The sequence below is a fragment of the Sphaerodactylus townsendi genome, linkage group LG06, assembly GCF_021028975.2.
Source record: "Sphaerodactylus townsendi isolate TG3544 linkage group LG06, MPM_Stown_v2.3, whole genome shotgun sequence".
In the NCBI taxonomy this organism is placed as follows: Eukaryota; Metazoa; Chordata; class Lepidosauria; order Squamata; family Sphaerodactylidae; genus Sphaerodactylus; species Sphaerodactylus townsendi.
In genome coordinates, this window is record NC_059430.1 from 6,731,236 (window position 1) to 6,800,986 (window position 69,751).

Consider the following 69,751-nt stretch of genomic DNA (forward strand, 5'->3'; position numbering starts at 1 on the left):
CCCCCCCCCCCCACCCCCCCCCCCCCCCACCCCCCCCCCCCCCCACCCCCCCCCCCCCCCACCCCCCCCCCCCCCCACCCCCCCCCCCCCCCACCCCCCCCCCCCCCCACCCCCCCCCCCCCCCACCCCCCCCCCCCCCCACCCCCCCCCCCCCCCACCCCCCCCCCCCCCCACCCCCCCCCCCCCCCACCCCCCCCCCCCCCCACCCCCCCCCCCCCCCACCCCCCCCCCCCCCCACCCCCCCCCCCCCCCACCCCCCCCCCCCCCCACCCCCCCCCCCCCCCACCCCCCCCCCCCCCCACCCCCCCCCCCCCCCACCCCCCCCCCCCCCCACCCCCCCCCCCCCCCACCCCCCCCCCCCCCCACCCCCCCCCCCCCCCACCCCCCCCCCCCCCCACCCCCCCCCCCCCCCACCCCCCCCCCCCCCCACCCCCCCCCCCCCCCACCCCCCCCCCCCCCCACCCCCCCCCCCCCCCACCCCCCCCCCCCCCCACCCCCCCCCCCCCCCACCCCCCCCCCCCCCCACCCCCCCCCCCCCCCACCCCCCCCCCCCCCCACCCCCCCCCCCCCCCACCCCCCCCCCCCCCCACCCCCCCCCCCCCCCACCCCCCCCCCCCCCCACCCCCCCCCCCCCCCACCCCCCCCCCCCCCCACCCCCCCCCCCCCCCACCCCCCCCCCCCCCCACCCCCCCCCCCCCCCACCCCCCCCCCCCCCCACCCCCCCCCCCCCCCACCCCCCCCCCCCCCCACCCCCCCCCCCCCCCACCCCCCCCCCCCCCCACCCCCCCCCCCCCCCACCCCCCCCCCCCCCCACCCCCCCCCCCCCCCACCCCCCCCCCCCCCCACCCCCCCCCCCCCCCACCCCCCCCCCCCCCCACCCCCCCCCCCCCCCACCCCCCCCCCCCCCCACCCCCCCCCCCCCCCACCCCCCCCCCCCCCCACCCCCCCCCCCCCCCACCCCCCCCCCCCCCCACCCCCCCCCCCCCCCACCCCCCCCCCCCCCCACCCCCCCCCCCCCCCACCCCCCCCCCCCCCCACCCCCCCCCCCCCCCACCCCCCCCCCCCCCCACCCCCCCCCCCCCCCACCCCCCCCCCCCCCCACCCCCCCCCCCCCCCACCCCCCCCCCCCCCCACCCCCCCCCCCCCCCACCCCCCCCCCCCCCCACCCCCCCCCCCCCCCACCCCCCCCCCCCCCCACCCCCCCCCCCCCCCACCCCCCCCCCCCCCCACCCCCCCCCCCCCCCACCCCCCCCCCCCCCCACCCCCCCCCCCCCCCACCCCCCCCCCCCCCCACCCCCCCCCCCCCCCACCCCCCCCCCCCCCCACCCCCCCCCCCCCCCACCCCCCCCCCCCCCCACCCCCCCCCCCCCCCACCCCCCCCCCCCCCCACCCCCCCCCCCCCCCACCCCCCCCCCCCCCCACCCCCCCCCCCCCCCACCCCCCCCCCCCCCCACCCCCCCCCCCCCCCACCCCCCCCCCCCCCCACCCCCCCCCCCCCCCACCCCCCCCCCCCCCCACCCCCCCCCCCCCCCACCCCCCCCCCCCCCCACCCCCCCCCCCCCCCACCCCCCCCCCCCCCCACCCCCCCCCCCCCCCACCCCCCCCCCCCCCCACCCCCCCCCCCCCCCACCCCCCCCCCCCCCCACCCCCCCCCCCCCCCACCCCCCCCCCCCCCCACCCCCCCCCCCCCCCACCCCCCCCCCCCCCCACCCCCCCCCCCCCCCACCCCCCCCCCCCCCCACCCCCCCCCCCCCCCACCCCCCCCCCCCCCCACCCCCCCCCCCCCCCACCCCCCCCCCCCCCCACCCCCCCCCCCCCCCACCCCCCCCCCCCCCCACCCCCCCCCCCCCCCACCCCCCCCCCCCCCCACCCCCCCCCCCCCCCACCCCCCCCCCCCCCCACCCCCCCCCCCCCCCACCCCCCCCCCCCCCCACCCCCCCCCCCCCCCACCCCCCCCCCCCCCCACCCCCCCCCCCCCCCACCCCCCCCCCCCCCCACCCCCCCCCCCCCCCACCCCCCCCCCCCCCCACCCCCCCCCCCCCCCACCCCCCCCCCCCCCCACCCCCCCCCCCCCCCACCCCCCCCCCCCCCCACCCCCCCCCCCCCCCACCCCCCCCCCCCCCCACCCCCCCCCCCCCCCACCCCCCCCCCCCCCCACCCCCCCCCCCCCCCACCCCCCCCCCCCCCCACCCCCCCCCCCCCCCACCCCCCCCCCCCCCCACCCCCCCCCCCCCCCACCCCCCCCCCCCCCCACCCCCCCCCCCCCCCACCCCCCCCCCCCCCCACCCCCCCCCCCCCCCACCCCCCCCCCCCCCCACCCCCCCCCCCCCCCACCCCCCCCCCCCCCCACCCCCCCCCCCCCCCACCCCCCCCCCCCCCCACCCCCCCCCCCCCCCACCCCCCCCCCCCCCCACCCCCCCCCCCCCCCACCCCCCCCCCCCCCCACCCCCCCCCCCCCCCACCCCCCCCCCCCCCCACCCCCCCCCCCCCCCACCCCCCCCCCCCCCCACCCCCCCCCCCCCCCACCCCCCCCCCCCCCCACCCCCCCCCCCCCCCACCCCCCCCCCCCCCCACCCCCCCCCCCCCCCACCCCCCCCCCCCCCCACCCCCCCCCCCCCCCACCCCCCCCCCCCCCCACCCCCCCCCCCCCCCACCCCCCCCCCCCCCCACCCCCCCCCCCCCCCACCCCCCCCCCCCCCCACCCCCCCCCCCCCCCACCCCCCCCCCCCCCCACCCCCCCCCCCCCCCACCCCCCCCCCCCCCCACCCCCCCCCCCCCCCACCCCCCCCCCCCCCCACCCCCCCCCCCCCCCACCCCCCCCCCCCCCCACCCCCCCCCCCCCCCACCCCCCCCCCCCCCCACCCCCCCCCCCCCCCACCCCCCCCCCCCCCCACCCCCCCCCCCCCCCACCCCCCCCCCCCCCCACCCCCCCCCCCCCCCACCCCCCCCCCCCCCCACCCCCCCCCCCCCCCACCCCCCCCCCCCCCCACCCCCCCCCCCCCCCACCCCCCCCCCCCCCCACCCCCCCCCCCCCCCACCCCCCCCCCCCCCCACCCCCCCCCCCCCCCACCCCCCCCCCCCCCCACCCCCCCCCCCCCCCACCCCCCCCCCCCCCCACCCCCCCCCCCCCCCACCCCCCCCCCCCCCCACCCCCCCCCCCCCCCACCCCCCCCCCCCCCCACCCCCCCCCCCCCCCACCCCCCCCCCCCCCCACCCCCCCCCCCCCCCACCCCCCCCCCCCCCCACCCCCCCCCCCCCCCACCCCCCCCCCCCCCCACCCCCCCCCCCCCCCACCCCCCCCCCCCCCCACCCCCCCCCCCCCCCACCCCCCCCCCCCCCCACCCCCCCCCCCCCCCACCCCCCCCCCCCCCCACCCCCCCCCCCCCCCACCCCCCCCCCCCCCCACCCCCCCCCCCCCCCACCCCCCCCCCCCCCCACCCCCCCCCCCCCCCACCCCCCCCCCCCCCCACCCCCCCCCCCCCCCACCCCCCCCCCCCCCCACCCCCCCCCCCCCCCACCCCCCCCCCCCCCCACCCCCCCCCCCCCCCACCCCCCCCCCCCCCCACCCCCCCCCCCCCCCACCCCCCCCCCCCCCCACCCCCCCCCCCCCCCACCCCCCCCCCCCCCCACCCCCCCCCCCCCCCACCCCCCCCCCCCCCCACCCCCCCCCCCCCCCACCCCCCCCCCCCCCCACCCCCCCCCCCCCCCACCCCCCCCCCCCCCCACCCCCCCCCCCCCCCACCCCCCCCCCCCCCCACCCCCCCCCCCCCCCACCCCCCCCCCCCCCCACCCCCCCCCCCCCCCACCCCCCCCCCCCCCCACCCCCCCCCCCCCCCACCCCCCCCCCCCCCCACCCCCCCCCCCCCCCACCCCCCCCCCCCCCCACCCCCCCCCCCCCCCACCCCCCCCCCCCCCCACCCCCCCCCCCCCCCACCCCCCCCCCCCCCCACCCCCCCCCCCCCCCACCCCCCCCCCCCCCCACCCCCCCCCCCCCCCACCCCCCCCCCCCCCCACCCCCCCCCCCCCCCACCCCCCCCCCCCCCCACCCCCCCCCCCCCCCACCCCCCCCCCCCCCCACCCCCCCCCCCCCCCACCCCCCCCCCCCCCCACCCCCCCCCCCCCCCACCCCCCCCCCCCCCCACCCCCCCCCCCCCCCACCCCCCCCCCCCCCCACCCCCCCCCCCCCCCACCCCCCCCCCCCCCCACCCCCCCCCCCCCCCACCCCCCCCCCCCCCCACCCCCCCCCCCCCCCACCCCCCCCCCCCCCCACCCCCCCCCCCCCCCACCCCCCCCCCCCCCCACCCCCCCCCCCCCCCACCCCCCCCCCCCCCCACCCCCCCCCCCCCCCACCCCCCCCCCCCCCCACCCCCCCCCCCCCCCACCCCCCCCCCCCCCCACCCCCCCCCCCCCCCACCCCCCCCCCCCCCCACCCCCCCCCCCCCCCACCCCCCCCCCCCCCCACCCCCCCCCCCCCCCACCCCCCCCCCCCCCCACCCCCCCCCCCCCCCACCCCCCCCCCCCCCCACCCCCCCCCCCCCCCACCCCCCCCCCCCCCCACCCCCCCCCCCCCCCACCCCCCCCCCCCCCCACCCCCCCCCCCCCCCACCCCCCCCCCCCCCCACCCCCCCCCCCCCCCACCCCCCCCCCCCCCCACCCCCCCCCCCCCCCACCCCCCCCCCCCCCCACCCCCCCCCCCCCCCACCCCCCCCCCCCCCCACCCCCCCCCCCCCCCACCCCCCCCCCCCCCCACCCCCCCCCCCCCCCACCCCCCCCCCCCCCCACCCCCCCCCCCCCCCACCCCCCCCCCCCCCCACCCCCCCCCCCCCCCACCCCCCCCCCCCCCCACCCCCCCCCCCCCCCACCCCCCCCCCCCCCCACCCCCCCCCCCCCCCACCCCCCCCCCCCCCCACCCCCCCCCCCCCCCACCCCCCCCCCCCCCCACCCCCCCCCCCCCCCACCCCCCCCCCCCCCCACCCCCCCCCCCCCCCACCCCCCCCCCCCCCCACCCCCCCCCCCCCCCACCCCCCCCCCCCCCCACCCCCCCCCCCCCCCACCCCCCCCCCCCCCCACCCCCCCCCCCCCCCACCCCCCCCCCCCCCCACCCCCCCCCCCCCCCACCCCCCCCCCCCCCCACCCCCCCCCCCCCCCACCCCCCCCCCCCCCCACCCCCCCCCCCCCCCACCCCCCCCCCCCCCCACCCCCCCCCCCCCCCACCCCCCCCCCCCCCCACCCCCCCCCCCCCCCACCCCCCCCCCCCCCCACCCCCCCCCCCCCCCACCCCCCCCCCCCCCCACCCCCCCCCCCCCCCACCCCCCCCCCCCCCCACCCCCCCCCCCCCCCACCCCCCCCCCCCCCCACCCCCCCCCCCCCCCACCCCCCCCCCCCCCCACCCCCCCCCCCCCCCACCCCCCCCCCCCCCCACCCCCCCCCCCCCCCACCCCCCCCCCCCCCCACCCCCCCCCCCCCCCACCCCCCCCCCCCCCCACCCCCCCCCCCCCCCACCCCCCCCCCCCCCCACCCCCCCCCCCCCCCACCCCCCCCCCCCCCCACCCCCCCCCCCCCCCACCCCCCCCCCCCCCCACCCCCCCCCCCCCCCACCCCCCCCCCCCCCCACCCCCCCCCCCCCCCACCCCCCCCCCCCCCCACCCCCCCCCCCCCCCACCCCCCCCCCCCCCCACCCCCCCCCCCCCCCACCCCCCCCCCCCCCCACCCCCCCCCCCCCCCACCCCCCCCCCCCCCCACCCCCCCCCCCCCCCACCCCCCCCCCCCCCCACCCCCCCCCCCCCCCACCCCCCCCCCCCCCCACCCCCCCCCCCCCCCACCCCCCCCCCCCCCCACCCCCCCCCCCCCCCACCCCCCCCCCCCCCCACCCCCCCCCCCCCCCACCCCCCCCCCCCCCCACCCCCCCCCCCCCCCACCCCCCCCCCCCCCCACCCCCCCCCCCCCCCACCCCCCCCCCCCCCCACCCCCCCCCCCCCCCACCCCCCCCCCCCCCCACCCCCCCCCCCCCCCACCCCCCCCCCCCCCCACCCCCCCCCCCCCCCACCCCCCCCCCCCCCCACCCCCCCCCCCCCCCACCCCCCCCCCCCCCCACCCCCCCCCCCCCCCACCCCCCCCCCCCCCCACCCCCCCCCCCCCCCACCCCCCCCCCCCCCCACCCCCCCCCCCCCCCACCCCCCCCCCCCCCCACCCCCCCCCCCCCCCACCCCCCCCCCCCCCCACCCCCCCCCCCCCCCACCCCCCCCCCCCCCCACCCCCCCCCCCCCCCACCCCCCCCCCCCCCCACCCCCCCCCCCCCCCACCCCCCCCCCCCCCCACCCCCCCCCCCCCCCACCCCCCCCCCCCCCCACCCCCCCCCCCCCCCACCCCCCCCCCCCCCCACCCCCCCCCCCCCCCACCCCCCCCCCCCCCCACCCCCCCCCCCCCCCACCCCCCCCCCCCCCCACCCCCCCCCCCCCCCACCCCCCCCCCCCCCCACCCCCCCCCCCCCCCACCCCCCCCCCCCCCCACCCCCCCCCCCCCCCACCCCCCCCCCCCCCCACCCCCCCCCCCCCCCACCCCCCCCCCCCCCCACCCCCCCCCCCCCCCACCCCCCCCCCCCCCCACCCCCCCCCCCCCCCACCCCCCCCCCCCCCCACCCCCCCCCCCCCCCACCCCCCCCCCCCCCCACCCCCCCCCCCCCCCACCCCCCCCCCCCCCCACCCCCCCCCCCCCCCACCCCCCCCCCCCCCCACCCCCCCCCCCACCCCCCGCACACCCCCCCACCCCCCCCCCCCCCCACCCCCCCCCCCCCCCACCCCCCCCCCCCCCCACCCCCCCACCCCCCCACCCCCCCCCCCCCCCCCCCCCCCCCCCCCCCCCCCCCCCCCCCCCCCACCCCCCCCCCCCCCAACCCCCCCCGCCCCCAACCCCCCCCCCCGCCACCCCCCCCCCCCCCCGGGCCCCCCCCCCCCCCCCAGCGCCCCCCCCCCCCCCCCCCCCCGGCCCCCCCCCCCCCCCCCCCCCCCCCGGCGCCCCCCCCCCCCCCCCGCCCCCCACATGATACTACACCACGTTGGATGCTGAACTAGACAGACTCTTCCATCTGATCCAGCACGGGCAGTTCCTTAACATTTCTTTTTATAACGCTTTAAATGTGTGCTATATCTACTGCTGTTGCCCTTTCATTCACACTACCCCGAATCTAATCAGCTGGTGGGTTTTCCTCCTTCCTGAGGCAGACTGAAGGACCCGGGCCCTACCTGCTCAGAGCCCGGAGGGGAGGTGGTATCCTGGCTCCGGGTGATCATCCGACGTGGAGAGGTGGGGACTGTAGGCACTTTGTCTGACCGCCCATCGGTAAGAGTGGGGGGCGTGGTCATGAAGCTAGAGGGTGGGTCCATCTCGGATGCAGCAGATTCCATCTGGTGGAAACCCCAAAGCCCTACCTTCCGCATGCAGCGGCAACAGGTGATCAGAGGGAGAGAGATGGATCCGGAAGAAGGACTGTTCAGTGAAAAACAAGGAAGAGAAACGACTGTCAGGGACCAAAGCACAACCATTTGAAGCAGGCAGAATTTTAGCACAACGCACCAATCCCAGTGGATTAAAAAAAAAACCTGTCGACTTAACAAGCAACGTGTTAAATGGGTAAAGGGGAGATGAATCATCACCCTCCTTATCTGATGAAGGGCTCTGGAAAGCTGATGTCCCCAGCCCTACGCACCTACTAGTCCAGCCGCAGAGGGCCAAGACGCAGGCAGGGATGTGGACTTGCAGAAGATCTGAAGGGCGCTTGGCTGCCCCCTGCTCTTTGCGGTCAAGCTCTTCTTCAACCAGGTGGAGGAGGACGCTGATCTTCTCTTCCGTCAGGGACTAGGTAGGAGAAAATAAATGGAGGGAGAGTTCACACACCCCGTGTGGGCACTTCGGTCTCCCAGCTTGGTTACTGGACTTCTGCTTGTGGACAGCAGCTGCAAACTGCCAGGTTTCTCCACACATTCTCTGGCCAAAAGTGTGATGCCTGGTTTATATTATTACTATTATTTATTATATTTATAAACCGCCCTCCCCCGGAGGGCTCAGGGCGGTGAACAAACGAATAGATAGAGCACAATAAAATCGATAATATCGAGATTTAAATAATCATTAAATAGTGGCTCTCTATATATTAAAACCAACCCCATTAAAATGCAGTGTTCTAACATCAGATATATCGATGGCGTCCTACTAATAAATCCCCTGAGAAGAAAAGGGGGGGGGGAGGAGGGACGGCAGGGTCCACAGATGTTGTAGAAAAGGGGGGGGTGTATATAATACTACAGCAGGAGGTGGTGGAATGCTCCCTTGCAGACTGCAAAGAGGACATTTCGTTTTCCCTCATTCCCCTGCGTAAACACATTCCCAGTAAGAAGGAAACGCTGGCCCCTGGATGGCCCAGGCTAGCCCGGTCTCGTTCAGATCCTGGAAGCTAAGCAGGGTCGGCCTGGGTTAATATTTGGATGGGAGACCACCAAGGAAGTCCAGGGTTGTTACCGAGAAGTGGGCAATGAGAAACTACCGCTGTTCCTCTCAGGCCTTGAAAACCCTATGGCAGTGGTGGCGAACCTATGGCACGGGTGCCAGAGATGGCACTTTGAGCCCTCTCTGTGGGCACTCACGCACAGAGTTCATCGTGGGGGGGGGGGAGTGGAAAATCACACACACACCCCACACACACATCTAGGCTGGCCTGGACATGATCCTTTACCTGGGAATAAGCTCGGTTGCTGGCAACAGGACTTGCTTCTGAGTAAACCCTCCTAGGATTGTGATTCACCCATTTGAAGCGTTGTACAGTTGCTTCACTAAGCTTACTCCTGAGTAATGTGTGCCTTGGAGCCAACCGTTTTTTAAAAACTAAAACCTCAGTATTCAGGTTAAATTGCCGTGTTGGCACTTTGCGATAAATAAGTGGGTTTTGGGTTGCAATTTGGGCACTCGGTCTCGAAAAGGTTCGCCATCGCTGCCCTATGGAGTTGCCAGAAGTCAGCGGTGGCTTAATCGCAGCTCCCGCCACCAAGCGAGCCCCGCATAAGAAAAGCTAGGCTACAGCTGTTCACCAATTCTACACAGGGGAACATTAAACACATGAGGCTACCCACCAGCGTTGTGAAATGGAATAGGTCATTCTACCACTGGCAAATGTCATGGTGAAGGGAAGATCTGAACCCAGACCTCCGTGCCAGCACTGTAACCTCTACACCAGGGTCTTTGGCCTATGGGCCTCCAGATGTTCATGGACTACGATTCCCGTCAGCCCCTTGCCAGCATGGCCAATTGGCAAAGCTGATGGGAATCGTAATCCGTGAACATCTGGAGGGTCATAGGTTGGAGATTTCTAGGGCTAAGACTGCTCATATCAGGCCCAGGATGTGGGTTCAAATACCGGCCGATCTGAAGTGGCTGGGGAGCTTGCAGGATCTTTGAAGCAGTGGCGTAGGAGGTTAAGAGCTCGTGTATCTAATCCAGAGGAACCGGGTTTGATTCCCCGCTCTGCCGCCTGAGCTGTGGAGGCTTATCTGGGGAATTCAGATTAGCCTGGGCACTCCCGCACACGCTAGCTGGGTGACCTTGGGCTAGTCACAGCTTCTCGGAGCTCCCTCAGCCCCACCTACCTCACAGGGTGTTTGTTGTGAGGGGGGAAGGGCAAGGAGATTGTAAGCCCCTCTGAGTCTCCTGCAGGAGAGAAAGGGGGGATATAAATCCAAACTCTTCTTCTTTTTTTGTCAAGGTAGATCACTTGCATTTAGCTGCACTGGCCCATGGGGTGACATCACGCCATCAAAACATTTGCCGGCAGACCAGGTTTACGGAGTGGTTTGCCACTGCCTTTCCTAACTGTCTACACCAGGGGTCTCCAACCTGTGGCCCACAAGATATTCATGGACTTCAATTCCCATCAGCCCCTGCCAGCGTGGCCAATTGGCAGAGCTGATGGGAATCATAGTCCATGAACATCTGGAGGGCCAACAGGTTGGAGGCCCCAGGTCTACACTTTACCCTCAGCAAGCTGGGTACTCCTGCCCGGGAACTGAGGTTGTAGCGGGAGGCCAACCTGGCTGTCCCACTGCCTTCGGAGGTGAGGAGTGTGGGGGCAGCCCAGAGAGCCTTCGAAACAGTGTCTTCAGACTGCAGAATGCCCTCACCAGAGGCCCGATGGGCACCCATTCTCCTGGAGTTTCGGCACCCGTCGAAGACCAGCCTCTTCATCTGCACATTCTGAGATGTGGGGTGGCCTCGAGGTGTCCTGTACACTCTGCCCACCTTCGAGGGAGGTTGGGGTGGCAGTTTTAGGACTGTTTTTATAGAGGCACTGCACGGGATTGTATCATGCTGTTTATTGTAACACATCCTGAGGCTAATGGGGGATATGATTGAAGTCTATAAAATGATGCATGGGGTAGAAAATGTTGACAGAGAGAAATTGTTCTCTCTTTCTCACAATACTAGAACCAGGGGGCATCCATTGAGAAATCTTGGGAGAGATTGGGACTAATCAGGAAATGCTTTCTTCACACAACGTGTGATTGGTGTTTGGAATATGCTGCCACAGGAGGTGGTGATGGCCACTCACCTGGATAGCTTTAAAAGGGGCTTGGACAGATTTATGGAGAAGTCGATTTATGGCTACCAATCTTGATCCTCCTTGATCTGAGATTGCAAATGCCTTAACAGTCCAGGTGCTCAGGAGCAGCAGCAGCAGAAGGCCATTGCTTTCACATCCTGGACGTGAGCTCCCAAAGGCTCCTGGTGGGCCACTGCGAGTAGCAGAGAGCTGGACTAGATGGACCCTGGTCTGATCCAGCTGGCTTGTTCTTATGTTCTTATTGTAAAAGGTGGAGAATAAATCGAAATAATCATAATAGTACTCATTTTGCTGAATGTGCTGATATCTAACCATAGATGCATTAGTGGCAGTGAGGCAGATGAGGACATTCTGCATTATGTTTTGGAGTGCCCTCTTTATGATGACGTACGGAACAAATGTATTAAGAGACTTCTCCCAATTGCAGGGAATATTGACAACACTGGGAAACTGATTTGTCTATTGCCCGATGGAGATCCATACATTTCCAGCCAAGTAGCACTTTTTGCTCATGTCGCAAGAAGAATCAGGCTGGGGTGCTGTGTGGTTTCCGGGCTGTATGGCCGTGTTCTAGCAGCATTCTCTCCTGACGTTTCGCCTGCATCTGTGGCTGGCATCTTCAGAGGATCTGTGGCTGGCATCTTCAGAGGATCCACAGAACCCCAGTGATTCCGGCCGTGAAAGCCTTTGAGAATCAGGCTACTTACAGTGTAATGATGATACATTTTATTATTTTACAGGGATATCTGTATCCATGCTAATTGTTCTTTTTAGCTATGTTGGTATATACGGGGGTGTTTTTTGTGTTGGATTTAATATTACTATGTTTGCGTATGAGGGAATTGTGAAGGCCTCTGGCCAAGACAACAAACTTACTACTACTCATTTTACTGACCTTGGAGGGAAAGATGGCTGAGTCAACCTTGAGCCGGCTACCTGAAACCAGCTTCCATTGCAGTTGAACTCAGATTGTGAGCAGAGCTTGGCCTGTGGTAAATCAGCTTCCCATGATCTTTTAGCAGTGGTGGGATCCAAAAATTTTAGTAACCGGTTCCCATGGTGGTGGGATTCAAACTGTGGCGTAGCGCCAATGGGGCTGGACGGGGCACGACGGGGGTGTGGCCGGGCATTCCGGGGGCTGGGCATTCCTGGGCAGGGCTGTGGCAAGGACGCAGCTGCTGTGCCGGTCCTTGGGCGGGAAACGAATGCATGCAGGCGCAGGCTGCCACGCACGCCGGTGCACCTCCTGCTAGACTGCTTCAAGTTCTGCGCGCTACTGCTGAGAGGAGGGGCGTAACAAAGGCCAAAATCACGGGGCAAAATCACCACTTAGTAATCCCCTCTCGGCACACACAAATAATGAGTAACCTACTCTCGGGAACCCGTGAGAACCTGCTGGATCCCACCTCTGTCTTTTGGGCCCTCTCGGAAGAAGCCCCTCCCCTCAGATAAGCATCTCTCAGCAAGGAGTGCGGAGCGCAGGAGATCCTCACCATGTTTTTCAGATCCTCGGGTTTCAGGGAGGGCAACTGAAGCTCCAAATGGCACAAGCTCTGAAAGCGGTCCAGGAAGTCGCCGACAAGGGCCAGGGGCTCGTCGACCAGCAAGACGGCAAAGCGATCTAAGCAACAGGAAGACAGGCAAAGTGCCATCAATGGAAGGGGCTCGGAGGCGGAGACAGCCCCAGGCTCTCAGTGCTTGGCATCACTGGTTAAAGCGAGGTGTCGTGGTTAAGACCAGGTGGATTCTAATCTGGAGAACTGGGTTTGATTCCCCACGCCTCCACCTGAGTGGCAGAGGCTTATCTGGTGAACCAGATGTGTTTCCACATTCCTACATTCCTGCTGGGTGACCTTGGATTAGTAACAGTCCTCTCAGAACTCTCTCAGCCCCACCTGCCTCAATTCTCCACCCCTGCACATCAAGCCTGTCAGGTGACCTCGGGCCAGTCATGGTTCTCACAAGGTGTCTGTTGTGGGGAGAGGAAGGGAAAGGAGCTTGTAAGAAGAAGAAGAGTTTGGATTTATATCCCCCCTTTCTCTCCTGCAGGAGACTCAAAGGGGCTGACAATCTCCTTGCCCTTCCCTCCCCCCTCACAACAAACACCCTGTGAGGTAGGTGGGGCTGAGAGAGCTCCAAGAAGCTGTGACTAGCCCAAGGTCACCCAGCTGGCGTGTGTGGGAGTGCACAGGCTAATCTGAATTCCCCAGATAAGCCTCCACAGCTCAGGCGGCAGAGCGGGGAATCAAACCCGGTTCCTCCAGATTAGATACACGAGCTCTTAACCTCCTACGCCACTGCTGCTAAGATTAGCCACCTTAAGTCTCCTTACAGGAGAGAAAGGTGGGGTATAAATCCAAATCCTTCTTTTCTTCTTAAAAAAACTATGCGGAAGGTCTCGATCTCAGACCTGCTGCCAGCCTGAGCAGACAAGTCCGCCCTTGACAGACCCATGGGCGGACTTAGTAGAAAGCAGCAACACCTGCCGATAAGCCCTCAGCACACACAGCTGAATATTGCGGTCTGGCTACCAACTGCATTGAAGGAAAGACCACACCAAGACCGCCCATAGGGCTTCAGACCCGGAGGGGAAGAGGTTGCCGCCGCTTGCCACCGTCCACAGTCCCAAGCTGCAGGGTAGTCCTCCGTGGCCAGACCCGCCCCCCCTCTCTTTCCAGCCTGCTCAAGCCACAAACATGTTCCTCAAGATCTGATTTAGCCTCCAGGGGAACCCATGAACGCACCCCAGCTGCCCGCTGAAACACATGCTACGGTTGCCTTGACGACCACTCGCCTCTTTGGTACTCCGTAGGAGCATCTCCGAGCTCCTTCCTGCAGCCCCAAGAGAGGTGATCTCACCTGCTTTGGTCTTTTCTTTGTCAGAGTGCCCTTGACCCTCTCCCAGCTTGCTCCAGCAGGGGGCCACAGGCAGGGCAGGTGGGTGCGGCTCTCCCGATTCCACCCACCACTTCCATTTGCCTCCCAACCTCAGTGTGACAAGATCTGAACTCAACAGCCAGGGTTGGGATGATGATGACCAAAGCCTGCCAAAAACGTGCAGACCTCGGGGGTAGGGTGGGGAACAGTCTGGTTTAATTGCCTGTGCCTTTTATTGATTGATTTCAATTATACTCTGCATTTTTACCCAGTGGGGACCCAAAGCAGCTTACTCCTACAACATGGTGCTCAGGAGCAGCAGCCGCAGAAGGCCATTGCTTTCACCTCCTGCACGTGAGCTCCCAAAGGCACCTGGTGGGCCACTGCGAGTAGCAGAGTGCTAGACTAGATGGACTCTGGTCTGATCCAGCAGGCTCGTTCTTATGTTCTTATGGGAGAGCCGCACCCACCTGCCCTGCCTGTGGCCCTCTGCTGGAGCAAGCTGGTAGAGTGCTGGACTAGATGGACTCTGGTCTGATCCAGCAGGCTACTTCTTATGTTCTTATGGTGCAGGGGTTCAGAGCAGGTGGATTCTAATCTAGAGAACCGGATTTGATTCCTCACTCCTGCACATGAGTGGCAGACTCTAATCTGGAGAACGGGGTTCGATTCCCCACTTCTGCACATCAAGCCTGTCAGGTGACCTCGGGCCAGTCACAGTTCTCAGAAGTCTCTCCGCCCCACCTGCCTCACCAGGTGTCTGTTACGGGAAGGGGAAAGGAAGGAGTTTGTAAGCTGCTTTGACGCTCCTTACGATTGAGAAAAGCAGGGTAAAAATCCAAACTCCTCTTCTTCTCTCTCCTCCATTTTATCCTTGCAAAAACCCTGTGAGGTGGGTTAAGCTGAGAACGTGTGACTGACCAAAGGTCACCCAGCAAGCTTCTTTGGCATGAGTGGAGATTCGAACCGGGGTTTCCCAGATCCTAAGTTTGATGCTCTAACCCAGAGATGGCGAACCTATGGCACGGGTGCCAGAGGTGGCACTCAGGGCCCTTTCTGTGGGCACGCGTGCATAGAGTTCATCATGTGGGGGGGGGGCAGAAAATCACCCCCATACACACACCTAAGCTGGCCTGGGCATGATCCTTTACCCAGGAGTAAGCTCAGTTGCTGGCAATGGGGCTTGCTTCTGAGTAAACCCTCTTAGGGTCATGATTCACCCATTCGAAGCGTTGCACGATTGCTTCACCAAGCTTACTCCCGAGTAACATGCACCTCGGAGCCAACCGTTTTTTCCTCAACTAAAACCTCAGTATTCAGGTTAAATTGCCGTGTTGGCATTTTGTGATAAATAAGTGGGTTTGGGGTTGCAATTTGGGCACTCAGTCTCGAAAAGGTTCGCCATCACTGCTCTAACCACTACACTGGTGTCTAATAGATCCTTACGTTTCTAAAAAGGTTTATGGGACATCCCTGTTTTCAGGAGTGATTTTTTTCTCTAATGCTATGGGCTGGCATGACATTGCTCTGTTGCTTCCCTCAAGGTACCCCCCGCTGCTTACCTGGACACGGACTGTCTGGCCAGAAACAGAACTTCTCGTGTGCAGTCGACAAGGCATTTTTCAGCGCTGAACACCTCTCCTTGTCTGGAAAGCAAAGCACACTTCCTGAGCACTGGGGAAAGAAGCATTCTCAAGCAGCTGGAGGAAAAAGCAGACGTGACCCCAGTGGTGGGATCCAAAAATTTTAGTAACAGGTTCCCATGGTGGTGGGATTCAAACTGTGGTGTAGCACCAATGGGGCTGGACGGGGCACGACGGGGGCGTGGCCGGGCATTCCGGGGGCGGGGCATTCCTGGGCGGGGCTGTGGCAAGCACGCAGCCGCTGCGCCGGTCCTTGGGTGGGAAACGAATGCACGCAGGCTCAGGCTGCCACGCACGCCGGTGCACCTCCTGCTAGACTGCTTCAAGTTCTGTGCGCTACTGCTGAGAGGAGGGGTGTAACTAAGGCAAAAATCACGTGGCAAAATCACCAATGAGTAACCCCCTCTCGGCACACACAAATAATTAGTAACCTACTCTCAGGAACCTGTGAGAACCTGCTGGATCCCACCTCTGCGTGACCCCCAGTCTGAAGGCAGATTTCTAGTAATCTGCAAGGCAGAAAATCCTAGACCATTTAATAATTAGATGTTTTAAAAGCTTTCTGTTTATTTGTCGCACTTTTACCCCGCCAATCCCCCGAAAGACTCAGGGCGGCTTACAAATAAAAACACATAAAAATACAATAGAATAAATCATATAAAATGTAAACATTCAAACCAAGTGACAACAGATGGTGAATGTCAGCTTTGTCGGAATTGGCTTTGCCGAGTTTTGACATTTTTGGGGAGCTAATTTTTCCGCAACTTGAATCCTGTGCCGGCAGAGGCACGACTGTAAGATCCTGCGATACGTACACTTGCTGAAGTCAAACGCCAGCTGCAGACTGGCACAGAGGTAGGCCTGGCAGCTGGCACATTTCAACATGTCGCACTCGATGTTGGTCCATCCGTATCTGGCGCAGATCAGGGGAGACAGTTCGTGGGGCTTGCCGGCCCATTTGAGAGAGTGCTTGCGTTAAGGACGCCAGAGGGAAATAAATTTTCTGCGGCTCAGATTAAAGTCTGGCCTCCTGAGCTACCTTCCTGTCACCCAGGACCAAATTCTGAACTTGGCCCAGTATTCTCCTGCTGGTATCTCCCAGGCTTCAACCTAGCTTGGTCTCCCAATGAACTGATTCACCTTTCCAGGAGAAATTGGCCTCAACTTTGGCTAACATTTATCCACTGTCAATTCTTCCCTGTTGCCTCTTGCCTGATGCTGCCTTCCCCCTGCTTGCCTTCTTCCCTGCCTTCTCTGGCCTGTCCATCCATCCGTCCGTCCGTCCAGATAGATAGATAGATGATAGATAGATAGATAGATGATAGATAGATAGATGATAGATAGATAGATAGATGATAGATGATAGATGATAGATGATAGATAGATAGATAGATAGATAGATAGATAGATAGATAGATAGATAGATAGATAGATAGATAGATAGATAGATAGATAGATAGATAGATAGATAGATAGATAGATAGATTTTTATACCGCCCCATCCCCGAGGGCTCTGGGCGGTGCACAACATAAAATCTCGATACAATTATAAATATCATTTCTAAAATCTTTAAAAACAGCAGTAAAAATAATAGTAAGCAGAGGCGTCCACTAAAACCCCATTTTTTTAAAATCCTCCCTAAGAGGGAGAGACGGCGAGTCTCATTAGATGGAAAGGGCCCAGATGTAAAGAGCCAAAAGGGGGGGGGGGCACCTTCAGCGGCTGGTCCCTCCAAAGGCCCGGCGGAACAGCTCCGTCTTACAGGCCCTGCGGAAAGTCGCTAAGATCCCGCAGGGCCCGGACAGCTGGAGGGAGAGCGTTCCACCAGGCTGGGGCCGGGGCCGTAATCAGCAGCATCATTGAGGGGCCGCATCATTGAGGGGCCGGGGACCACCAGTAGATTGGCCTCAGCCGAACGGAGAGGCCGTATAGGGACATATGGGGCGATGCGGTCTTGAAGATACGAGGGTCCCAGGCCGCGTAAGGCCTTAAAGGTCAACACCAACACCTTGAAGATGATTCGGAACTCTACTGGAAGCCAATTTACCAACTTCCAAAGGGATCCGCCCCCTTCCCCGCCCCATATTGGCCAAACTCCTGTTTATTGAGGTTCCTCATCACCAACACAGTAACTTCGCTAACAGGGAAAAAGGATATGGTGAACGTTTCCACTCTGCTGAAGAAGGCTTCTTTGCTGGTGGTTTCAAAAGGCAGCTCGTCAACCTGAGAGGGTCCATTTGTGGTTTCCGAAAAGACAGGCGTGTCCTTGCTGAAATGAAAACTATAACATTTGGATTCTTTTCTGTCCATTATGGCAACGGGGACAGGTTTCTGCTCAGTTCTAGCAATCCTTGACCCCCCCCCCCCCCACGATTACGCACTCAATACAAGAAGATGCAGAGCCTTTGCGCGTCAAAAGGAAGAAAGGCAGCCAATAAATATTTTTTGGGGGGTGCTATGTGGTTTCCGGGCTGTATGGCCGTGCAGAGCCTTTGCGCGTCATAAGGAAGAAAGGCAGCCCGGAAACCACACAGCACTCCAGTGATTCCAGCCGTGAAAGACTTCGACAATACAATATTTGGGGTGCTGTGTGGTTTCTGGGCTGTATGGCCGTGTTCTAGCAACATTCTCTCCTGACATTTCACCTGCATCTGTGGCTGGCATCTTTGTGACTCATATGCCAGGCTACTCTATTCAGAGGGCCTCACCTTTTGACCTCACAGCATATATACTCCACTTGCTTTCCATTCCTACTATCAGATCCTCTGAAGATGCCAGCCACAGATGCAGGCGAAACGTCAGGAGAGAATGCTGCTAGAACACAGCCATACAGCCCAGAAACCACACAGCACCCCAGTGATTCCGGCCATGAAAGCCTTCGACAATACATCAATACAATATTTTTTAATCAAATAAATACCTTCTGCACAACAATGGCAAAGCATATCAAGACCCTGCAGTGGCGTAGTGGTTAAGAACAGGTGTACTCTAATCTGGAGGAACCAGGTTTGATTCCCCGCTCTGCCGCTTGAGCTGTGGAGGCTTATCTGGGGAATTCAGATTCGCCTGTGCACTCCGAACACATGCCAGCTAGGTGACCTTGGGCTAGTCACAGTTCTTTTGAGCTCTCTCAGCCCCACTCACCTTACAGGGTGTTTGTTGTGTGGGGGGGGGGGGGGGAAGGGAAAGGAGCTTGTAAGCCCCCTTGAGTCTCCTTACAGGAGAGAAAGGGGGGATATAAATCCAACTCTTCTTCTTCTCTTCTTTACCCTTGTGCTGCAAAATTGGCACTGGTTATCCGTCTGTTTCCAGGCACAGTTCAAAGTGATGGCTCTTACCTTTAAGGCCTGAAGGCTTCCAGGTCCCAGTGTCAGAAAGACCATCTCCTCTCAAACTATTCACCCTGTCAGTTAAGATCTGCCTCTCAAGTCCTGCTCTCTGTCCTCCCACCTTCAGGGGTACGGCAGATGATGACTAGCAACAGGGCATCGTTGTGGTGTCGCCTCTCTTTGGAACACCCACCCACTTGAGGCTCACTCAGCACCTGGCTTACTTTGCTACCTTATAGGTGTCAGGCTGAAACACATCTTTTTGCCCAGGCTTTTAATAAGGGTTTTTCCTCTTATCAGCTTTTTAATGGTCTGCTTCTGGTTTGTTTAATGGGCAGTTTTCTTTTCTTTTTTTAAATGCTGTTTATGTTTAATAGCTTGGCCTTAATTGTTAATTGTTTTACACTGTTTATTACTTTAACTGTAAACCACCAACAGCAGGACTCCAAAGAGGTGACACAGAAATATAAAAAGGTTGCCACTTTCCAGGTGGGGCCTGGAGATCTTCTGGAATGAGAACTGATGTCCAGAGATCAATTCCCATGGAGAAAATGGCATCAGTGGTATTATACACCACTTTGGTCAATGGTATTATATACACACTGAGAGTGGTATCAATGGTGTTATACCCATCTGAAGGTGAAATCAATGGTAGGTAAACTCGGGAGAGGGATTAGTGACTGGATGCAATTAACTGTACATTGGACCGCTGAGTTTTATGGGGGGTTGTAGTTGCTTTAATTCTAATATTTTTTATTTATTATTAGTTTTATATACCGCCCTCCCCCTGAGGGCTCAGGGCGGTTTACAACAAGATTAAAACATACAGTAACACATAATTTAAATATTAATTACATAAAAAACAGAACCCATTTTAAAATGCGGATGGCGTCTGGCTACCCTCCTCCCCTCTTTGTGCCCACAGGAGGCCAGATGACATGGTAGATGCATTTTTAACCAGGCTGGCCAAACGCCTGGCAGAACAGGTCCGTCTTGCAGGCCCTGCGGAAACTCTGTAAGTCCCACAGGGCCCCGATCTCCCTAGGGAGCCTGTTCCACCAGGTAGGGGCCAGAGTTGAAAAGGCCCTGCCCCTCATCGAGGCCAGCCTGATCATTTTTGGGCCAGGGATCACGAGTAGGTCCCTCCTCCAAGGAGCGGAGGGGCCTACCGGGGCAATATGGGGAGCCATAATAGAGCTGTAAGTTCTTATACTGTACATTGTTGATGTTTTAAATTGCGCTCTACTTATACGATGTGAACCGCCCAGAGCCTTTCGGGGGAGGGCGGTATACAAAATTAATAAATAATAATACACATTATATACAACACCGAGGCCCCTTCTGCACAAGCAGAATAATGCACTTTCAATCCACTTTCACAAATGTTTGTAAGTGGATTCTGCTAGTCTAAATCTAGCTGCAAAGTGCATTGTTTTGCATGTGAAGAAGGGGCCCGAGGGTAGCATCAATGGTATTATGCTGCCCACACCGAGGTCAATGGTATTACATTGGTCAGGTAGGGCAGGATATCCCCAGCTGTTTCCCGACCCAAAGATGGCAGCCCGAATGGGGGAGGCGGAGCTGCCGCTTCCCAGGCCTCCCTGCACCTGCGTGGCTGAAGGAGAGGGGAGTGGCTGGAGCCCGGCGGCGGCGGCTCCTTCTTTCCCGGCCCGCTCACCCTTCCGGGCCGGCCTCCTCCGGGGCGATGCCGCCATCGATCAGCTCCCGGATCTTCTGCGGGGTGACGGCCGGCGACTTGGCTCTGTTGCCCGAATCCCCCTCCACGCTCTCCGGGAGAGGCGCGGCAGGCGCGGGGCTGGGCGCCGCCATCTTGGTCCGTCGGTGAAAGCCGCCCCCTCAGACGCGCAGGCGGAAAATCTCCATTCCGGCCAACTTCCGTTCCGGCCCTAATCAGCACTTCCGCCCTGCATTCAGAGATGGGGGGAGGGGGCGGAACGGAACGGAGGGTACTGTTCATCTTCCCCATCCCTTTCCCCACCTGCCCAGCCGACTGAACAGGGTTTGCTTTAGAATGTTTATATCTGTCCAAGGCAGCTTACAAACTAAATAAAAACACTAAAATAATTTAATTGACATCTGGCATTCCTTGCCCACCATTATACACACACCCACGCAGACCATACAAACAGACAATACAAAGCATGCCAGTTTTTAGCCTCAAAAGGCTGGCCGTTGTGTGAGAAAGGGTGCTGAACTAGATGGGCCATTGGTCTGGATTCAGCAGGGCTCTTCTGCTGTTCTTATGGGCCTTTGACCACCCCCAAGTATATCCCTGCCCTTGCTCCAAATGGCCCTACTACACAGGGTGTGCTCCCCCCCACTGACAGTCTTTAAATGGCAGCTGGATGAGTACTTATCAGGGATTCTGCGGCTGATTCTGCATTGAGCAGGTGGTTGGACTAGATGGCCCCTTCCAACTTTATGATTCTATGACAAGTACAATCAGTCTCCTGGCTCAATGTCTTCATGGAGAACAAGCATGCTGCAGGAGCAGACATTGTACATTGCACCACCATGTGACAGACAAGAAGACATTCGTCAGCGTTTAGTCAGGTACTTGGGACCTTTTATCCAATCTTCATTGCCTAAGACTTGACTCGTAGATCCTACCTGGGCAAGTGTAGAAAATCGATGCCCCGCTGAAGAAACTTTGCACTGCAAAACGGGGGTCATCCATCCATAATTGTCACTTCACATTGATGTTTGTTACCTCTCCACTTACCCAGAGTGCATTTGTTTGAGGCTTAGGGGCAGCTTCTACTCTAGAGCTGTGGCTATGCTAAACTCTGCGGCTTCGTGTTGATGTGTTTGGGGCTGTGTAGGGATGGGTGGAGGAAGGGGAAAGGGAGGATGGGGAATGAGTCTGAAATTGTGTGCATCGAGGAATGCTGCTGTAAATTTCGTTGTGCGTGCACAATGACAATAAAATGCTTATGCTTATATGTTTTGATGACTTACTGTACATATATACCACTAAAGGTTGAATTGAATTGACTTACTGTACATTTTTGCATCTTGATTTTTTTCCGGGGGGAGGGGGGCACTTTCACACAGCTTACCAGCTGGTGAGTAAATACATATGCATGCACTTACATTTGTCTGTCTTCTTGTTCATGTGTTGTTTTTGTGATATAGCAGAGCTACACCTTGATATAAAATTGAGCACTTTGCATCTTATTATTGGTATTTTTTTCACTAGCCAGCAGCTCTGGTGTAGTAGGCATCCAGGAGTAGAGTTGCCAGCTCTGCAGTTGGAAATATGTGGAGGCTTGTAGGGTGAGGCCTGAGGATAGAGGGATTTCAGTGGGGTATAATGCTGTAGAGTTCAGATGGCCAAAGTGGCCAGTTTCTCCAGGGGAATAGATCTCTGTCGCCTGGAGATCAGTTGTAATAGCGGTGGATCTTCAGCAATTACCTGAAGGTTGGCATCCCAGGTTGGCAAACCTGTCATTACCAAGGAGGTGCTTGGTAATGACAGCTCTCTACTTGAACCCCCTGAATGCCAACAGAATCCTGGGAGGGGGTGGGATGGGGGTTATCCACACGCACGCACGCACACACGCACACACACACAGGCACTTCTCATTCCACCAGTTTGTTCTCTGTAGCTGCAAACTCAAGTCAAGCAACAGAAAAATAATTACTTCTTAATTATGCTTTAAAAAAAGAACCTCCCCTGCAAACTGAGCATGCTCACAAAGAGGGTTGCCACCTCTAGCCAGGGAAACTACTGGAGATTCGGGGGGAAGAATTTGGGAGGCGGAGGGAGCTCAGCAGGGGTGGGTTGCTGCAGAGTCCACCCTCCAAAGTCGCCATTTTCTCCAGGGGATTGGATCTCTGTGGTCTGAAGAGCACATTCTTGGAGCTCTCCAGGCTACATCTGGAGGTTGGCAACAACTTCCTGCTCCGAAGTGCTGGGAATCAGAAAATGTTTTAAAAAGGAAAATTGGGGGCGGGGCTGTGGGGATTGATTACCCCCCCCCCCGCCCCGGAAACATAGCATCCTGGGACGGGGAGCTGCCAACCCGATTGGGTATTCCACAGGTCGCCCAAATGACCCTTAATGTCCCTCCAGGGAATCCTGGGAATCGTAGTTCTGCGAGGAGCTACAACTCCTCTGGCTTCCCTGCGCTTTCCTTTTGGAGAACTACAATTCCCAGCATTCCCTGACGAAAGAACGGCCACCCGCCTCCGCTTGTTTCGATTGCTCCTGCCTTTACCGCGCATGCGCAGATCGCCTCCAGGGCGGCGCCGGCTCGATTGCTCTGGCCTGCCTTTCACCCCTTCTCGGGAGTGACGTCCGCCTGCGTCCCGCCTCCTTCTCCCGCCGGCCGAAGAAGCGTCGTTCCTATCGGCTGGCGCTGTGCACGGAAGCTGCCGATTGGTTGCTCGGAAACGGGTCCTTCGCTCCCTCTCCCCCCCCCCCTCCGGCCGACTGCGGTGGACCCGACGAGGCGTCAGCGGGGATCGTGAGGGGACGAGGAAGGAGCTCGCGAAGATGTCGGCGGACGACGGCGAGGCCTGGGACGGAAACCGGCCGCGCGGGAAGGGCAGCGGAGACGGCGGGGTGCTCAACCGCTTCGTCAGGCTCCCGCCGAAGCCGGGAGGGGGCGGTGAGTGAGGGGAAGGGGGCGGAGCCGGGCTGGAGCCCCTCCCCCTCGGAGGCTCCTCCCCGAGGCGAAAGGGGAGGGGCCTAGGGCATTGGAGCACTCGATATCAGTAGGGCAAGAGATGCCTGTCAACACCTATTCCCCGCCCCCTGATGGCCCGGCTGCCATATAGGGGCCCCTCCCCATCACAAGCTCCGCCTCATTCAGGCTCCTCCCCCAAGGCCAAAGGGGGCCCCCCAGTGCTTTGAAGCGCTCTTCTCTTCGTGTTATTTGGGGGGGGGTGCCTGTCAACAGCTATTCCCCGCCCCCTCGCAAGCTCCTCCCACAGACAGGCTCCTTCCCCAAGACAAAAGGGCAGGGACCTAGGGGGTGGCCAACCTATGGCACCCCAGCTGTTCATGGACTACAGTTCCCATCAGCCCCTCCCAGCATGGGCAACTCTGTCAATTGCCTGTGGTGGCAGGGACTGATGGGAATTGTAGTCCATGAGCATCTGGGGTGCCATAAGTTGGCCACTCCTGGCCTAGGGCTTTCAAGTGCCCTCCTCGCCCTATCAATAGGAGAGGAGGCACCTGCCAACAGCTACTACTCACCCTCTGATTTCAAAGCCGAGCCTCCTCGTCCGAGGGCAGTCTATTTGTGACTTTTGCTTTCTTGCCTCTTTTGTGGGCTTCCCGGGCACAGGTGACCCAAGTGTACAGGAGGACCCGGCTGGATGGCCCGAGGTCCCAGGTTCCATCCCTGGTGTCCTCGGTTAAAGGCTATCCGGGAGCAGGTGCTGGAGAGCCACTGTCGCCCATTCTTGGGTAGCTCAACCTATGTTCTGGTTCACTGTATTTATGTATTAGAGTTCTGTGCTGCCCTTCTCCTTTCAAGCAGCTCACATCATAATAACACAGTACAAAATAATGACGGCTCTAAGGCTGGGGTGTCCAGCCTGGGCCCTGCAGATGTTCGTGGGCTATGATTCCCATCATAGTTACCAGTTGAAGTCCAGTTGAAGTCCATGTTAACCTTTTAAGTCAGGGTCGCTAAACACTGGCCCTCCAGATGTTCATTAACAACAATTCCCATCAGCCCCTGCCAGAATGGGCAACTCTGGCAATTGCATGTGGTGGCAGGGACTGATGGGAATTTTAGTCCACGAACATCTGGAGGGCCAGAGTTTGACACTCCCGCTTTAAGGCCTTGAGGGTCTGGGACCTCTTGGTGGTCCCCGGCCCCAAGAATATCCAGCTCCCCTCAAACGGAGCCAGGGCATTTTCGACCCTGAGTCCCCCCTGGTGGAACTCTCTGTCAGCGGACACCAGGGCCCTGCGGAAGCTAGTTCAGTTCTGCAGAGCCTATAAGACGGAAATGTTCCACTGGGACTGTTTACGATTGAGGCAGAAATGAGGCTCCCCAACTCCACCCGTTGTCAGATCCCTGGATCAAGACCCAATAAACATAAGAACATAAGAATGAGGCTGCTGGATCAGACCAGAGTCCATCTAGTCCACCTACTCACAGTGGCCCTCCAGGTGCCTTTGGGAGCTCACCTGCAGGAGGTGAAAGCAATGGCCTGCTGCTGCTGCTGCTCCCGAGCATCTGGTCTGCTAAGGCATTTGCAATCTGAGATCAAGGAGGATCAAGATTGGGAGCCATAGAACACTTAGTTGGTTCAAGGATTTTATTGGCAGACATCAGAAAACAATGAAAAAGACAAAACTGGCAAAAAAGGTGCCAAGCAGTTGGTTTTATGCCTCACTCCTCCCAATGAGAACATTACAGAGTAGAGAAACCGAGGCCTGGGGCCCATCCCAGCCGCGAACTCCCAAGGTCAGGCTGACAGATAACCCAGCACCTGCACAAGTGAAAGCAACTCGGAACAACACCCCCTCCCGTATCGAGGCTTGACACCCGTCTGCTAGCCTCCCTTTCCTTTGGTAAAATGCAAAAAATGAATTTGGGTTGGGAGAGGTTGATTGACAGGTGATGGGTGTGATTTTTTGTCTCCCCCAATTTAGTTTAGTCAATATTTGGCCCTGTAGGAATTTAATGCAAATTTTAGTTGATGTTTATTGATGTTATTTGAATGTTATCACCCTGAGAGTGACTTTGACCTGAGAAAAGGTGGGATTCTAAGCTGAATGAAATAATAAATCACAGTAACCATAATAAACCGAGCTGCATGGCGTAGTGGTTAAGTGCTTGCACTGCCACTCACACAGTCAGGAGTTCGAGCCCCCTGTGGGTCAGATATCCTGGCAGCTGGCTCATGGTCAACTCAGCCAGCCATCCATTCCTTGGTCGGTGAATGAGTACCTAGCACATAGGTAGTGGGTAAAGAGTAGCCGGGGAAAGCAATGGCAAACTAGATTCCACAAGAAACGAAGCTGTTGCCTATAGAGAACCGCCCACTGCTTGCTGTGAAATTTTTTTTTACTGTTCCTTGGCATGTTGGACCACAGACTGAAGGGGAAACTTTACTTTTTAAAAACCATAATAAAAACAACTTGGCCTGTGGTTGCGGACTTTAGCGGTGCCAAACCACCCCTTCCCTTCTCTCCTCCACTCCACCCCCCTGTTTTCTTTCTCTCTTCCCCTTTCCTTGTGTGGGACGAATGGTTCTGGTTTTTATGGAAGTAGCTTAAATTGATTGAAATTTATTTAAGCTATTAATTGTATATAGCTTAGATTTTTGATGTTTTTGGACTGATTCGATTTGATGGCCGCTCTTCCCCATTGAAACGGGCTTAGAGCTGTTCCCAGGGGGCATTCATTGAAAATGCTGGGGGGAAGAATTAGGACTAATAAAAGGAAACACTTCTTCACACAACATGTGATTGGTGTTTGGAATGTGCTGCCACAGGAGGTGGTGATGGCCACTCACCTGGATAGCTTTAAAAGGGGCTTGGACAGATTTATGGAGGAGAAGTCGATTTATGGCTACCAATCTTGATCCTCTTTGATCTGAGATTGCAAATGCCTTAACAGACCAGGTGCTCGGGAGCAGCAGCAGCAGAAGGCCATTGCTTTCACATCCTGCACGTGAGCTCCCAAAGGCACCTGGTGGGCCACTGTGAGTAGCAGAGAGCTGGACTAGATGGACTCTGGTCTGATCCAGCAGGCTTGTTCTTAGGTTCTTATGTTCCCCTTCGGCTGATGTGGGTGTGCTAAAAGTTGGATGAGAATGTTCTATTTATCGATGTTATTGTTTATCCACCTGACTGCCGGAAGCCGCCCTGAGCCTGGATGGGGAAGGACAGCCTGTATAAATTAAAATAAATTAACATGTAAGCTTAGCTTGCATTATCATGCGTCAGGGCACCGATTATGTTTCGTGGATGTTACTTTCTTTTTTAATCAAGTAATGTAGAAAATGTGTTCGTTGCCCCTGCGGAGACCAGCTCACGACGCTGTTCGCAAAGTAAATCGACGTGATAAAAATGGTAAAAATAGCATTGGGTGATCAAAGATGAGCTGCTTGAAACCAGCCGGGGCATAAAACTGCCTAAAGATGATCTCCACAAAATAGTCCTGCGGCTAGAAAAGTGGACCATAAAACAAGGGGAAAAGGTGAATCCTTTTAAATGTAAAAATAAAGACACTAAGGCAGTGGTGGCGAACCTATGGCACAGGTGCCAGAGGTGGCACTTTGAGCCCTCTCTGTGGGCACGCGCAAACAGAGTTCATCATGTGGGGGGGGGGAGTGGAAAATCACCCCCCCACACACACACATCTAGGCTGGCCTGGACATGATCCTTTACCTGGGAATAAGCTCGGTTGCTGGCAATGGGGCTTGCTTCTGAGTAAACCCTCCTAGGATCGTGATTCACCTATTGGAAGCATTGTACGGTTGCTTCACTAAGCTTACTCCCGAGTAACGCGCGCCTCGGAGCCAACCGTTTTTTAAAAACTAAAACCTCAGTATTCAGGTTAAATTGCCGTGTTGGCACTTTGCGATAAATAAGTGGGTTTGGGGTTGAAATTTGGGCACTCGGTCTCGAAAAGGTTCGCCATCACTGCACTAAGGTGACCGACTGCCAAGTGAGCCTCGAGGGGCGGGGCATTCCACAGGCAAGGGTCCACCGCTGCAACAATCCTGACTATAATTCCCCGAATATAAGACATCCCCTAAAAATAAGACATAGTAGAGGTTTTGCTGAAGTGCGAAATATAAGGCATCCCCCGAAAGTAAGACATAGCAAAGTTTTTGTTTGGAAGCATGCCCGACGAACAGAACACAGAAAAATAAGACATCCCCTGAAAATAAGACATAGCGCATCTTTGGGAGCAAACATTAATATAAGACACTGTCTAATATTCGGGGAAACACGGTAGTAGCCATACACTTTGCTTTCGCAGGCAGAGGGACAGAAAGCAGGGCTTGCGAGGGAGATCTTGAGTGGCATGCCGGAGGAGCTGGTCCTTCAAAAACACTGCCTCAATCTATCCAGGGCTTGAAAGGTTAGGGGTACAATAGCCTTGTGAGGTAGGCCATCGTTATAAATTGCAGGTGTTCTTCCTGAAACTGAGGCCATTGTAGCTTGTGGAGGGGCGGTCAGGGAGTTCATGGTGAGAGAGGGATGTCCTCGCTCTGCGCCAGACCTCATGACAGGAGGGGAAAAACAGGAACAGCTGGTTTCTTCAAAGGGAAGAGCTGGAGCTCTGATTTACCTTCAGGCCACAGAATTGGCCTTGGAAGGTTTCCCCCTCTAATGGCAGTTCTTGGACAGGCAGCCGTAAGGGACTATGCTGGCCAGCTGGCAGGGACAGTTGGGAATTGTAGTTCATGAACATCTGGAGCGCCATAGGTTGGCCACCCCTGATCTAGGGCTAAGCTTTGGGGCAGCATTGAAGGAATGCAGGGGAATTGGTATCTCCACTCTTCAAACATGTGTTTCGGTGGTATAGTGAGCCAGCGAGACACAGTAGGTAGGAGTGGTGGACTCTCATCTGGAGAACCAGGTTTGATTCCCGACACTTCCACATGCCGCCTGCTCGGTGACCTTGGGCTAGTCACAGTCCTCTCAGGATTCTCTCTGCCCCACAAATCTCACAAGGGGTCTGTTGTGGGGAGAGGAAGGGAAAGGAGTTTGTAAGCCCCTTTGAGATTCCTTAGAGTTGGGAAAAGGGGGGTATACATCCAAACTTTTCTTCTTACTTAGGAGTATCTCTGGAGCTGATTATTGTGAGGTGTGCAGAAGTAAGTGTGTAAACCAGGCTCTTCTCAGGTGAACAAAAGAAGCTGCCTTATGCTGAGTCAGACCCCTGGCCCTTCAAGGTCTGTATTGTCTCTAGGCCAGTGATGGTGAACCTTTTCGAGGGTGAGTGCCCAAATTGCAACCCAAAACCCGCTTATTTATCGCAAAGTGCCAACCCGGCAATTTAACCAGAATACTGAGGTTTTAGTTTAGGAAAAAACGGTTGGCTCCGAGGCGCGCGTAACTCGGGAGTAAGCTTGGTGGTAGTCGGTGGCTTTGCTTTGAAGCAGCTGTGCAACTCTTCCAACGGATGAATCACGACCCTGGGAGGGTTGACTCAGAAGCAAGCCCCATTGCCAGCAACCGAGCTTACTCCCAGGTAAAGGATCGCGCTTTAGTTCTTCGCATGAAAATCAGTGGGGTTTAACAGCGCTTAACAGGGTTACCTACCCTGCTTCCCCAAAACTAGGTCTTAGGTTTAATGCGACTAATGCTAATAATCAATTAGCCAATGCTAATAATAATGCTAATAATCAAGCCCAGTGGCCCAAGCCAGCCTAGATGTGTGTGGGGGGTACTCTGCGTGTGCCCACAGAGAGGGCTCTGAGTGCCACCTCTGGCACCCGTGCCAGAGGTTCGCCACCACTGCTCTAGGCAGACCGGCAGCTGCTGTCCAGGATTTCGGACAGAGGTCTTTTTCCACCGCCTGCTGCCTGACCCTTTTAGCTGGAGATGCCGGGAATTGAACTTGGGACCTTCTGCAGTTCCGCTGTGGTGACTTCTAGATTAGACCACAAAGGCGTTCTGTGCGACGTTGCCCTTGAAGACAGCCTGGACGTTTCAGCTAACGCCATGGCCCAGCCGTTAACAAGTCGAGCCGGGATGGTTCGAGCCAGGGGCGCACTCTGCTTCTGGGTTCAGTTCCCAGGTTGTGGCCTGTGAAGCTTTCAGCAGCCTGGGAAGCGTAGTTCCCGCCAGGTCGTTTTTCAGCCTGAAGGGAACAGGCCGCTTCTCCAGCCTGCACTGTTTCACTAAGATAAGTGTGGGGCTGGGCGGGGAACCACAGGGTGCGCACCAGCCGCAGTACGGCCCAGCTACACCTCTGATAAAGAGATCCGTTTGGGGATTTTGCACTTCTGCAGTGTGGGAGAACCCACGCGGCGTCAGCCGAAACGGATCTTTTTCCCTGCCTGCTGGGAAGCAGGATCTTTTTTCCTGCCTGCTGGGAGCAGCGGCGGCATAGTGGCTAAGAGCAGGGGCACTCTGATCTGGAGGAACCGGGTTTGATTCCCAGCTCTGCCACCTGAGCCGTGGAGGCTTATCTGGGGAATTCAGATTAGCCTGTACACTCCCACACACGCCAGCTGGGTGACCTTGGGCTAGTCACAGTTCTTCTGAGCTCTCTCAGCCCCACCTACCTCACAGGGTGTTTGTTGTGAGGAGGGAAGGGCAAGGAGATTGTCAGCCCCTTTGAGTCTCCTGCAGGAGAGAAAGGGGGGATATCAATCCAAACTCCTCCTCCTCCTCCTCTTCTGCTGCTGCGTGGAGCTCTTGTCAGTCTCACAGTGGCGCCCGCCCTTTTGTGTGCTGCAGCAGAGGGTGGAAGGAAGCTATGAAAGCCTCCGGGAGCCAGAGGGTCAGGGTGGAGAAGGGTAGTTGGTGTCTGCCTGCTGTAAGGCAGGTCAACCACTAGCAGCAGCTCACTGGGCGTTACCCAGCTTGAGAATATCGTGAGACCCGAGGAAGGTCCCGGAGATGACAGGAGAAGTGTTTGTCGTGAGGGGGGTTTGTCGTGAGGGGGGGCAGGGAAAGGATTGTCAGCCCCTTTGAGTCTCCTTACAGGAGAGAAAGGGGGGATATAAATCCAAACTCTTGATTTATATCCCCCTTTCTCTCCTGTAAGGAGACTCAAAGGGGCTGACAATCCTTTCCCTGCCCCCCCTCACGACAAACACCCTGTGAGGTGGGTGTGGCTGAGAGAGCTCCGAAGAACTGTGACTAGCCCAAGGTCACCCAGCTGGCATGTGTTGGGAGTGCGGGGAATCGAATAAGAACATAAGAACGAGCCTGCTGGATCAGACCAGAGTCCATCTAGCCCAGCTCTCTGCTACTCGCAGTGGCCCACCAGGTGCCTTTGGAAGCTCACGTGCAGGAGGGGAAAGCAATGGCCTTCGGCTGCTGCTGCTCCCGAGCACCTGGTCTGCTAAGGCATTTGCAATCTGAGATCAAGGAGGATCAAGATTGGGAGCCATAGATCAACTTCTCCTCCATAAATCTGTCCAAGCCCTTTTTAAAGCTAAAATCTAGTTTCCCAGATTAGAGCGCACCTGCACTTAACCACTACACCACGCTGGCTCTCCCAGGGAAAGCAAGGACAATGTACAAGTACAATGTACAAGTGGGTAGGGTTGGTCTGTGCTTTATGTTTCACACTGAGCCCATCTGGCATGATCGATTTGCAGTACAACAGCTGTGAGAGCCATAAACAGGCTATTTTTACATCCATGGGGTGGGAATTTTTCCATGGAAGAACACAGTTTTGGAAAAAGAATTTCTCTCTTTCTCACAATACTAGAACCAGGGGGCATCCATTGAAAATGCTGGGGGGAAGAATTAGGACTAATCAAAGGAAACACTTCTTCACGCAACGTGTGATTGGTGTTTGGAATATGCTGCCACAGGAGGTGGTGATGGCCACTCACCTGGATAGCTTTAAAAAGGGCTTGGACAGATTAATGGAGGAGAAGTCGATCTATGGCTACCAATCTTGATCCTCTTTGATCTCAGATTGCAAATGCCTGAGCAGACCAGGTGCTCAGGAGCAACAGCCGCAGAAGGCCATTGCTTTCACCTCCTGCATGTGAGCTCCCAAAGGCACCTGGTGGGCCACTGTGAGTAGCAGAGAGCTGGACTCTGGTCTGATCCAGCAGGCTTGTTCTTATGTTCTTAATTGTTTTAGAAAAGTTTCTCCCCAACATCCCTGTGCAATTACCTCCCCTTAGATCACGGGTCTGCAACCCGCGGCTCTCCAGATGTTCCTGAACTACAATTCCCAGATGTTCCTGAACTACAATTCTGGAGAGCCGCAGGTTGCAGACCCCTGCCTTAGATTCTCTAATTGGTTTTTGTTGCCAAACGCATTTTGCCCTTGTGTTCTAAGAAAAGCCTTTCTCTGCCCTAGGCCTCCGAGTCCCGCCGGCCAGGAGCGGCCACCGCTGCGTAGCCAACAACTCCAACTTGTATGTGTTCGGAGGGTACAATCCAAACTACAAGGAGTCCGGAGGGCCGGAGAATGAAGACTACCCGCTCTTCAGGGAACTCTGGCGGTACAACTTCGCCACAGGCACCTGGCATCAGATGGGCACCGAGGGCTACATACCGAGGGAGCTGGCGTCCATGTCCCGTGAGTGCCTGTGGGGATGAATTGCTTTGGTCGCGCTTATGGTGCATCGTTCATTTATGTTTCTGGAAAGACAAGTGGGAACAATGGGGTGGTTTTTCCCCAAGCCATTTTATTTATTATTAATTTGTTTATTGATTGGATTTGTACTTCGCCCATCCCCGAAGGACTCAGGGCGAGCAGCAGTGGCGTAGTGGCTAAGAGCAGGTGCACTCTGATCTGGAGGAACTGGGTTTGATTCCCAGCTCTGCCACCTGAGCTGTGGAGGCTTATCTGGGGAATTCAGATTAGCCTGTGCTCTCCCACACACGCCAGCTGGGTGACCTTGGGCTAGTCACAGCTTCTCGGAGCTCTCTCAGCCCCACCCACCTCACAGGGTGTTTGTTGTGAAGGGGGAAGGGCAAGGAGATTGTCAGCCCCTTTGAGACTCCTACAGAAGAGAAAGGGGGGATATTAATCCAAACTCCTCCTCTTCTTCTTCTTCTTCTTCTTCTTCTTCTTCTTCTTCTTCTTCTTCTTCTTCTTCTTCTTCTTCTTCTTCTTCTTCTTCTTCTTCTTCAAAAAGGTGCAGTTAATAAAACTGTCCAAATGAAGTCAATGGACAGGTTAGAAGAAGAAGAGTTTGGATTGATATCCCCCCTTTCTCTCCTGCAGGAGACTCAAAGGGGCTTACAATCTCCTTGCTCTTCCCCCCTCACAACAAACACCCTGTGAGGTAGGTGGGGCTGAGAGAGCTCTGAGAAGCTGTGAGTAGCCCAAGGTCACCCAGCTGGCGTGTGTGGGAATGCACAGGCTAATCTGAATTCCCCAGATAAGTCTCCACAGCTCAGGTGGCAGAGCTGGGAATCAAACCTGGTTCCTCCAGATTAGATACACGAGCTCTTAACCTCCTACGCCACTGCTGCTCCTAGGTTAGCTGGTATTATCAGCTTGGTATTTTGGGGAGGGGCTGCAATGCAGACACTATGGGCTTGCTGAAGGCCAAAGCAGAGGTGACAACAGACCAGGGACTTCTTAGGTCAGAGGCCCCCTATCCTGGGGCCTGCCAGCACCCCTAATCGTGCCCACCAAGCATTTCTGGAAAGCGGGTGGGGCCAAAAAGAGAGTGTGCTGGATGAGACGGATCTCTCAAGATATTTTGGGCTTTCTTTAGGCTTCGGGAATTGTAGAGTTCTTCCAAGGAGGGGAGAGGGCAACCGATAATCCTCTGTGCGGTAGTGATCACCCTTTGGAGCGCCTTCCTATCTGCCACTGTGCAACTGGAGAACCATACACAGATGCAGTAGGTCCTGCGGCAGTCATTTCGTGGCCGTCACCCCCACTTTATGTCAGAATTTCAAAGGTGCCTGCAGGCTCCAAAAAGCTGGGGACCCCTTTCTTCATCGACAGCTCAATTTCTCAGCTGGCGTGGAGGCCAGTCTTCGGTCCAAGGGCTTCCTCTGAGAGCCACTGAGGAGAGAATCTTCCGCCGCGGGCTTGCGGCAAGGGGATCGTGAATGGCCCGTCCGCTTCTGAGTGTGTGTGTGTCTGTTTTTGTTTGTTTGCCCAGTTGCGTTGCATGGGAACAACCTCTTGGTGTTCGGCGGCACCGGGATCCCTTTCGGCCAGTGCAACGGCAACGACGTCCACGTGTGTAATGTGAAATACAAGCGCTGGGCCCTGTTCAACTGCCGAGGGAAGAAGCCGAATCGCATCTACGGGCAGGTACTGAGCAAAGTGGGGGTGGGCGGGGTTGTAGGATGGCTTTCGGCACATTGTGCAGGATCATGAATGTTTTTTGCCTTTCTGTGGGCATAGAGTCAGGGTCCGTGTGGTGTAGTGGTTAAGAGCAAGTGCACTCTAATGTGGAGAACCGGGTTTGATTTCTCGCTCCGCTGCTTGAGTTGGGGAGGCTTATCTGGGGAACTGGATTAGCTTGTGCTGCACTCCCACACACGCCAGCTGGGTGACCTTGGGCTAGTCACAGTTCTTCGGAGTTCTCTCAGCCCCACCCACCTCACAGGGAAGGGAAAGGAAATTGTCAGCCCCTTTGAATCTCTTTACAGGAGAGAAAGGGGGATATCAATCCAAACTCGACTTCTTGGAGCAGCAGCGGCGTAGGAGGTTAAGAGCTCGTGTATCTAATCTGGAGGAACCGGGTTTGATTCCCAGCTCTGCCGCCTGAGCTGTGGAGGCTGATCTGGGGAATTCAGATTAGCCCCGTGGTGGTGAACCTTTGGCACTCCAAATGTTACGGACTACAATTCCCATCAGCCCCTGCCAGCATGGCCAATTGGCCATGTTGGCAGGGGCTGATGGGAATTGTAGTCGATAACATCTGGAGTGCCAAAGGTTCGCCACCACTGGATTAGCCTGTACACTCCCACACACACCAGCTGGGTGACCTTGTGCTAGTCACAGCTTCTCGGAGCTCTCTCAGCCCCACACACCTCACAGGGTGTTTGTTGTGAGGGGGGATGGGCAAGGAGATTGTAAGCCCCTTTGAGTCTCCTGCAGGAGAGAAAGGGGGGATAAAAATCCAAACTCTTCTTCTTCTTTGTCATTGGGAGGCTTCGGGGGGAGGGGAGATAGTTGCAAATTTCCTCTGTCGTATAGAGCATTTAGGTCCCCTTCAGCCGTATGTTTCTGTGTCCTGCGCCCAGCTGCTGAAAGGATGCAAGGTCAAAACTAGCTGGTGGTTTTGGAGAGGATTAGTGGTTTGCCATGTTTTCTACAAGTGCAGCGGTGGCCTAGTGGTTACAGAGCAGGTGCACTCTAATCTGGAGAACCGGGTTTGATCCCCCACTCTGCCACTGGAGCTGTGGAGGCTTATCTGGCGAACCAGATTTCCCTGTGCACTCCAACACATGTCAGCTGAGCGACCTTGGGCTGGTCACAGTTCTTCGGAGTTCTCTCAGCCCCACCCACCTCAGAGGGTGTTTGTTGTGGGGGTGGTGGGGAGGGAAAGGACATTGTAAGCCCCTTTGTGTCTCCTTACAGGAGAGAAAGGGGGGATATAAATCCAAACTCCTCCTCCTCCTAAAGCACAGGTGTCAAACTCGCGGCCCTCCAGATGTTGTGGACTACAGTTCCCATAATCCCCTGCCAGCATGATGCTGGCAGGGGATTATGGGCACTGTAGTCCACAACATCTGGAGGGCCGCGAATTTGATACCTATGTCCTAAAGGCTGCACCAAACCTCCCTGGCTTCAGCTCCTCGGTTTGCCTCTCCCCCCATCCCTCTCCCTTCCCCCCAGGCAATGACCATCATCAACGGCTCTCTGTACGTGTTCGGAGGGACGACCGGCCACATCTACAGCACAGACCTGCACAAGCTGGACCTGAACGCCCGAGAATGGACCCAGCTGAAGCCCAACAACATGCACTGTGACATGCCGAAGGAGAGGTGAGCCCGGAGAGGGAGGGCTCCCTGATTCAGAAGGGCACCCTTGCTGTGGGTGCCGCCTGTACAAAAGGGGTGGTCTTGGAGGGCGCTTTCAGGAGCCGTAGAGCTACTCAGCAAGTCCAAACTCCATGGGAATGTCAACTCAATGCATGGCAGCTGTGAAAAAGGCAAACTCTATGCTGGGGATAATTAGGAAAGGAGTTGAGAATAAAACTGCAAGGATTGTCATGCCCTTATATAAAGCTGTGGTACGACCACACTTGGAGCACTGTGTTCAGTTCTGGTCGCCACATCTCAAAAAGGATATTGAAGAAATAGAAAAAGTGCAGAGAAGAGCAACGAGGATGATTGAGGGACTGGAGCACCTTCCTTATGAGGAGAGGCTGCAGCGTTTGGGACTCCTTAGTTTGGAGAGGAGACGTCTGAGGGGGGATATGATTGAAGTCTATACAATTATGCATGGGGTAGAAAATGTGGACAGAGAGAATTTTTTCTCTCTTTCTCACAATACTCGAACCAGGGGGCATTCATTGAAAATGCTGGGGGGAAGAATTAGGACTAATCAAAGGAAACACTTCTTCACGCAACGTGTGATTGGTGTTTGGAATATGCTGCCACAGGAGGTGGTGATGGCCACTAACCTGGATAGCTTTAAAAGGGGCTTGGACAGATTTATGGAGGAGAAGTCGATTTATGACTACCAATCTTGATCCTCCTTGATCTGAGATTGCAAATGCCTTAACAGTCCAGGTGCTCGGGGGCAGCAGCAGCAGAAGGCCATTGCTTTCACCTCCTGCCTGTGAGCTCCCAAAGGCACCTGGTGGGCCACTGCGAGTAACAGAGAGCTGGACTAGATGGACTCTGGTCTGATCCAGCTGGCTTGTTCTTATGTTCTTATGTCCCTCGGGCAAGGGCGCCGAGCTTACTGGATAGGGGAGAGATTGAACACAAAACAAACCCGTCCTGTCTTCAGTGCTAGTTAATTTTTTTAAAAAATCCCACATCCCAGACTTCTATGCAGGCCTCCTTGGGAGGAGCCCCCCTGCCCCCAGCTCCAAAGGGTTAACGGGCAGAAGCTTGGATTAACTTGGAGCAGGGGTCTTCAAACTATGGCCCTCCAGATGTTCGTGGAGTACAATTCCCATCAGCCCCTGCCAGCATGGCCAAGTGGTAGGGCTCATGGGAATTGTAGTCTATGAACATCTGGAGGGCCATAGTTTGAAGACCCCTGACTTGGAGCATTAGATCTTCATTGCCTTCTCTCAAGGGGAGTGTGTGCTTTTGTTGAATCCAGGAAGGTTTGAGACCACAATTCTGGCGAGACTTCTTGCCAGAACCGAGGAGACTGAGTGTGCATGAGAGGGTCTAGAACAGTGATGGCGAACCTTTTCGAGACCGAGTGCCCAAACTGCAACCCAAAGCCCACTTATTTATCGCAAAGTGCCAACCCGGCAATTTAACCTGAATGCTGAGGCTTTAATTGAGAAAAAACGGTTGGCTCCGAGACACACGTTACTTGGGAGTAAGCTTGGTGAAGCAACCATGCAGTGCTTCAAATGGGTGAATCACGACCCTAGGAGGGTTTACTCAGAAGCAAGCCCCATTGCCAGCGACTGAGCTTACTCCCTGATAAAGGATCGTGCCCATGCCAGCCTAGATATGTGTGTGGGTGTGTGATTTTCTGCCCCTTCACATGACAAACTCTGTTCACACGTGCCCACAGAAAGGGCTCTGAGTGCCACCTCTGGCACCCGTGCCATAAGTTCGCCACCCCTGGTCTAGAACAGGGGTAGGGAACCTTTAACACTCAAAGAGCCATTTGGACCCGTTTTCCACGGGAAAAGAAAACACTTGGAGCCGCAAATAATTTTTGACATTTAAAATAAAGATAACACTATATATATATAGGGTTTTTTAAACCTTTTACTCCACTCATTCTGAGAAGCGCATGGATGCGCCCGCCCTCCTGCCTGCAGGGCGGGCAAGGATGAAGCCGGCGGCTCAGCCTCACCGGCCGCCGGAAAAGCACCTGCCCCGCTCCAACGGGGCGGGCGAGAGGGGAAGTCCGCGGCGCAGTCCAGCCGACGGTGGGCAGTTGGTGCGCCCGCCCTGCTGCCTGCAGGGCGGGCAAGGATGGGGCCGGCGGCTTGGCTCGTGGAGCCACAGTGCAAGGGCAGAAGAGCCTCAAGCGGCTCTCGAGCCGCAGGTTCCCTACCCCTGGTTTAGAACATAGGTGTCAAACTCGTGGCCCTCCAGATGTTGTGGACTACAGTTCCCATCACCCCCTGCCAGCATGATGCTGGCAGGGGATGATGGGAACTGTAGTCCATAACATCTGGAGGGGCGCAAGTTTGACACCTGTGGTCTAGAAGCCCTCTCATGCATTTCTAAAAATCTGCATCTCTAAAAATACTGTCGGGGACAGGTAAAGACTACAAGTGCTGTCCCTCTCTCTTTGTCCCTTCAGATACAGGCACGAGATTGCCCACGACGGGCAGAGGATTTACATCTTGGGAGGGGGCACTTCTTGGACAGCGTACTCCTTGGACAAGGTGAGGGGCTCCGTGGCAGAGGTCTTCTGGCTGTGGTCAAGGGGGGAGGCGTGGGAGAGAGCGGATTGGGCCCTGTCTAAAGAGACAGCGCAGAAGATCAGGAGCGTGACCCGAGGAACGAGGAACTTGGTCAGAATGCCAGCTGGAGGGCGCTGGGCTTCGGCGGTGTATTCCGCACAGCACAAACATATCGTTCTAAAGCAGTGATGGCGAACCTTTTTGAGACCGAGCGCCCAAATTGCAACCCAAACCCCACTTATTTATCGCAAAGTGCCAACCCGGCAATTTAACCTGGATGTTTTAGTTTAGTTTTAGTTTAGAAAAAACCGGTTGGCTCCCTCTTCCTCCACCCCACCCGCTCAAGCAGGGACCAGCCTGTTGTAGCCTCCCGCAAGTCCTGCGCGCACTGCTCTGTGCCTCTCTAGCATCTCTGCCTCCTCTGCGCCCCCCCCCCCCCCGGCAGCAGCCACCCGGAGCACAAGCACCAGGCCCACCAGCCGAGTCCTCCCTGCTCACTGTGGTTCGTGCACATTGTTTGTTACTGACCGCTGCGTTTTAAATTGTCTTAATGTATTTAAGGGTTATTGTGTATATGTGATTTATGTTGTTCACCGCCCAGAGCCCTTTGGGGGTAGGGCGGCATACAAAACCCAATAATAAATAAATAAAGGTGTCTGTTGTGAGGAGAGGAAGGGAAAGGAGCTTGTAAGCCACCTTGAGTCTCCTTACAGGAGAGACAGGTGGGGTATGAATCCAACTCTTCTCCTCCTCTTCCTCCTTTTCTTTTTTTCCGCAGGACCTTCTGGGATCCTGCCATGGGAGGGGGGAGAGGCTGGGGAGGTGTTTGTAATTCAGTGAACACTGAGGTCCTTGCCCGGTGCTTCTTCAAGCCTCGCCAAGTATAACTGGATCCCTTCTGTCTCTTCAGATCCACGCGTACAACCTCGAAACAAACTCCTGGGAGGAGATCGCAACGAAGCCTCACAAGAAAAAAGGTGGGGTTTTTTGAAAACAGATTCTTGTGGAGAACCTTCTCAAAAAGGTTTTTTAAAAAAAAAAATCCTTGTGAATTTGGAGCCCCCAACCAAAATTGTAGCATGAATTTAGAGAGGTTCACGTGCAGTGGTGGTATCCAAAAATTTTAGTAACTGGTTCCCATGGTGATGGGATTCAAACTGTGGCGTAGCGCCAATGGGGCTGGGCGGGGCTCAATGGGGGCGTGGCCGGGCATTCCAGGGGCGGGGCATTCTGGGGGCGGGGCTGTGGCAAGGACGCAGCCGCTGCGCCGGTCCTTGGGCGGGAAACGAAGGCACGCAGGCGCAGGCTGCCACTCACGCCGGTGCGCCTCCTGCTAGACTGCTTCAAGTTCTGCGCGCTACAGCTGAGAGGAGGGGCGTCACTAAGGCAAAAATCACGTGGCAAAATCACCCATTAGTCATCCCCTCTCGGCACACACAAATAATTAGTCACCTGCTCTCGGGAACCTGTGAGAACCTGCTGGATCCCACCTCTGTTAACGTGTCTAAAATAGCTGGATCCAGACTGAATACAGTTGTCCCTTCCACATCGCAACGTCCCCATCGTGGTTTTGATATATTGCAGGTCAGCGTAAGAAATTAAATGGGAATTTCGGTGAGTTGTGCAAAAGCCGTAGATGACACCTGAAGGCCAGCAGCTGACACAGAAAAAGTTTAGAAACTCCGAAATGCATAAAATAGACTTATAGTATTGTATAATACCGGTGGCAGCATGTTTTATCCTTTTAACACGTGTCAATGTCCTTCTTGACAGTGGTTGACCACATTTAAGTCACCTGCCTCAGTGGGAAACTTGGCCTCCTGTTTTCCTTGCTCCTCCTCCTTCCTCTGTTGCTGATCATTATCCTAATAACGAGAAATGTCTTTTGTCCTTCAGAATTCCCTGCTGCCAGAAGATGCCACAGCTGTGTGCAGATAAAAACCGGTAAGTATGCGCAGCCAGATGTGTCCGTTGTGCCGCATAGGCGCGGCAGAATTTCCCACTCGGTGTGGAACAGAGTCGTAACTGGGCTAAAACGGCCGCTGTCCGTCTGCAGCCTTCCCCACCCACAGCCTTGGGAATCTTGGAGGGCTTGGAATCTTCATCAGTATCTCAGCCTCTGATGGGGAAGAGTCAGTCATGGTGGACAACCTATGAGAGCTCCTATCACAGAAATAGAAGGCTGATTGGCCTAGGACAGTGGTGCGGCTGGCCCTGGCCCCAGCCTGGTGGAACACTCTTCCTCCAGCTGTCCGGGCCCTGCAGGACCTTGGTGAGTTCCGCAGGGCCTGTAAGACTGAGTTGTTCCTCCGGGCCTTTGGAGTGTCCAGTCGCTGGGTGCCCCCCCCCCCCCCTCATGCTTTATGCATTCTTTTACCATCTGAATTTTGGTTATCTATGTTACCCTCCTAGAGAGGAGTCTGGCCTCTCCTTCTTCTTTTTGGGGAGATTTTAATGAACTGGGCTATAGGACGCCTGTCATTGATGTGTCAACAGCTGTTTTAATAGTTTTTAATGGATTTTAGTTATATACTGATTGTTGTGTGGTCACTATTGTGAACCTTATTTAATTGTATATATATCAATGTTGTGCACCGCCCAGAGCCCCTTGGGGATGGGGCGGTTTATAAATCAAATAAATAAATAAATAAATAAATAAATAAATAAATAAATAAATAAATAAATAAATAAATAAATAAATAAATAAATAAATAGAGTTGCCCCCCTCCCCCATCTAGGCTGGCCTGGGCCACTGGGCCTGATTATTAGCATTTAACCTAAGACCTAGTTTTGGGGAAGCAGTGTCGGTAACCCTGTTAAGCGCTGTTAAACCCCACTGATTTTCATGCGAAGAACTAAAGCCTTTACCTGGGAGTGAGCTCGATTGCTGGCAATGGGGCTTCCTTCTGAGCAAACTCTCCTAGGGTTGTGATTCACCTGTTGGAAGAGTTGCACGGTTGTTTCAAAACAAACCCACTGACTACTACCAAGCTTACTCCTGAGTAATGTGCGCCTCGGAGCCAACCGTTTTTGCTAAACTAAAACCTCAGTATTCAGGTTAAATTGCCGTGTTGGCACTTTGCGATAAATAAGCGGGTTTTGGGTTGCGATTTGGGCACTTGGTCTCGAAAAGGTTCGCCATCACTGGCCTCGGATAAGAACTTTTTTCTGGGGGCGGGGCGTGGGGGAGGGCTCAGAAGTGAAGAAGGGAGATAGATGCATGCAGAAATTCCAAGCGGTCATTTTATCTAGCAGTGTCAGCAGTGTGATGCGGCAGCCGAGAAAGCCAATGCAATTCTGGGATGCATCAAGAAGTGTACAGTGTCTCGATGGAGGGAAGTGATTGTACCACCTTACTCTGCATCGGTCAGACCTCGCCTGGAAATACTGTGTTCAGTTCTGGGCACTGCAGTTGAAGAAGGATATTGACAAGCTGGAACGGGTCTAGAGGAGGACAACCAAAATGTGTGATGCAGCGGCCAAGAAAGCCAATGCAATTCTGGGCTGTGTCAATAGGAGTATAGTGTCTAGATGGAGGGATGTAATTTTACCTCTCTATTCTGCACTGGTTAGACCTCACCTGGAATATTGCATACAGTTCTGGGCACCACAACTCAGGAAGGATATTGACAAGCTGGAATGGGTCCAGAGGAGGGTGACCAGAATGGTCAAAGGTCTGGAATCCATGCCCTACGAGGAGAGACTGAGGGAGCCGGGGATGTTTAGTCTGGTGAAGAGAAGGTTAAGGGGGACATGAACGCTATGTTTAAATATTTGAAGGGATGCCATGTTGAGGATGGAGCAAGCTTGTTTTCTGCTGCTCCAGAGACTAGGACCAGGAGTCATGGGTCGAAGGTGAAGGAAGAGAGATTCCACTTAAACATCAGGAAGAACTTCCTGACTATAAGGGCTGTTCGACAGTGGAATTCACTGCCTCGGAGAGTGTGGTGGAGTCTCCTTCTTTGGAGGTTTGTAAAGAGAGGCTGGATGGCCATCTGTCAGGAGTGCTTTGATTGTGTGTTCCTGCATGGCAGGGGGTTGGACTGGATGGCCCTTGGGGGTCTCTTCCAACTCTATGATTCTACCCACAGGCGGGTCCCACATCGTGGATTAATTGGTAGGGCTTCAACGCTGCAAAGTTTCGCCCAGGCAAACTTGGGCATCAGAACTTCTGTGTTAAAAAAATAAATCAGCCACCAAGAGACAATCCTTCGGTGTGGGTATTTTTTTTTCCTGGCACACCATTTGTAGTGGAATTCTCCAGAGGGCCCCCCCCACCCAATCCTCACTAGAAGAAGAAGAAGAAGAAGAAGAAGAAGAAGAAGAAGAAGAAGAAGAAGAAGAAGAAGAAGAAGAAGAAGAAGAAGAAGAAGAAGAAGAAGATGATGATGATGATGATGATGATGATGATGATGATGATGATGATAAGAGTTTGGATTTATATCCCCCCTTTCTCTCCTGCAGGAGACTCAAAGGGGCTGACAATCTCCTTGCCCTCCCCCCCTCACAACAAACACCCTGTGAGGTAGGTGGGGCTGAGAGAGCTCAGAAGAACTGTGACTAGCCCAAGGTCACCCAGCTGGCGTGTGTGGGAGTGCCCAGGCTAATCTGAATTCCCCAGATAAGCCTCCACAGCTCAGGCGGCAGAGCGGGGAATCAAACCCGGTTCCTCCAGATTAGATACACGAGCTCTTAACCTCCTACGCCACTAGGCAAAAAAGAGGATCTGGCAGAGTCTGCTGCTATCCACGCCCTCTTCTGTTTTATCTTTTCAGACGTCTTTGTGTGTGGAGGATACAACGGAGAAGTGATCCTCGGAGATGTCTGGAAGTTGAACCTGCAAACCTTCCAGTGGGTGAAACTCCCGGTCATTATGCCTGAGCCGGTTTACTTCCACTGTGCTGCCGTGACTCCGGTAAGTGGCTGCGAACTTCACCCCCCTCCCCACACCCCCAGAAACCTCCTCCAGAAGTCACCTGACTGTGGAGTGGGCCTGCAAACTAACCCGTGAGCAAAGAATAGAATGTAATTATGGGATGTCAAGAGTGACCCTGCCATGGTATGGTAACATAACAAAGCTTTACCTGGGCTAGGTCTCAGTAACTCAACAAGCGACACACCCCATAAAGCAGTGATGGCGAACCTATGGCATGGGTGCCAGAGGTGGCACTCAGAGCCCTCTCTATGGGCACGCGCAAACAGAGTCCCCCCCACACACACACATCTAGGCTGGCCTGAGTCGCTGGGCTTAATTATTAGGATTAAACCTAAGACCTAGTTTTGGGGAAGCAGTGTAGGTAACCCTGTTAAGCGCTGTCAAACCCCACTGATTTTCATACGAAGAACTAAAGTGCAATCCTTTACCTGGGAGTAAGCTTGGTTGCTGGCAATGGGGCTTGCTTCTGAGTAAACCCTCCTAGGGTCGTGATTCACCCGTTGGAAGAGTTGCATGGTTGCTTCAAAGCAAAACCACTGAGTACCACCAAGCTTACTCCTGAGTAACGCACGCCTCAGAGCCAACTGTTTTTTCTAAACTAAAACCTCAGTATTCGGGTTACATTGCTGTGTTGGCACTTGGCGATAAATAAGTGGGTTTTTGGGTTGCAGTTTGGGCACTCGGTCTCGAAAAGGTTCGCCATCACTGCCATAAAGCCAAAAAGAAAAGGCTTTCTTGAAGAAATTCAAGAAAAGATATCACAAACAAGGCATATAGTGCAGCGAAATGCACCAAATAGCAAAACTGACTAGTTTTCTTACTGGGGTCCTGACGCTGCGTAGTTATTGGTGAAAGGAAAGCGGTCAGGATCATAGTGCAAATGCCTTATGTGGCCTGGGACCCTCGTATCTTCGAGACCGCATCACCCCATATGTCCCTGCACGGCCTCTCCATTCGGTTGAGGCCAACTTACTGGTGGTCCCTGGCCCCTCAATGATGCAGCTGGCCTCCATGCGGGCCAGGGCCTTTACGGCTCTGGCCCCGGCCTGGTGGAACGCTCTTCCTCCAGCTGTCCGGGCCCTGTGGGATCTTGGTGAGTTCCGCAGGGCCTGTAAGACGAAGTTGTTCCGCCGGGCCTTTGGAGGGACCAGCTGCTGACGGTGCCCCCCCCGCCTCTTTTGGCTCTTTACATCTGGGCTCCTCTTTACCTAATGGGACTCGCCGTCCCTCCCTCTTGGGGAGGATTTTAAATATGGGGTTTTGTTGGACGCCTCTTACTGTTCTTATTGGTTTTTTTAAAAGGTTTTAGCACTTACTGTATATACTGGCGTATAAGACTTCTTTTGAACCCAGGGAAATCATCTGTAAAGTCTGGGGTCGTCTTATACGCCAGGTACTGAGTGGGTGGTACTGAGCGGGTGGTACTCTATAATTTAACTGGAAAAGTGGGGGGGTCGTCTTATACGCCGGTATATACGGTATATTTAAAACTGTACTGAGATTTTATGTTGTACACCACCCAGAGCCCTTTGGGCATGGGGCGGCATAAAAATCTAAACGATAGATAGATAGATAGATAGATAGATAGATAGATAGATAGATAGATAGATAGATAGATAGATAGATAGATAGATAGATAGATAGATAGATAGATAGATAGATAGATAGATATCAATCGATCAATCAATCAAATCAATCAATCTTCCTGGCATCAATAAACGGTAGGGATGAAAAGCTAAAGGGATAAGGATTCTTCCTTCTAAAATGGACATAAAGGAAAACACTGGCTAGAACATCCTCAGCCAACCACTGGGCAGTATCCCGGGAACTTTCATCGTCCCTAAAATATATCCAAGTGATTTTTTGAATCATTTAGTACAGTTGCTCCTGTATTAGTTCTGTAGAAAAGGCCCCTTGAATCATTCCGTTTCCCATAGTTAGCAGAAAGCCAGGAGTGAGCGAGGAGCCTTCCTGACCTCCTACGAGTGGCCGCTCCAAAGGGCAGGGGCCACAACCGAGCAGCCACCTGCATGGGTAGCTGTTGATTTTGCCCATCTGCTTATTGCAGAGGCGTAACTAGGGAAAACGGAGCCTGGTGCAAAATCTGGGTTTTGCTCCCCCTCCCCATGTTCATTTGTGCTTTTTTATTTTTAGTGGGTTTTTTATTGTTTTCAGCCTGCAGGGGGCACAGTTTTTAGGCTAGCAGCATCACAATTTCCAGGTATCTTTAGGAGACTCTCCTGATGATACCACCCAGGTTTGGTGAAGTTTGGTTCAGGGGGTCCAAAGTTATGGACTCTCAAGGGTGTAGCCCCCATCTCCTATCATGCCCCAATGGAAACAATGGGGGATGGGGCACCCCCTTTGGGAGTCCATAACTTTGGACCCCCTGAACCAAACCTCACCTAATTTGGGTGGTATCATCAGGAGAGTCCCCTGAAAACTCCCTGAAATGTTGGTGCTGCTAGCCCAGGGGTAGGGAACCTGCGGCTCTCCAGATGTTCAGGAACTACAATTCCCATCAGCCCCTACCAGCATGGCCAATTGGCCATGCTGGTAGGGGCTGATGGGAATTGTAGTTCCTGAACATCTGGAGAGCCGCAGGTTCCCTACCCCTGTGCTAGCCTAAAACCTGCGCCCCCTGCAGGCCAAAAACTGAAAAACGCTAAAAAATACAAAAAACAAACCTGAAATTTTTGCCCCCCCCCCCCCCCCCGACGTGCGCCTGGTGCAACACGCACGCCCCCGGCCCCCTTGTAGCTACGCCTCTGGCTGATTGGCATCTTCCAACTGGACCTTTTTTCTCGTCCCATTACCCCCCTAGGCTGGCTGCATGTACGTCCACGGCGGTGTGGTGGACATCCTTCAAAACCGACGAACTGGGTCTCTTTTTAAGATGTGGCTGGTAGTGCCCAGCCTGTTGGAATTGTCCTGGGAGAAGCTCCTCGAATTCTACTCTCACTTAGCAAACCTTCCCAGAGCGCAGCTTTTGCATCTCGGCCTCACAGAGGGACTCATCGACCGGTTGAAATGAGAACTGCCTGCGCCCGAAACACTTAATTTAAGAGCGGCTCCACCACCCTCTTCCCCCCTCCCCTTTTCTCTCTCTCTCTCTCTCTCTCTATTTATAAGTAGCGCAGAGGATGCTGCTAAGGAGATCGAAGGCCTCGCTCCGTAGCCTCGCTCGGCAAAAGGCATCAAATGCTGTCCCTGTGAATTCTTAAGTTTACGGGAAGTTGGCTTTTTTAAAAAAACAAAAACCCGTAAACAAAACTTACAGATACCTAAAAATACATCACGAGCTAAAGATGCTGTCTTTGAACTAACTCCCACCGCTTTGGCCGCATGCTTGTAGTTTTAAGTTAGGGAGAAGGGTGGATGCCGGAGCCAGCCTTCGTCCTCTTAGCTGTCGTTTCGTAAGGTGCGCGCGTAACGCCATCGACCTTGCCGACGCGTAGTGGTTCCCGCGGTTCCGCCTCCACACGCTGGAATCCATCCCGCCCGACGGCGGCACCTCGGCGGACGCGTTTGCCAATCGGAAGAGAGCCGCAGCCCACTCCTCGCGGGGCAGAAAGGCAGCGAGGGAGTCGCCGAGTCTTACAGTTCCTGCTTGTGTCTGCCATCAGAGGACTTTACTGGAACAAAACAATCATATAATGTGAATGCCGCCTTTCCCCCCCCCCCCCTTTTCGGCTTTTGCAAGCTGTCTGCTCGAGGGGACTTGAAATCTCACGCTTTGCGAGCAGGCCATCCACCCCCCCAACCCCACCCCCCCCGGTGAAAAAGCTTAATTACAAATTGTTTGTTCTTTCCCAGGAAGTAACTTGCTAGTGGGGGTGCTTTCCACTGGCCGTGGGAGGGGGACGGGGGGTGGGGGTGGAATTCTGCCACCACTTCTTCTAGTGGAATGGCTCTGCCGTAGCCCTGTCGCAGGCGGAGCGGAGCGTGGCCCAGACGGCTTGCCTTTTTCTTTTGCTGTGAGCAGTCATTTGCCTTTTTTCTCAAGTGCTAGACAAGAAACCGTGTCCGTGTCTTAACTGTTGTGTTCCAAACGGCTCTGGAAATAAGTTCTGTGGAATGTATCGACAACCAACCAACCAACCGAGCCTCGTCCACTTGCCAGAGAAAAACGGGGGCTCGAGTCTGCGTGTTTTGTTTTATTTTTTATTATTGTACATGAAGTTCTACCTTTTTTTTGCCTTCGCGTCCTTTATGTCCATATCCGAGAAAGGCTGTTGGCTGCCTCTGGCTGAGTGCTGTGTGCGTACCGCGATGCTTAGGGCCCCGGTCATGGTTCTAGTCTTCGGTCGGTACATATTTCAAGCTGACGGCAACATTTGTTTCCCACAGAAAGGCATGTTTGCCTCTGAGAGTGTGATGTAGTGGTTAAGAGCAGGTGCTCTTAATTTGGAGGACCGGGTTTGATTCCCCGCTCTGCCACTTGGGCTGTGGAGGCTTTTCCCAGTTGCTTCTCATCAATTCTGCTGTCACCAGGAATTGCAACATCAACTATCCACACTTTCTTTTTTTTTCCACAATCGTGAGGTCAGGAGTATTGTGTTCCAAAACTTTGTCAGTCTGAATTCGGAAGTCCCAGAGTAGTTTTACGTGCTCATTTTCAGTGACCTTTTCAGGTTTGTGATTCCACCAGTTCTTTGTCACAGGCAGATGGTAGTTGTGGCACAAGTTCCAGTGAATCATCTGAGCATATTATTATTATTATTATTATTATTATTATTATTATTATTATTATTATTATTATTATTATTATTAATTCGATTTGATAAACCGCCCTACCCCCGAAGGGCTCAGGGCTGTGTACAACAAAACAGACAACAAACACAATAAAACAAATCGAATAGCCCCAGTTAAAAATAACACAAAACCTTAAAACTATAGCAGCAGTAACCTTCAGTCAATAATTAATAACAAGAGACGTCTGGCATCACACCCCAGTGATCAAACCCTGGGAAGGGGTTTGCAGATGGTCGAATACACAGCCAGTGCGCAGGGCAATAAGAGGGGCGGGCTCAGCGGCTGCCCCCCCCCCCCAAAAGTGGTGAGCCAGATTGGATTGTGCACTCCAATACATGCCTGCTGGGTGACCTTGGGCTAGTCACAGTTCTTCGGAGCTCTCTCAACCCCTCCTACCTCACAGGGTGTTTGTGGGGGGGGGAGGAAAAGAGATTGTAAGCCCCTTTGAGTCTCCTTCAGGAAGAAGAAGAAGAGTTTGGATTTATATCCCCCCTTTCTCTCCTGTAGGAGACTCAAAGGGGCTGACAATTTCCTTGCCCTTCCCCCCTCACAACAAACACCCTGTGAGGTGGGTGGGGCTGAGAGAGCTCCCAGAAGCTGTGACTAGCCCAAGGTCACCCAGCTGGCGTGTGTGGGAGTGCACAGGCTAATCTGAATTCCCCAGAGAAGCCTCCACAGCTCAGGCGGCAGAGCTGGGAATCAAACCCGGTTCCTCCAGGAGAGAAAGGGGGGGGGGGTTATAAATCCAAATTCTCCTCCTCCTCTTTCTCCTTCTTCTTGAAGCAAGCACATTGGGGCCAGACTATATCCCAAACAGAACCGACCAGTAAGGCTTTTCACTGAGTATATCGGTTTATCCAGTGGGCAGCAAGTATGTGTTTATTCTTTAACAGGAACTGTTCTGAGAAGGGGGGAGAATAGCCCTTGAGCAAAAAGCAATGAGGACAGCCCTGTCAAAAGGAGACTATCCCCGAAGGATCTTCCAGAGCAGAGACGGAAGAGTGCTGGCGCATATTGAATACCTACGAGCAGAACTGAAATAGACAAGCAAAGCAAACAGGCAGGCAGCTGTACAGAAAGGCCACTTCTTAATTCAAGGCAATCTCCGAGCCAACGCATCGCCCTCCTCCTCCAAGGTAACATCAAAAATAAAACCAGGATCCACCTCCACCTGTAAACCTTACCCCAGCAGCAAAGGAGCGAAGCCACACAGTACCAGCTTAATTTTGAGTTAGCGGAAAGATTACGGGGACCGGAAGCAGCTTTCCCAGTTGAATGCAGGATTTTCCACATCCTTGCTGATGCTGGTCTGAATTAGTTTATACATTTTTGTGCGTGCAACCACTGTGCTTCCAAAGACAGGTGAGAGTACAAGGCTTAAACACATAAGGGCTAGTCAAAGAGTTAAGGTAACGGCAGCCGTGGTAGTTTCAACTTGGAATCTTTTTCACGACAGCTCGCCTAGAGTCTATTCCAGTGGTGGCGAACCTATGGCACGGGTGCCAGAGGTGGCACTCAGAGCCCTCTCTGTGGGCACACACACAGTGGGGGCCCCCACACATCTAGGCTGGCCTGGGCCGCTGGGTTCGATTATTAGCATTAAACCTGAGATCTAGTTTTGGGGAAGCAGTGTAGGTAACCCTGTTAAGCGCTGTTAAACCCCAGTGATTTTCATGTGAAGAACTAAAGCACGATCCTTTACCAGGGAGTAAGCTCGGTTGCTGGCAATGGGGCTTGCTTCTGAGTAAACCCTCCAAGGGTCATGATTCACCCGTTGGAAGAGTTGCACGGTTGCTTCAAAGCAAAGCCACCAACTACCACCAAGCTTACTCCAGAGTAACGCACGCCTCTGAGCCAACCGTTTTTTCTAAACTAAAACCCCAGTATTCAGGTTAGATTGCCGTGTTGGCACTTTGTGATAAATAAGTGGGTTTTGGGTTGCAAATCCCCCCCTAGGGGATAGGGCGGTTTATAAATCGAAACAATAAATAAATAAATAAATTTGGGCACTTGGTCTCGAAAAGGTTTGCCATCACTGGTCTATTCCTTGCATAAATTGCAGAAAGCGAGCAAAAAAATTTAAATGCTGTCAGCTGCAGTCTAGTGTTATAGCATTTGTCTAAAGAGTTGATCGGAGATAACCATTCCATCTCACAGCACTGTGGAGGAAGGAAAAAATGTTGGGTGACAGGATATAAATCCTACCAGAAACACTAAGGGCTAGCAACTTGTTAAGCCAAGGTTACGTTAACAAGATAGTAAGTCACGTCCTATAAGCACTAACACGTTAAACACGTCACTCACAAGGCAGTAACTTAAAGTTGAATTTTTCTTATGTATTTTGAACCATTCAATATACATAAGAACAAGCCAGCTGGATCAGACCAAAGTCCATCTAGTCCAGCTCTCTGCTACTCGCAGTGGCCCACCAGGTGCCTTTGGGAGCGCACATGTAGGATGTGAACGCAATGGCCTTCTGCGGCTGTTGCTCCCGAGCACCTGGACTGTTAAGGCATTTGCAATCTCAGATCAAAGAGGATCAAGATTGGTAGCCATAAATCGACTTCTCCTCCATAAATCTGTCCAAGCCCCTTTTAAAGCTATCCAGGTTAGGTTCATAATATATACAATCTCCTCAAAGGTATCATCTATTCAATGTTGTATCATCACGTGAAGAATTATTCTATTCCATAATCGTAATATATACAATCTCCCCACAGGTATCTCAATGAATTCTTAGGAAACATTACAAGAATTTGAAGCATACGTGTACAAGAATTTTGAATGGACTATTGAGAAACCTGTAGGGAGATTGTATATATTACGATTATTGAATAGAACAGTGGTGGCGAACCTATGGCACGGGTGCCAGAGGTGGCACTCAGAGCCCTCTCTGTGGGCATGCATGCACAGAGTTCGTCATGTGATAATAGTGTAATTATTTCAGGGAGATTATTAGCATTAAACCTAAGACCTAATTTTGGGGAAGCAGTGCAGGTAACCCTGTTAAGCGCTGTTAAACCCCACTGATTTTCATGGGAAGAACAAAAGCGCGATCCTTTACCTGGGAGTAAGCTCAGTTGCTGGCAATGGGTTTTGCTTCCGAGTAAACCCTCCTAGGGTCGTGATTCACCCATTTGAAGCGTTGCACAGTTGCTTCAAAGCAAAGCCACCGACTACCACCAAGCTTACTCCCGAGTGACGTGCGCCTTGGAGCCAACTTTTTCCTCAACTAAAACCTCAGTATTCGGGTTAAATTGCCGTGTTGGCACTTTGTGATAAACAAGTGGGTTTTGGGTTGCAGTTTGGGCACTCAGTCTCGAAAAGGTTCGACATCACTGGAATAGAATAATAATTCATGTGATGATACAACATTGAATAGATACCTTTGAGGAGATGGTATATATTATGAATATTGAATGGTTCTAAATACATAAGAAAAATTCAACTTTAAGTTATTCCCGTGTGAGTGACGTGTTTAACGTGTTAAGGTTACGTTACCACCCAAGTGTTGCTCATTTAATCACCAACTACATTCTGTCTCAGATAAATATGTTAGTATGGTCAGTTGAGGCACAGCAGTTGAGAAAATGATATGCTTCCGCATTGGAATATAGTTCCAAACGAGTATGAGAATTATTAATTCTTACACGCTGCCTTTGTTAAAACCATTATTTTGTGCATGACAACATGGTCCTTTGATACAAGAGCATTTATAGTTCATTGAACAACTGTCATCGAGCTGTCAAATGAGAGCAGGGCTAGGTGGGCACTAGGACCTAGGCAGCGCATTCTACAACAAAGGCAGTCTGGCGTGTTCAGTTCTGTGGCGGAGGAATGTACAATCTACTAACATATTTTTATGTGTGTGAGTGCAGGCTAAATTATTAACATAAGAACGAGCCTGCTGGATCAGACCAGAGTCCATCTAGTCCAGCACTCTGCTACTCACAGTGGCCCACCAGGTGCCTTTGGGAGCTCACAGGCAGGAGGTGAAAGCAATGGCCTTAAGAACATAAGAAAGAGCCTGCTGGATCAGACCAGAGTCCATCTAGTCCAGCTCTCTGCTACTCCCAGTGGCCCACCAGGTGCCTTTGGGAGCTCACAGGCAGGAGGTGAAAGCAATGGCCTTCTGCGGCTATTGTTCCCAATCATCTGGTCTGTTAAGGCACTTGCAATCTCAGATCAAAGAGGATCAAGATTGGTAGCCATAAATCAACTTCTCCTCCATAAATCTGTCCATAAATCTCCTCCACAAATCTATTCCAGCCAAATGCTGTAAGCTTCAGTTCTAGTCCCAAAGTTTAGATGTTTCATCCCCTCCCCCCAGCAATCTAGTACTTTTTCAAACTTTTATTGTTGCACAGTGGGTAAGAAAGGTGTAGCCATTGTGTAATGAACACTGATATCAGCACATGCACACCTATCACGATCTACTCTAACCCAATATTACATCTCAAGTGGGTGTCTCCGTTTGGTCCCCGCTCCTTGCTTTAGCATTTGAGAGGAATTCTCTGAACTGAAAAACTAGCAGCAATCCCGTTGAATGCTTTTCAAAAAGCGCTTGGGGTAATTTGACACAGGCAGAGCACACGGTGATTCTTTTAGTACATATTCCAAGATCTTTTTGTTTTTAAAGATCAAAGATCGTAAACTATCCTGCCAAAATGCATCACGAGGAAAGCCAGCTTTCTGTTTTCTTCCGCATCTTTGCAAAAGGGATTCTCATAGCAGCGCACACACCAACCCTGCAAGGTCAGTACAAAATGTTTTTTAATGGCAAACTGCAAAAAGACACATCGAACAGCATCCCTTACAGTGCAGAAAATATCAAGACTTTCCCTTAGAAGTCTCTGTCAGTCCCCCAAGAGCGTGAGGTAGTTTTTGTTAGCATAGTGCTACATATCAGTCCTAAAAATATCAAGAGGGAGTTTTCATGGGCCTCTGGAACCTTCGGCGGTCAGAAGAAGAGCTTTGCTTTTCCGTTATGCAGGTTCCATCTTGGGGCTGGAGAAATGTCCCAGGGCTGTTTCTCGGTCCCGAGCCCTCCTTTGCATTTAAAATACTGACATACAGAGAGAAATACAGAGTTGGAGGGAGCAAGACGGCTGCAGGGGGCGTTCCTTCATCCTGCTGCTTCTAAAAACCAGGCCTGAGCCGAGTCCGTGACAGAAATCCTTGGAAGGATAACTGCTTACAATGGGAAGGGTTGGCTTCCCAAAGAGGGTGGGGACCACGAAGCCCCCCCTGAGTTCCAGTTCAGCATCCCGCAGGTGAGGGAGAGAAGAAGTACACCGCCAGGAGGATGAAGTAGACCATCACCAGCACCGTCCCTGCAAGGAGAGAGCAAAGAACATGCAGGCGTTGAGACAAGGGTTCGAGTCCCGCTCACTCTCAGCGGGAAGAGGACTGAGTGATGGAGTGTAAGGAATGGCACAGCACAGCAAGAGAGAAGGCCAGAACTGCAACTGGAGGAAAGGCAACTTTGAAGGGCAAGCTCTGTGGTATACCACAGAGTTTATGAGAAACTGAAGTCCTAGAATGACATCACAGCCCATGGAGCTCCCATTTCCCCTCAAACAGCCCCAAATCTCCAGGAATTTCCAAAACCACAGGTGGATTCCAGACCTTTTATCATTTTGGTTGCCCTCCTGCGGACCCGTTCCAGCTTGTCAATATTCTCCCTGAACTGCAGTGCCCAGAACTGAACACAGTACTGTAGGTGAGGTCTGACCAATGCAGAATAGAGAGGTTCAATTACTTCCCTTGATCTAGACACTATACTCTTATCGCATTGGCTTTCTTGGCTGCCGCATCACACTGCTGACTCATGTGCAGTTTGTGTTCTACTAAGACTCCCGGATCCCTTTCGCATGTAGTGTTGTCAAGACAGGTGTCGCACATATGGAAGGCACGGCTCTGTTACCTTGGAAGTAGTCGCACTTGCCATCCATAAAGATGTAGTTCATCAGGACCACACTGAACATGCTGGCATAGACGTGGAGGTCGCTGAAGACCAGGACGAAGTCTGTATGCTGCAAACAGGGGAAATGAAAATTTAGAAGTGCTGGCATGGCATGGTTAGAGTGTTGGGGAGACCCAGGTTTAATAAATAAATAAATATATAAATACACACACATATATATACACACACATACACACACACATATATATACACACATATATATATACACACACATTCACACATACACATATATACATACACATACATATACATGTGTGTGTGTGTGTGTGTGTGTGTGTATATATACACATACACACACACACATATATATACACATATGCATGCATACATATATACACACACACATATACATACATACATACACACACATATACACACATATATACACACACATATATATACACATATACACACATACATATATACACACATATATACATATACATACACATATATATACACATATGCATGCATGCATGCATGCATACATACATACATATACATATATATACATACACACACATATATACACACACACATATACACACATATATATACATGCATATACACACACATATATATATACACACACATATACACACACATATACACACAAACACACACACATATATACACATACATACACATTCACATATTTACATATATATACATACACATACACATATATATATACACATATGCATGCATGGACGCACATACACACACACACATATACACACATATACACACACACACATATATACACATACATACATATATACATATACATATATATACACACACATACACACACACATATATACACATACATACACACATACATACACATATACATATGTGTATATACATACACATACACATATATATACACATATGCATGCATGCATGCGTGCACACACACACACACACACACACACACACACACACACACACACACACACACACACACACACACACATCTAACCAATAAATAATAAATGCCCCCTCACCCATAGAAACTCACAGGGGGCTTCATTCAGGTCAGTCAGAGGTCCACAGCCTAACCTACCTCACAAGGCTGTTGTGAGGGGAACAACGTAAGCCCAGTTTGAGTCCTCATTAAAGGTACAAATCGGGTAGTCATATTATGGTGCTCCAGATGTTCATGGACTACAATTCCCATCAGCCCCTGCCAGATGCAATGGGCAGCCTCCTTATGGATTTCCCTCTCCCAAAAGAGCGTTTAATGTTTCAAGGCATATGATTTGGTAATTCCCAATCTATGGAAAGAACTTCCAAAATGCACCCACATGCTCCCCATCTTTAACCATTTGCAGGTCTTAATACTAGAACCAGGGGGCAAATACTAGAACCAGGGGGCATTCGTTGAAAATGCTGGGGGGAAGAATTAGGACGAATAAAAGGAAAGACTTCTTCACGCAACGTGTGATTGGTGTTTGGAATGTGCTGCCACAGGAGGTGGTGATGGCCACTCACCTGGATAGCTTTAAAAGGGGTTTGGACAGATTGATGGAGAAGTTGATCTATGGCTACCAATCTTGATTCTCCTTGATCTGAGATTGCAAATGCCTTAGCAGACCAGGTGCTCGGGAGCAGCAGCAGCAGAAGGCCATTGCTTTCACCTCCTGCACGTGAGCTCCCAAAGGCACCTGGTGGGCCACTGCGAGTAGCAGAGTGCTGGACTAGATGGACTCTGGTCTGATCCAGCAGGCTCGTTCTTATGTTCTTATATCAGATTCAGGATCTTGCTTTCGCATCAGACAATGAATGAGGTACAAACACTTGGATTTAGATCCAGTGGCCATCTAGTGACTAGACTCTTCACTCTTCACTACAATACACTGATGGTATAAATCGAATGCCAACGGATTGAAATTGAAATTGTTGTGTGTGGTTCTCGAGAGTGGCTGTCTTCAGCACAGAATGCTGACTTTTGGGGGAAGAATTAGGACTAATAAAAGGAAACACTTCTTCACGCAACGTGTGATTGGTGTTTGGAATATGCTGCCACAGGAGGTGGTGATGGCCACTAACCTGGACAGCTTTAAAAGGGGCTTGGACAGATTTATGGAGGAGAAGTCGATCTATGGCTACCCATCTTGATCCTCCTTGATCTGAGATTGCAAATGCCTTAGCAGACCAGGTGCTCAGGAGCAGCAGCAGCAGCAGGCCATTGCTTTCACCTCCTGCATGTGAGCTCCCAAAGGCACCTGGAGGGCCACTGTGAGTAGGTGGACTAGATGGACTCTGGTCTGATCCAGCAGCCTCATTCTTATGTTCTTATTAATTCTTGGGTTGTTCACATGATCACAAGACAGAGAACATCGCAGAACAGGCCACTGAAGATCAGGGAGGAGGGGGGAGGGGAAGGGAGTGTGCAGGGGTGGGAAGGGAGTTCAATACTTACATAGAAGACGGTGAAAAGTATCAGGATTGGAATCTGTAACATGCACACCTGGACGGCGATGCAGCTCCCGATTTCAATGCTAGAAGACAAAAGGAAAGCCGTTCGCCAGAATCGTCGGGAGCTGTGCAGCTCGCTTTTAAAAACTAAGTGCACAAGAACAGCAGTAAACGTGCCGCACAACCGGCAGTACAGTCTAGCAACCAAGAGTCTAGCAATCGAGACGCCCCCAGTTTGAACCCCAAGCCCTCCCGCAAATTCTTCAGGGGGTCGTAGCAAATCACAGGAGGCCGGAACTTTGCCTTCCTCAACCGTGACATGGAAAATCTCCCAACTTCTGACAAGGGTGTTGTGCCCATCTTACTATAATTTTTCCATGTGTTTGGAAATCTTTGGAGGGCTTGAAGAAGTAAATAGATGCTCACCAACTGGTCTGAGCACACCCAATGCCAGATAATTTCACCTACACCAGGGGTGGGCAATTATTTTTTCCATGGGGCCGCATAAGAAACAGAAAATATTGTGGAGGGCCGGGCCAAAAGGCAGGGGGGCGAGCTGTTTTTGAAAGCCCCGCAGAAGCTGGCAGCCAAGGCCACTGGCTTCTGCGGGGCTTTCAAAGGCGCCTCACTCCCCAGCACGGCAGGGGGGCCAGTCAGGGTCATCCGGGGGGCCGGATGTGGCCCGCGGGCCATATAATGCCCAGGTCTGACCTACACTATGTCAAACTCCTCGGCTAATTGACTGAGATGCATTCCTGCTTCAATATAATCACTACAAGATATATGTAACCAGCCTGGTATATGTTTCCACTGCTGTAATGGGACATTCTTTCCTTGATCTTTATTTTATGGCTTCACACGCTGAGTCGATAACTAGGCTTACCCCTGACATGGGAAACGGGACGTTTCTGTTGCTCTGTGGGGGCGGGAGGCCAGGTGGCTTTATCTCCATCTGTCACTGACCTGGGGGCGCCTAAGCTCTGAAATAGCTCTTTCTCACATTCTTTGGAAGACAGGAGGGGGGACCAACTCTTGGATAGAGGTTCGGCAGAACTGGTTTAACAAGCTGGACGCTTTGTTGCCTTCCAATAAATGTTGGTAATCAACAACATAGAGTCCATTTACTGATTCAAGGTCCGAGACCTAACGAATCCCCAAGGGCACAAACAGGGCCTCCTGGCGTGTTTTTGTTTGAATGCCACTTCATGTTTCCCCTTCTGACCCTCTTTGCTTCATAAGAACATAAGAACAAGCCAGCTGGATCAGACCAGAGTCCATCTAGTCCAGCATTCTGCTACTCGCAGTGGCCCACCAGGTGCCTTTGGGAGCTCACATGCAGGAGGTGAAAGCAATGGCCTTCTGCTGCTGCTGCTGCTCCCGAGCACCTGGTCTGCTAAGGCATTTGCAATCAGAGATCAAGGAGGATCAAGATTGGTAGCCATAGATAGACTTCTCCTCCATAAATCTATCCAAGCCCCCTTTAAAGCTATCCAGGTGAGTGGCCATCACCACCTCCAGTGGCAGCAGATTCCAAACACAAATCACACATTGCGTGAAGAAGTGTTTCCTTGTATTAGTCCTAATTCCTCCCCCCAGCATTTTCAATGAATGCCCCCCTGGTTCTAGTATTGTGAGAAAGAGAGAAAAATGTCTCTCTGTCCACATTTTCTACCCCAGGCATAATTTTATGGACTTCAATCATATCCCCCTTCAGACGTCTCCTCTCTAAACCTAAAGAGTCCCAAACGCTGCAGCCTCTCCCCAACCCTTATTTATTTGTTTGTTTGTTTATTATTAATTTTATATTCCGCCCCTCCCCCAAAGGGCTCTGGGCGGTGCACAACATAATAATAATAATTAAAAAAACAGGTGGAGCACATAAACAATACAAATATAAATAATAATATAAGCTCCATTAACCATAAATTAAAACCCATTAAAATACAGCGTACAATACAACATTGGCGGCACCCAGCATTAAAACACCCCAAGAGGAAAGGCGGGAACCCCAGAAGCCAGCAGTGTTTGCACCTTCATGGGAAGGAAGCTTTGGACGGACCCACCTCAAACTGAGATTGTTCTGCAAGGCAAACTGGATCCCGTTGACGATCTCAGGAATCTCCGGCACCATAGCCAGCACCGTTGCTGCGATGAAATACTGACAAGAAGAGGAAGAGGAGCTTAGATTTATACTCTGCCTTTCTCTCCTGTAAGGAGACTCTAAGGGTCTTCCAAATTCCTTTCTCTTCCTCTCTCCACACCCAGGCCAGCCCAAAACCCCCCGTGCTCTCAGCAGCCGCCCCATCGCTAGAGCGTTTCCTGTATCCTAGGCTGAGATCCTAACCTCTACGCCGCACGGACACTCGTGAGAAGCCATTTTATGCTGCATCAGATTCTGTTCTCTCTAGCTGTCAATGTGCCGCCAATGGGCTACACCAGCAATGGCGAGCCTTTTCGAGACCAAGTGCCCAAACTGCCACCCAAAACCCACTTATTTATCGCAAAGCGCCAACCTGGTAATTTAACCCGGATACTGAGGTTTTCGTTTAGAAAAAACGGTTGGCTCCGAGGTGTGCGTGACTCGGGAGTAAGCTTGGTGGTAGTTGGTGGCTTTGCTTTGAAGCAACCATGCAACTCTTCCAACGGGTGAATCACGACCCTAGGAGGGTTTAGTCAGAATCAAGCCCCATTTCCAGCAACCGAGCTTAATCCCAGGTAAAGGATTGCGCTTTAGTTTAACAGCCCTTAACAGGGTTACCTACACTACTTCCCCAAAACTAGGTCTTAGGTTTAATGCTAATAATCAAGCCCAGCAGGCCAGGAAGAGGGGGCACTCTGTTTGCACGTGCCCACAGAGAGGGCTCTGAGTGCCACCTCTGGCACGCGTGCCAAAGGTTCGCCACCACTGGGCTACACGGTGCCCGCCAACATTTCCTGGTGCCCGCCAACTGTCTGTTGGCTTTTACCCCATTGGCGGTGCAGATTTTAAAAAAATATTACTTTGGCAGCTGCTGCCGGCACAAAACTCTTCACTGAAGGGAAGCTGCGGTGGCCATTTTGCGGGCTGGGCTTGCTTCCTGGGGCGGCCATTTTGTGGCGGCGTGTCAGGCTTCCAAAGGGGCTCATGGGCTCAAAATGTTTGGGGGTCCCTCTTCTAGCCTGACTCACAGCCTCTTCTTAAAAAGCTCCAGTTCTGCAGCCTGACACTTTTAAGTGGAAGTCCTGGAGGATGCTAGATAGACTCTCAGCTAGCGAGACGGACCCCTCGCAACCGGACGGAATTGGTTCTCTGCAGTGGTGGGATCTAAACATTTTAATAACAGGTTCCCATGGTTGTGGGATTCAAACTGTGGCGTAGCGCCAGTGGGGCTGGGCGGGGCATTCCGGGGGCGTGGCTGGGCATTCCGGGGGCAGGGCATTCCTGGGCGGGGCTGTGGCAAGGACGCAGCTGCTGCGCCGGTCCTTGGGCGGGAAACGAATGCACGCAGGCGCAGGCTGCCACGCACGCCGGTGCGCCTCCTGCTAGACTGCTCCAAGTTGTGCGCGCTACTGCTGAGAGGAGGGGCGTCACTAAGGCAAAAATCACGTGGCAAAATCACCCATTAGTAACCCCCTCTCGGCACACACAAATAATTAGTAACCTACTCTCGGGAACCTGTGAGAACCTGCTGGATCCCACCTCTGGTTCTCTGCAAGGTTCATGCAGAGAACAGCCCTGTTATTTCCCACGCTGGGATGGACATCGTTTCTTGCTCCCCTGCTTACCAGCGATATTGTTGAGCTGCTTAGGATCGGGCTGATGTGCTCCGTGGCCAGGTCAGCGCAGGCCGACATGCAAATAGTGGACACCAGGAGGATCACCAAGGCCCTGAAGCGGGACCAGTGGACCACCGGATGGTGGCCACGGCTGGGCACTAGAGAGAACAGAGAGGTGGCGTTGGGTAGATAGACAGCATGGCCAAGTGGTTACAGGGGTCTGCAACCTGCGGCTCTGCAGATGTTCATGGACTAATAAAAGGAAACACTTCTTCACGCAACGTGTGATTGGTGTTTGGCAGGGGCATACCTAGGCAAACTGGCGCCCGGGGACAAAACCTGAGTTTGGCGCCCCCCCACACCCGGCGTATGGGCGGCCACCCTCCCCCACCATGACCAAACAATGATTTTTTTGTACCAGCTCACAAATCACCTCCCACTCCCATCAAAACATACATGGCTCTCTCCCCACCAACTCTTTTCCTAATTTCCTAATCACAACAACCCTATGAGGTAGGTTGTTAGGCTGAGAGACAACTCCAAGCCAGTGCAAGTGGGTATTAAGCATGTAAATCTCTCACAAATCACCCCCAACAAAACATTTACCAAACAAATGTCAGCATCATCTCTCACAAAACACTTCCAGTGGAATCCACTTTCAATGGTGTTTAAACTAGGGAGCTCAGATTCTTTTTTAAAATCTACCTTAAAGGGAGAATCTGGGGTCCCCGGTTAAAACAAAATTGAAAGTGATGCTGTTTGGGGGTGGATTCTCCCCCACCCTGAAACAGCATCACTTTTGAGGGTTGGAGATCCAGATGAAACAAATAGCAGATTCGGCTGGAATCTGGGCAAATTTGGGCACATTCAGACAAAAATTGTCCAATTATGTCCTGCCCAAAATGAACAAATGTGAATGCAAGGTATTTGGGCTTTTGGGGAGTATTTTTGGTGTTTTTTCAGCCTGAAGGGAGCGCATTTTTAAAGCTAGCAGCACCATGATTTCAGGGCATCATCCAGAGACTGCCCTGATGATACCACCCGAGTTTGGCGGTGTTTGGTTCAGGGGCAGCAAAGTTATGGACACCCAAATGGAATACCCCCATCCCCACTGTTTTCAATGGGAGCTAACAGGAGATGGGGGCTACCCATTTGAGGGACCATAACTTTGGTCCCCCTGAACATAACTTCACCAAACTTGGGTGGCATCATAAGAATAGTTACCAGATGATACCCTGAAATTTTGGTGTCACTATCTTTAAAAATACATCCCTTCCAGGCACCCCAAGAAATTTGCCCAAGATTCTTTGTTTTGAAGTGACTTTGCTCCATTGTAGCTAATGAGGAATTTCTGAGGCAGGCTGCACATTTTTTAAGATAGAGGCGCCAGACTTTCAAGGTGGCTCCAAGAGGCCTTGAGTAATAGCATCCAATCTTGGTGAGCTTTGCTTCTGGGTGGGTGGGGGGGAGTTGAGAGAGTTCTGAGAGCACTCAGCCCACAGGCTTTCATGTGCAGGAGCGGGGAAACAAAATAAGCCTTTTGGGAGCCCATAAAATTGAACCCCCAGAAGCAAAGGTCTCCAAACCTGGATGCTATTACCAGGAGGCCCTCCTGGAGCCACCCTGAAAGTCTGGTGCCTCTATCTTCAAAAATGTGCAGCCTGCCTACACACTCAGAAATTCCCCATTGGCTACAATGGAGCAAAGTCACTGCAAAACAAAGAATCTTGGGCAAATTTCTTGGGGTGCCTGGAAGGGGTGTATTTTTAAAGCTAGTGACACCAAATTTTCAGGGTATCATCTGTTAACTATTCTTATGATGCCACCCAAGTTTGGTGAAGTTATGTTCAGGGGGACCAAAGTTATGGTCCCTCAAATGGGTAGCCCCCATCTCCTGTTAGCTCCCATTGAAAACAATGGGGATGGGGGCACCCCATTTGGGTGTCCATAACTTTGCTTCCCCTGAACCAAACATCACCAAATTTGGGTGGTATCATCAGGACAGTCTCTGGATGGTACCCTGAAAATTATGTGCCGCTAGCCTTAAAATTGCACCCCCTGCAGGCCGGAACGTGAAAAAACACTTTAAAAATGTAAAAACACACAAACGACCCTGAAATGTTGGCGCCCCCCCACGTGACCAAATGGGGGGCGCCCGGGGACATAGAGTACCCCCTGTCCCTAGGCAGGAACGCCACTGGTGTTTGGAATATGCTGCCGCAGGAGGGGGTGACGGCCACTCACCTGGATAGCTTTAAAAGGGCTTGGACAGATTTATGGAGGAGAAGTCGATCTATGGCTACCAATCTTGATCCTCCTTGATCTGAGGTTGCAAATGCCTGAGCAGACCAGGTGCTCAGGAGCAGCAGCAGCAGCAGAAGGCCATTGGTTTCACCTCCTGCAGGTGGGCTCCCAAAGGCACCTGGTGGGCCACTGCGAGTAGCAGAGTGCTGGGCTAGATGGACTCTGGTCTGATCCAGCAGGCTAGTTCTTATGTTCTTAGGTTCATGGACTACAAATCCCATCAGCCCCTGCCAGCACAGCCAATTGGCCATGGGATTTGTAGTCCATGAACATCTGCAGAGCCGCAGGTTGCAGACCCCTGGATTAGAATGTCAGACTAGGATGCGAGAGACCCACATTTGACTCCCCTCTCACACCGCGGGAGTTCGCAGGGTGACCTTGGCTGTCAGACTAGGGTTGTTGTGAGGACAAAATACAGGAGATGAGAAAGAAGAAGACGAGGAGGAAAAGGAGCTTGGATTTATACTCTGCCTTCCTCTCCTGTAAGGAGACTCTAAGGATCTTCCAAACTCCTTCCTCTTCCTCTCTCCACAATAGGCACCTTGTGAGGTGGGGCCGAGAGAGTTCCGAGAGAACCGTGACTGGCCCAAGGTCACCTAGCAGGCTTCACGTGGAGGAGCAAACCCAGTTCACCAGATAAGAGCCCGCCACTAATGTGGAGAAATGGAGACTCAAACCCGGTTCTCCAGACTAGAGTCCACCACTCTTTCCCAACGTCTGAAGGAGAAATCTACAAGGACCCCAGACACACTCGCGGCAGGAGAGCAGTTGCTGAGCCGACACAGAGACCCTCAAAACCCCCACTCCTGGGAATGACATTCCCCCCATCTTCTTGACAGACCCTAATTCCCCATTCTGTCCCGTTCCCCAACCAGCCCTGCCTAAGAACTTTTTTATCATCATCACCATCACCATCACCATCACCATCACCACCATCATCATCATCATTTTATTGATACAAAAACAGTTATACACAGCAAACAAGATCAATATTATTATTGTTATTGTTATTATTTTATTGATACAAAAACAGTTATACACAGCAAACAAGATCAATATTATTATTATTGTTGTTGTTGTTGTTATTGTTGTTACTGTTGTTGTTATTTATTAAATTTGGTATTCCGCCCCATCGTCGAAGGGCTCTGGGCGGTGTACAACATAAAATCATATATAAAATCATCTATAAATAGGATAAAAGCAGTCGTTATTTCACAAGATCGGCATCTCACTTAAACTCAGTCCTCCTGAAAGGAAGGGGGTCTTGATGATATTAAAGACCCATGGATCCCAGGGATAAACGCCGATGGTCTTGGGGACCCATGGAATGGGGGGGGGGCACACACTTACTGTGGCAATCGCTGATGTGGATGTCATAGATGTGGGAGTGGGTCTTCAGCGTGAAGAGAAGTCCAATGATATACGCCACGGGGAGCAGGATCGACACGGTGTATACCAGGGGCCTACCGCACGTAGAGCAAAGATTACAATTCACACATCTGAACCATACAAGCCCAGACCAATGGCCCGCCCCTTCCTGCATCTGGTCCCCCAGAATCGCCAGCTGAATGCCACAATGAAGCCACAAAGACAGTGGTCGACTGCCAATCAAAGGGATTCAGCAACTGTGGCTCATAAGCATAAGCATAAGCATTTTATTGTCATTGTGCACGCACAACGAAATTTACAGCAGCGTTCCTCGATGCACACAATTCCAGACTCATACCCCATCCTCACTTTCCCCTTCCTCCACCCATCCCTACACAGCCCCAAACACATCAACACGAAGTCACGGAGTTCAGCATAGCCACAGCTCTAGAGTAGAAGCTGTCTCTCAGCCTCTTTGTCCTCGTTTTGATAGACCTGCATCGTCTGCCGGATGGTAGCGGTTCAAAAAGAGAGTGTGCTGGAGGAGACGGGTCTCTCAGAATATTTTGGGCTTTCTTTAGGCTTCGGGAATTATAGACCACTACTACGTAACGTTTCCTCCGTGGAGTTCCGCACTGTTTTATCCCCTTCCGTTCTGAAAAAGTTTTATTTCCAGCCTCAAAACGTTTTAAATGAATCCCCTTTTAAAACAATCCTGTGGCCTGAAACGTTTGCAACACGTTTTTTACTTGCTGTGTGATCTATTTCTACGTTTCCCACGCCTCTGTGCTGTCCCTGAATTTCGGCCTTGGTGCTATTTTATGGCATAGCTGAGCTTCCCCTCGCCTGTTTATTTTCACCATATCTGTGTGTTTTTCATTGGGGGGGGGGGGCAAACCTCCAAAGCATCAATCATACGAGCTGCGGAGAATCACAGCAAGAAGCGCTGAAGAAGAAGGAGAAGGAGAACGCGAAGAAGGAGAAGAAAAAGAAAAAGAAGAAGAAGGAGGAGGAGGAGGAGAAGAAGAAGAAGAAGAAGAAGAAGAAGAAGGAGAAGGAGAAGAAGGAGAAGAAGAAGGAGGAGGAGGAGGAGGAGGAGAAGAAGAAGAAGAAGAAGAAGGAGGAGGAGGAGGAGGAGGAGAAGGAGAAGAAGGAGAAGGAGAAGAAGAAGGAGATGGAGGAGAAGAAGAAGAAGAAGAAAAAGAAAAAGAAGAATAAGGAGAAGGAGAAGGAGACGGAGAAGGAGAAGGAGAAGAAGAAAAAGAAAAAGAAAAAGAAAAAGAAAAAGAAGGAGAAGGAGAAGGAGAAGAAGAAAGAGAAGGAGAAGGAGAACGCGAAGAAGGAGAAGAAAAAGAAAAAGAACTAGAAGGAGGAGGAGGAGGAGAAGAAGGAGGAGGAGAAGAAGGAGAAGAAGGAGAAGAAGAAAAAGAAGAAAGAGAAGAAAGAGAAGGAGAAGGAGAAGAAAAAGAAAAAGAAGAAAAAGAAAAAGAAGGAGAAGAAGGAGAAGGAGAAGGAGAAGAAAAAGAAGGAGAAGAAAAAGAAAAAGAAGAAAAAGAAGGAGGAGGAGGAGAAGAAGGAGAAGAAGAAGAAGAAGGAGAAGGGGAAGAAGGAGAAAAAGGAGAAGGAGAAGGAGAAGGAGAAGGAGAAGAAGAAGAGGAGGAGGAGGAGGAGGGACGGGTGGCCAGCTAAGATGGAAATGTACCTGTCGCTGTCCTCAAATGTAGGCCTAGTGAAACAGTTCCATCTTATAGAAGGAGGAGGAGGAGGAGGAGGAGTTTGGATTTATATCCCCCCTTTCTCTCCTTGTAGGAGACTCAAAGGGGCTGACAATCTCCTTGCCCTTCCCCCCTCCCAACAAACACCCTGTGAGGTGGGTGGGGCTGAGAGAGCTCCGAGAAGCTGTGACTAGCCCAAGGTCACCCAGCTGGCGTGTGTGGGAGTGCCCAGGCTAACCTGAATTCCCCAGATAAGCCTCCACAACTCAAGCGGCAGAGCTGGGAATCAAACCCGGTTCCTCCAGATCAGAGTGCCCCTGCTCTTAGCCACTGCTCTTAGCCACTACGCCGCTGCTGCTGAAGCATCAATTCAACAAATAACTCAAAAAGAAAGGGAGGAAAGCCCATAATGGCAGCCTTGAATCATTTTGAGGGGGCAAATACGGACAAACATTGCGGTGAAGGCGGCATTTAAAACGTTTCACAAACGATTTGGGTGACTTCTGCTGAAAGGGCCTCGGTTTTATCTCTGCCTCCCCGTCGGAGGCTGCTCACGACCACGAAAAGTAAAACAGAGAGGAAGAGGAGATTCGGGTATGGTGCCGCTGATCGGCAACACAGACACACGAGCCTGCGAGTCCCCGACGTTTCCCCACCGCAGCCCCAGCCAAGAGAAACTTACTGAACGTGACTGTTGTACAAAGTGCCGTTGTTCTCCATCTGCCAAAAAACAAGATCAGGGTCAGATCCCGTTCTGTCTGGAGTTACAAATTCTGCATCCAGGAAACCTGTGTTCGATACTACGGATCAGCACTGAGTCAGAGCCAAGGAGTCCCTTCCTTCTACAGCGGCTGCCGGCTTGCACCAACAGTGCCTTTCAAACTTTCTGCTTCAGAGTGGTGCAAACGCCAAAAAGAGGGCGTGGAGTTCTGTTAGAGTAAGCGCCAACGTCCACACCTGGTGACGGGGCTGACTCCATTGCAGGGGTCTTCATACTATGGCCCTCCAAATGTTCATAGACTACAATTCCCATAAGTCCTACCACTTGGCCATGCTGGCAGGGGCTGATGGGAATTGTAGTCCATGAACATCTGGAGGGCCATAGTTTGAAGACCCCTGATTTAGAGGTTTGAGGTCTAAGGCTGCCAATCTCCAGGTGACACCTGGAGATCTTCTGCTCTGACAACTGCTCTCCGGGCGATAGCAATCGGTTCTCCTGGAGAAATCGGCTGCCATGAAGGGTGGCCTCTATGGCACGATAGTGTAATGCAGCATCCAAAAAAGCCAATGCAATTCTGGGCTGTATCAATAGGAGTACAGTGTCTAGATGGAGGGATGTAATTGTACCTCTCTATCCTGCATTGGTTAGACCTTACCTGGAATATTGTGTACCGTTCTGGGCATTGCAATTCAAGAAGGATATTGACAAGCTGGAATGGGTCCAGAGGAGGGCGACCAGAATGGTCAAAGGTCTGGAATCCATCCCTTATGAGGAGAGACTTAGGGAGCTGGGGATGTGTAGTCCGGAGAAGTGAAAGTGAAGCCGTGACATGATAGCCATGTTTAAATATTTGAAGGGATGCTGTGTGGTTTCCGGGCTGTATGGCCGTGTTCTAGCAGCATTCTCTCCTGACGTTTCGCCTACATCTGTGGCTGGCATCTTCAGAAGATCTGATCATCAGATCCTCTGAAGATGCCAGCCACAGATGCAGGCGAAATGTCAGGAGAGAATGCTGCTAGAACACGGTCATACAGCCCGGAAACCACACAGCACCCCAGTGATTCCGGCTGGGAAAGCCTTCGACAATACATTTGAAGGGATGTCATGTTGGTGAGGGAGCAAGCTTGTTTTCTGCTGCTCTAGAGACTAGGACCGGGAGTAATGGGTTCAAGGTGCAGGAAAAGAGATTCCACCGAAACATTAGGAAGAACTTCATGACAGTCAGGGCTGTTCGACAGTGGAATTCACTGCCTCGGAGGGTGGTGGAGTCTCCTTCTTGGGAGGTTTTTCAACAGAGGCTGGATGGCCATCTGTCGGGAGTGCTTTGATTGTGTGTTCCTGTAAGGAGACTCAAAGGGGTTTACAAACTCCTTTCCCTTCTCCCCCCCCCCCACGACAAACACCCTGCGAGGTGGGTGGGGCTGAGAGAGCTCCGAAGAACTGTGACTAGCCCAAGGTCACCCAGCTGGCGTGTGTTGGAGTGCACAAGCTAACCCAGTTCACCAGATAAGCCTCCACAGCTCAAGCGGCAGAGCGGGGAATCAAACCCGGTCCTCCAGATTAGAGTGCACCTGCTCTTTAACCACAAGCCTCACAACTGGGTAAGTTCACCCTTCCCTCAGCCCCCATGGCCAAGTTTCTACCCACCGAGTCGTAGTGGCAGTCCTGGCAGACGTAGTGACCCTCGGGCTCCTGGGTTACATTCTGGCAATCCCCACAGACCAGCGGCCCGTAGACTTTGGAGAAGAGCGTGGGAGCAAACACACCTGGCCAAGGAGAGCGCAAGGTGACCGGCAGAACGGCCAAGAAGCATTTGGGCTGCGTCATCGGTCTGCAACTCCACAGCCCGGCCAAGCCCACATTAACCTGTTACTGACCTATTTTATTTACCGTATATACTCGCGTATAAGTCGACCCGCATATAAGTCGAGGCACCTAATTTTACCACAAAAAACTGGGAAAACTTACTGACTCGCATATAAGTCGAGGGTGGGAAATGCAGCAGCTGCTGGTAAATTTCAAAAATAAAAATAGATGTCAATAAAATCACATCAATTGAGGCATCAGTAGGTTAAATGTTTTTGAATATTTATTTCAAAGAAAAACAGTAAACTGGCTCTCTAAGTGGAAAAGAGGGTCAACAAGAACAATATGGTATCAACAATAACTTTAAAAGTACAAAAACCTTAGCTCAACCAGCAACCAAGCTAAAACACAAGAGTTAAAATCCTCCAAAACTGGATTCCTCATCATCATCTGTATGTCCAAATGTAACCCAACTTAGATTTTAAGAGGGATATTATCAGAAATGGAAAATCTACTTTTTGCTTCCATTGTAAACAATGGGGGAGGGGGCATCCCCTTTGGGGGTCAATAACTTTGGATCCCCTGACCCAAACTTCATCAAACCTGGCTGGTATCATAAAGAGACTCTCCTGATGAGACCAGCCAGGTTTGGTGAAGTTTGGTTCAGAGGGTCCAAAGTTATGGACCCTCAAAAGGGTAGCCCCATCTACTAATAGCTCCCATTGAAAACAATGGGGAATGGGGGCACCTCATTTGGGGGTCCATAATTTTGGACCCCCTGATCCAAACTTTACCAAACTTGGCTGGTATCATCAGGAGTGTCTTCTGAGGGTACCCTGAAATTTTGGTGCCGCTAGCATAAAAACTACGCCCCCTGCTGGCCGGCAAAGTAAAAACACACAAAACATTTTAATGACCCGCATATAAGTCGAGGGGAGCTTTTTCAGCATTAAAAATGTGCTGAAAAATTCGACTTATACATGAGTATATACGGTAATTCTTAAAAAACATTTGTTTGTTTGTTTGTTTGTTTGTTCTATTTCTATACCGCCCTCCCCGAAGGCTCAGGGCGGTTTCCATCAACAATAGAAGTGTAAAACATCGTATATATAATTTATCTAAAATACATAAAATATTAAACTATAGATGGTTTCAGCTCTTCTATTCCGCTTTTGTGAACCCACTGGAGGCCAGATGTTCTTATGGCGGAGTTGACATCATCCTGGCTGGCCAAACGCCTGGAGGAACAGGTCCGTTTTACAGGCCCTGCGGAAACTTTGTACAGGCCCTGCGGAAGCCTGTTCCACCAGGTAGGGGCCAGAGCCGTAAAAGCCCTGGCCCTTGTAGAGACCAGCCGGATCGCCTTGGGGCCAGGGATCACCAGTAGGTCCACCTCCGATGAGCGGAGGGGCCTAGAAGGGCGATATAGGGAGAAACGGTCCCTTAGATAAGCAGGGCCAAGGCCGCGAATGGCTTTGAAGGTCAATACCAAAACTTTAAACGTGACCCGGTACTCGATCGGCAGCCAGTGTAGTTGGTATAGGACCAGAGTAATCCGGTCCCTAGCTGTTGCCCCAGAGAGGAGTCTGGCTGCTGCATTCTGTACGAGTTTCAGTTTCCGGATCATTGCCAAAGGTAAGCCCGTGTAGAGCGAGTTACAGTAGTCTAATTTAGAGGTGACTGTAGCTGCCTTTCTCCCTTGGGGCACCCATGGCAGCTGAAGATGCAAAGAAAACGATGCCAAAAACACCCCCTCTCCATGATAACAATATGAATAAAACGATTATAAAAACACATGCAAGGTCACAATTTAAAAACGCCAATTAGGACTGTCAGTAAATAAAAAGAAATCAGTCAAATGCGGTCCTGAGTAAAACTGCCTCCTGCTGAATAGCGAAACCACCTTCCTGGTGAAACTGTTGCATAATCCTGGGGCTACCAATGAAAAGGCCTTCTTGTTGTGACACAGATTTGGATAGTTGGGAGTCTTGGTAGACCACAAACTGAACGTGAGTCAGCAGTGTGATGAGGCAGCCTAGAAAGCCAATGCAATTCTGGGATGCATCAATAAGAGAATAGTGTCTAGATCGAGGGAAGTAATTGTACCTCTTTATTCTGCATTGGAGTGCTCCTCACCTAGAGTACTGTGTGCAATTCTGGGCACTGCAATTTAGGAAGGATACTGACAAACTGGAACATGTCCAGAGGAGGGCAATCAAAATGGTAAAAGGTCTGGAATCCATGCCCTACGACAGTGGTGGCGAACCTTTGGCACTCCAGATGTTATGGACTACAATTCCCATCAGCCCCTGCCAGCATGGCCAATTGGATATGCTGGCAGGGGCTGATGG

At 54.1% G+C, this 69,751-nt stretch overlaps 3 protein-coding genes across 5 annotated transcripts in view; 1 reads left to right on the top strand and 2 right to left on the bottom strand.

The window, feature by feature from the left end:
- Positions 1-7,043: 7,043 nt before the first annotated feature.
- On the bottom strand, positions 7,044-23,009 carry ZC3HC1 (zinc finger C3HC-type containing 1). 3 transcript variants are annotated; one of them, XM_048501231.1, is made up of 8 exons: positions 22,698-23,009; positions 20,135-20,381; positions 17,285-17,396; positions 15,942-16,092; positions 15,046-15,129; positions 12,100-12,227; positions 7,706-7,854; positions 7,044-7,485 (listed from the first exon to the last, which is right to left on the bottom strand). In XM_048501231.1, exons 2-8 carry the CDS (start codon positions 20,284-20,286, stop codon positions 7,188-7,190), a joined length of 1,074 nt encoding a protein of 357 aa, XP_048357188.1. In that variant the 5' UTR covers positions 20,287-20,381; positions 22,698-23,009; the 3' UTR covers positions 7,044-7,187. The 3 variants fall into 3 exon arrangements, with proteins under 3 accessions (XP_048357188.1, XP_048357187.1, XP_048357186.1); XM_048501230.1 differs by having other exon boundaries at positions 17,285-17,408; positions 20,135-20,325; positions 22,711-22,899; XM_048501229.1 differs by having other exon boundaries at positions 17,285-17,408; positions 22,698-22,899.
- Positions 22,958-46,757, top strand: KLHDC10 (kelch domain containing 10). The gene is made up of 9 exons (XM_048501228.1): positions 22,958-23,090; positions 31,455-31,676; positions 33,223-33,377; positions 34,911-35,059; positions 37,527-37,611; positions 38,540-38,606; positions 39,526-39,573; positions 42,405-42,544; positions 45,390-46,757. The coding sequence occupies exons 1-9, from the start codon at positions 22,976-22,978 to the stop codon at positions 45,597-45,599; spliced, it is 1,191 nt and encodes a 396-aa protein (XP_048357185.1). The 5' UTR covers positions 22,958-22,975; the 3' UTR covers positions 45,600-46,757.
- Positions 46,758-52,081: 5,324 nt separating this feature from the next.
- LOC125435686 (low affinity vacuolar monovalent cation/H(+) antiporter-like) overlaps positions 52,082-69,751 on the bottom strand; it is a 52,181-nt gene continuing 34,511 nt past the window's right edge. Inside the window, exons 13-20 of the mRNA XM_048501983.1 lie at positions 67,242-67,360; positions 65,556-65,593; positions 63,141-63,253; positions 59,496-59,644; positions 57,794-57,888; positions 55,735-55,813; positions 53,247-53,355; positions 52,082-52,653 (exon numbers count right to left, since the gene is read on the bottom strand). Of these exons, the coding sequence (XP_048357940.1) occupies positions 52,580-52,653; positions 53,247-53,355; positions 55,735-55,813; positions 57,794-57,888; positions 59,496-59,644; positions 63,141-63,253; positions 65,556-65,593; positions 67,242-67,360 (776 nt within the window). The 3' untranslated portion in view covers positions 52,082-52,579. The remainder of the gene's footprint in view (positions 52,654-53,246; positions 53,356-55,734; positions 55,814-57,793; positions 57,889-59,495; positions 59,645-63,140; positions 63,254-65,555; positions 65,594-67,241; positions 67,361-69,751) is intronic.

What these genes read in the sequence shown, in the direction of transcription:
- ZC3HC1 (XM_048501230.1), bottom strand. Translation starts at nt 20,286, where the DNA reads ATGGCGGCGCCCAGCCCCGCGCCTGCCGCGCCTCTCCCGGAGAGCGTG. An exon ending in GCAGAGTGGAAACGTTCACC is followed by an intron (nt 16,093 to 17,284) that starts ATATCCTTTTTC and finishes TAACGCAAGCAC; the next exon opens with TCTCTCAAATGGGCCGGCAA. An exon ending in GGCGTTTGACTTCAGCAAGT is followed by an intron (nt 15,130 to 15,941) that starts GTACGTATCGCA and finishes TTTGCTTTCCAG; the next exon opens with ACAAGGAGAGGTGTTCAGCG.
- KLHDC10 (XM_048501228.1), top strand. Translation starts at nt 22,976, where the DNA reads ATGTCGGCGGACGACGGCGAGGCCTGGGACGGAAACCGGCCGCGCGGG. An exon ending in GCCGAAGCCGGGAGGGGGCG is followed by an intron (nt 23,091 to 31,454) that starts GTGAGTGAGGGG and finishes TCTCTGCCCTAG; the next exon opens with GCCTCCGAGTCCCGCCGGCC. An exon ending in ACTGTGCTGCCGTGACTCCG is followed by an intron (nt 42,545 to 45,389) that starts GTAAGTGGCTGC and finishes TTACCCCCCTAG; the next exon opens with GCTGGCTGCATGTACGTCCA.